The 54,913-nt window shown below is 45.9% G+C and overlaps 1 protein-coding gene and 1 long non-coding RNA gene across 2 annotated transcripts; both read right to left on the reverse strand.

Annotated features, from left to right (window-relative positions):
- Positions 1–24,520: 24,520 nt before the first annotated feature.
- Positions 24,521–35,409, reverse strand: LOC125942467 (uncharacterized). The gene is made up of 4 exons (XR_007465133.1): positions 35,311–35,409; positions 33,827–33,939; positions 29,896–29,952; positions 24,521–25,264 (listed from the first exon to the last, which is right to left on the reverse strand). It is a non-coding gene; the product is annotated as an uncharacterized LOC125942467 (long non-coding RNA).
- Positions 35,410–38,238: 2,829 nt separating this feature from the next.
- On the reverse strand, positions 38,239–38,766 carry LOC119446227 (isocitrate dehydrogenase [NADP] cytoplasmic-like). Its single transcript, XM_037710598.1, has 2 exons — positions 38,575–38,766; positions 38,239–38,526 (listed from the first exon to the last, which is right to left on the reverse strand). The coding sequence occupies exons 1-2, from the start codon at positions 38,764–38,766 to the stop codon at positions 38,239–38,241; spliced, it is 480 nt and encodes a 159-aa protein (XP_037566526.1).
- Between the last annotated feature and the right edge of the window lie 16,147 nt (positions 38,767–54,913).

Here is a 54,913-nt window from a genome sequence, read left to right on the forward strand (position 1 = left end):
TTGGTGCATTCCGATGCCGCCGTGGGATGAGCCTCGCCGCACAGGGCACACTGGTTCACATGTGTGGTCCTCAGGAGGGTCCCTTAGTCGACAGTTGCTGTACGCCTTGGCCGTTGGCGTTGGGCAAACGTTCGTTCTATGTCCCTGGCTTTTGCACAGTTTGCAGTATTGTCGGGTGGTGCGATAAGGCACACATGGCATTTCGCCACCGTAATAGTAAATGAAGCGTGGCACTATCGGTCCATCGAACGTGATCACTGCTGTTTCAGACTTGCCGAGCATCCGGGCTTGGATGATTGTAACTCCTTGCCTGCGCACTCGCAGATTATTCAGGATTTAATCTTCTGGGGTTTCGCGTTCCAGTCCATGTATCACTCCTTTAAGGTATCATTCAATGGTGGTTATGTATGCGTTGATCAGATGTTTAGTGCCATTGAGATCCAGCGTTTTGATCTTCAGGATCTTCTCCGCCACTTGTTGGTGGGGGGTACTTGCAATGATTATGTTTGACCCGTTGCGGAGGCGAAGCAGAAATTTATCACCCTTGCAGGTCTCCGGGTCGCCGCTTGCACGTTCTGTGGCTCGTGCAACTTCGTAGGCTTTAAGTTATTTCACAACTAGCCCTGGCTTGGGCCCCATGGTAATTTTTATGTCGTTTCTGGGTAGCGGCGCGGCGCGCGTTCACCGTCGGTTTCTTGCAGACGCTCCCCCGCGTTTATCTCGCTCTCCTGCAGGCGTTCTGACGTCGCAACTGTTGCCCTTGCCGCCGTCTCGAGCTCCGCTGTCATCAGGGGCTGCTCGCACTTGTTTTCGTAAACGTTATCTCTCTCGCAACGATATTGCAAGTTGCCACTGACCGTTCTTGGCTTCGTCGTCTTCCCTTGGTGAGATTTCCTCCGCGTCGTCGTCGCTGGTCGATTCCCCCTGTACCACCTCGTCAGGTGAGAGGAACTCTTCTTAAGCATCCGCCCCAGATCCCACTTGGGTTTCGATGGTTTGGTCATCCATGTCCATGGCGTCCTGGGCTAGTTCGGAGTCGTTGTTCGTTGGGATTTGGGCCGTCGCGGCGCTACGCTTGGGCCGGGAGCTGGCTGCCGGCGTTCCGCACTCCACTCCGCCGTTAGGCTTAGCGTGGCGGCCCGCATGATGCGGTGGTGGTCTTAAAGTTGTTAGAGGAAACCGGGTCCACTTGTCCAAAAATGTGGTATCAGCGTGATCCTGGTGTCTTCCTACACAGCTCCTGCAAATTTGCTGGTGGTCACATGTTGTTCACAGCTGCTAGGCGCGATAATTCTCGGAGCCGATACGAACACGTCTACACACCTCGACGCTACCTGGTGGTCTTCTCTGACCTGGAACTTTTTTTGACCTGTGGCCATTTATCAGTAACACGGGACGCCGACTAGTGCGGACGTCACCGCATGGAGCTCCACAGTTTTGATGCGCTTTTCTGGGTTACCTCCTCAGCACCCGGGAAAGATTGGTATCATTGCATTGACGAAGTCAAGCGGCACCAGAGGACATCACAGTTTTGGACCTGGGGCCGTTTTTCACGCCGCTACGACTCTAAGAAGACTTCCACCCCATAGCAGCACCGCTAAGCCTGCCAACGAGTAGGGAAGCGGCAGCTCCAACGCGGGAACGCTGATGGCGTGCTTGCAACAGACGGTGACAACGGCGACCGCCTCGACAGCTGCGGCGGCGGCTGCGGCGGCGCAGGGGAACCCGACAAATAGCAAGACATCGATGCGGCTAGCTGACGCCTCCGATCCTGAGCGCGACAGCATGGAATACCAAGACGCCGATGCACCGGAGCAAGGTAGCCAACGCGGCCCCTGAGCGTCCATGCAAAAACGAGCCAGAAACCCAGCCGGTGACGAGGACGGCTGGCAAACAGTGCTAACGCTACGCCAGAAGAAAGCCTTGGCACAGGGCAAGAAACTGAAGAAAAACGTCGAAGAAAGCAAAGGCACGACCAGCCAGCCGCATCAATCAAAGCCGACACCCACCGCGAGACGGAAACCCTTTTTCCGGAAGCTACCACCGCTGCCGAGAGAGGACTTTAAAGTGGTGTTTCGTCCGCATCAAGGACTGCCAATGAAAAACCTAACAAGCCCACAACTCGCTGAAGCCGTGATTACAGCCTGCCGAGGTCAAGTAAGTGGTGACAAGTTCCTCCTGAGACTAAAACCAGGGTCCAACATATTCATTGTGTCGACGCCGGACGAAACTACGGCAGACCACATCCGTCGCATAACGAGCCTAAACGTTAATGAAAGAATGCATGCCGTTAATGCATACGTGGCCACTGGGGAAGGCACCCGCAAAGGTGTAATACACGGCCTAGCGTCTCACACCCCTGCCGAAACGCTGATGGCGAATCTACGAATCCGCACGCAAGGAGTCGAGATACTCAGAGCACGAATGCTCGGCGATACCAAAACCGCAGTCATTACCTTTTACGGATCAATCATACCACGATACGTATATTACATGGGTGGTGAGTTGGCGTGCTACCCATATAAGAACACTATTCAATTTTGTAACGCGTGCCGACAGACCGGGCACCGCACAGACGTATGCCCAGAGCCTGATCTGCCAGTCTGTCGCACGTGTGGCACGAAAGAACCCCAGGCGGACCACGAATGCCTCCCCATCTGTGACTCTTGTGGTGGCGAACATTTAACAGGAGACAAGGAATCTAAGAGAAGACTAAAGCCCCAAGCACGCCCCCGTGCCTCCATCAAAACACGTAGTAAGAACCCTTGGAAAGACACACCCAAGCAGCCACCACCAGGACCAAGATGGCTCAGCTCGGATGACTCGGAGGACGAAGAGGAGGAATGGCCTTCGCTACACAGAGAACACAAGACAAAAGCCAGAGGTGAATCACGATCGAGATCCCGCACCAGAACATCAAATCCAGCCAACCCGAAGAGGTCCAAGAAGGCATCACGCTCCCCAGTCCCGGTCAAGATCGAGCACAGGAGACGAGGACGTAGATATCCCCCGCCCAAAACCCCACTACCCGCAGCTCAACCCTAAGCCCAGGGCTCCAGGGAACAAGTCGGAGAACACAGATCACACAAAGGTGAGCTGGACGGGGATGGTCAAAACCGGGGCTCCCATTACATCAAATCCCGACTACCAGAGAGTCTTAGCAGAAAATCGCATGCTCAAACAAACCCTAGAAGAAGTCAAACAGGAAATGGCCGCCCTCAGAGGACAGATTAAACAAATGGATAAAGTAGAACAACCGAAAACCACAGTAGCGGAAGAAAATATCCCGTCGTCCCAAAATCCGATAGAAGCGATGCTACAGCAAATAATGCAGCAAATGCAGGGAATAGAAAATTTCCAGAAGCAATTATACGACGATTTTAAAACATTAAAAGAGCAAGTCGACGAGCTAGCCACCAATCAAAAACACTTGAATCGTAAGCGTGCAGCAGGTAGCCCAAATGCACCTACCCTTCGAAAAGCCAAAAACGGAGTAGTCTCTGACTCCACGGATGCGGAGGGTGTCACAGGCCATGGCCACTAATCAGGCAAAAACACGAAATCGTTGAAATTTGGCACTGGAATTGCCGCAGCTTCCAAAAAAAGGCGGCGGCCCTACAGTGCTACATCGACAATGCGATTGTTAAGCCGGACATTATATGCCTGCAAGAAATTGGCAAATGCACGGTTAAATTACGCGACTACTATACACATCACAACCCGGATTATCCCAGGATCGTGACGCTGGTTAGCAAAGGGATCGCGTCGACCGTTAGGTACCTTCCTAATGCTCAAACACAACACCATATAGTGGAACTCTTTCCAACTAAGAGAGGACGCGCCAAAACCCAAATAATCAATATCTATAGCCCACCTAAAGAGAGAGGCACGGATTTTGCGTCTATAATTACCCACGCCATGGGAAACATGGAGAGGAAAGACAGACTAGTTCTCGTGGGAGACTTTAATGCTCCACACACAAACTGGGGATACAGATGAGATACACCGAAGGGCAAATTACTCCTTCACGCCGTAGAAAATACAGGCCTACAGCTGGAAACGCTGCCCTCGGCACCTACTAGGACAGGGAACAGCGTAAGCGCCGACACGTACCCAGACCTCACTTTTTCGCTGAACGTTAGAGATGGTCACTGGCAAAACTTACAGGAAAACCTGGGGAGCGACCATTTCATAATAAGCTTTTCCACCACCACTCCCAAACTCAAACGCGACCTCGGTTCCGCATCTATGACGGATTGGCCGGCATATCGCCAGTACCCAGTTCCCTTAAACCCGCCGGCAAATGCGGAGCAATGGGCGCAGGGTCTTAAAGAGGCCTACGAAGCCTCTACCAAAAAAATTACATTAACGACGGAAAACCCAGTGGTCGACCCGCACCTGCTACATTTGTGGGACTGCAGACGAGGACTTACCAAAAGATGGAATCGACAAAGACTAAACAGAAAATTAAGAATAAGGATCGCAGAAATCTCGGCCCAGGCGAGCGAATACGCACGTAAACTACAAGCAGAAAACTGGGCCCAGTTTACTGATTCCCTTAGGGGGACCCTATCGACAGCGAAAACCTGGGCCATCCTAAGAAGTATGATAGATCCAGAAAACACAAAGACCGCAACTACGCGAACCCTCAGAACACTAACCGACACATACCAAGGCGACAACGACAGATTACTTCAGGAACTTAGGCAGCGATACTTTGGAACAAAAGACCCCGATTATGTCACGCGCGGTTACTCAGGTATAGAAAACGATGCGCTAGATGCCCCTCTAACGAAAGCAGAGCTTTTTGCTGCCGCACAAGCCCTTAGGAAAAATTCAGCACCAGGGGAAGATAGGGTCACCAATCCCATGCTCCGCAATTTAAGTGACGAGCAGCTTGAGCGCTTAGTACACTATTTTAACGAGCAGATCTGGGAGACGGGGCACCTTCCACAACAGTGGAAAGACGCCACCGTCATACTCATCCCAAAAGCAGGCAAGGCTCGCAGTCTGCAGAACCTACGTCCGATATCCCTCACATCATGCCTAGGGAAACTCTTTGAAAAAGTAATTCACACGAGACTCACGAATCACTTAGAAGATCGTAGCCTCCTATCAGACTACATGTACGGCTTTAGGCAACACCTATCAACTCAGGACGTATTTCTCAGGCTTAAAGAGGAGGTCCTAAGCAGTATACCTACGGGAGGGGAGCACGTCGTAGTCGCGCTTGATCTCAAAAGTGCATTCGACACCATGTCGCACGCGCTCATACTTGAGGAACTAGAAAGAGTAGAATGAGGGGAGAAAATGTACAATTATATACGCTCCTTCCTCACAGACAGGAAAGCCACGATAGGAATAGAAGACATCAGGTCAGATAAATTCGACATGCCAGGTAAGCGTACCCCTCAAGGGGCCATCCTCTCGCCCCTTTTATTTAATTTAGGCATGAACAGACTAGCAAGACGGCTAGAGCCAATTCCAGACTTAAAATTCTCGCTGTATGCGGATGACATTACCCTGTGGGCGACAACAGGCCCTCTAGGGTATAAAGAACAAGTCTTACAAGAAGCGATAGAAACTGTAAATGATTTTGCAGAACAAAGCGGCATGTCCTGCGCGCCAGACAAATCAGAATGGGTAAGGCTACACGGCCGAAACTATCGGAAAGATCAAAGCGTTAGCCTATGGTTAGGTAACAGGGAAATCCAGGAAAAACAAAGAATACGGATCCTAGGCCTATGGCTACAAGAAAACCGCAGAGCGGACTTCACTATCAAAACGTTAAAAACGACCACCAAACAAATAGCTCGCATGATAAGCAGAGTAACGAGGAAAGGCAGAGGTCTAACCGAGGCGGAGGCCATCCGATTAGTGCACGCGTTTGTACTAAATAGTGTCACGCATAGCCTGCCGTATCAAGAGCTCAGCCCTAGCGAAACCAAAGAAGTGGACGTAATAATACGTATGGCGTATAAAGCGGCACTAGGACTCCCACCCAGCACGTCCAACGAGAAATTACAAGCGCTTGGACTCCATAATACTTACGAGGAACTGAGGGCAGCGACTATGCTGGGGCAAAGGGAACGCCTCGACCGCTCTAAGGCAGGGAGACGGGTCCTTGCGGATTTAAATTTTCCTATTCGACCCCATTACTGCGAGGAAGATCTCGTTTCTGTTCCCGAGACTTTACGAGAACAGCTGATAGTTTCTCCAATTCCGAGGAACATGAGTCCACTCTACCATGGTGCAAGGCGCGCGGCTAGAGCGAGACAACTCACTAAAAAGTTCAGTGGACACCGTGATGTCATTTACACGGACGTCGCAAAGTCCCATCATGGTCACGTTCTAACGGCAGTAAACTATTCCACACACTCAAACATCAAAATCTCGGCCTCAGTGCGCACCCATTGCACGAGCACAGCTGAAGCAACTGCAATAGCTCTAGCAATCAGACAAGCAGACGCAAGCGGGAACTCGATAGCGGTCCTGACAGACTCGCAAGCAGCATGCCGGATGTTCATAAACGGACGTCTACCGCGCATAACCCTCAAGCTACTAGGCGAAACACTAGGTGCATCACACGGAATTACATGGTGCCCGGGACACTCGGGAGTCCCAGGAAACGAACGGGCGAACGCACTAGCTCGCGAACTAGCGAACCGAGCAGACGACGCCCCAAGTAAAATACCAAAGGACCACACCCCGCACGACATCCTGGAGCACCAGCGTCGCGAACGACAAATCTACGCGTTTCCGCATCCGCAGCTCGGAGTAGGAGACGCTCGGAAGTACCGAAAAATCCAAACTCACACCTTTCCGCACTTGGGACTGTGGCACGCAATGTGGCCAGCAGTATATGCCGGTCAATGTCCCTGGTGCGGGGGGCGGCCTTCTCTTCCCCACATTATGTGGGAATGTATATGTAGGCCACCGAACATTAACTCGCCCCTGATACTGACCTCACTAAGGGAGCCCTGGGAGGTCGTCCTCGCTCGAGCTGACTTGGAGATCCAGAAGGGTCTCTTAGACCAGGCTGAGCGTACGGCAACGGCCACTAGAGTCCTGGACTAGGGACACACCTTACCCGCGCCCTTGCCTCTCCCTCTTTTTTTTTATTCAATAAAGTTTTTCATCATCTTCATCATCATCAGTAACACGCTTCAACGGAGCCAACTTTTTCACTGTCCCGCCGCTGTCCCACGCTGATGAAAGGGTGAAGCATGCGACAGCGTTTACGAAGGACGAATACCAATGTGGCAGTACACAGGCTGATGGAAACCTATATATATATATATATATATATATATATATATATATATATATATATATAGAGAGAGAGAGAGAGAGAGTCCAAGCTTACTAATAATGTTTTCGCAGGTAACACAGACGCGCATGCTCTTCTTTAACTAGAAATCTTCAGTCGTAATACAGTTCGCAACAACTTCCCACCGCCTTTTCTTTCTCTCGCGAGGAACACTATAGGCGTGAGGCTCGCGAGCGGCAGTTCGGCAGCCCGCAACAGTGGAGCAGTTCGCAACATTTTCCTTCGGGCTTAGCGCGAGTGCCTTGCGAAAGGGGGGTGCTATCAAACACTGCTGAAAGACTAATGTGAAACGACGATTTAATGTGTTATCATTAAATTGAGTGTGGCGAAAATCAGTGTGTGAGAAAGGCTCGCGTAGAAAACGACAGTAAAGCTAAAGACAGCACTGAAGATTGAAATAAGAGCCCAGTATAATACACATCCTAATTTTTGCTCTACTTTGCGGCTTCGAGGCCCACACAAAAGCTGGATTCACGTGGCGGACCAAATTCTGCGGTCGAGCGTTACGTGGCTCAGTGCTGCCCAATCAATGCGGACACAAGGACACAGCAGATAAGCTGCTGGCAAAGCAACTCGTTGCGGCTAAGTCACGGATTGTTCGCCTGCGAAATTTTCTCCGTTGTGTGAATCCAGCTTGACGCACTGGCGTAGAGAAGTAGTCTATTAAAGATATCCCCGTGTCTGTGACGAGAAACACATTCATGTTAGGCTACAAGACCGTTTCAAAACTGCACATGCATTCACTCAAAGGTTGATTACTATAATATGGAAAATTTCAAACTACATTCTTTAATAGTGACCCCGAAAAGAGTACCACTACCAATGCTCTATATAGATGAATTTAATGTGTTCAGTCCCTCATGCTGCAGGAAATGTCCACAGAAGTAATTAGGCTGGTTCAGCATACTTTTCAATGCAGTGCAGTTGTTCTTTTACTGATGAGCAGTTGCGCCATACAGATGCTCCAAAAATTAAGGCGGCGAAGACAACTGGGGCAGAAAGCTTGACGCGACGCCAATACATGAGCATTGCTATTGTCTCTGCCGGCTTGCCCAAGTGCCACTAACAGCTACATTGCATACTTAAATTTACAGAAGGGTAACCTGGGAGTTACAGAATAATAAGCTTTAACATTTACGAAAGGGACGAGCAGAGATGCCATAGCCACGAAATACTACTAAGTCTGACGAACTGGGGTTCTTGATTATGCAATGAAAGGCTCTGCACAAGAACCGCTTTCACATTCCCTCCTCATCAGAATGCCAGCTGCCCGGAATCGAATCTGCGACCTTACGCTCAAGTAGCTAAGCACCACTGCCAGTGAGCCATTGCGATTGTGGTAGGTACCACGTTTTTCTCTTAAGCGTCGTTCTGAATGAAGTAGTTCAAGCAAATACATATTTTTATTACAAATTAAAATACCAAGAAAAGATGTCTCCTTGTGAGGGGGGACTTAAGTAAGCGACAAAGAATATAAAAGCAAATGACAGGTGGTGACACCACCGATATGACTGTGTCTGCCTAAGTTTAGGTGAGGTTCGTTAAGAGAAGGCATTCAAAAATTAGCTGAGACTCAACCTGCCAACTTCGAGAACTTTCTCTGTAGAAGTGTTGGCCGGAGTGGTGAAAATACTGTGCAATCTGATGCTGAACTCATGTTCAAGTGTCCTTACATTGTTCCATAATAAAGGCCCGATAGAGCTCTGAATTAGATTTATAGCAGAATGCCGATATATTGGTTGCCTTTAAAATCGCTCTACCTTTTCAGTCCAGCTCAAAAGTCACTTCTATGGATGCATGCGCACAAAGTACCGAATTGACCAATGGGTGTGTGCATGTAGGTAGGCTAGAATGACTGTGCTTCGCCTCTTTCCATAAATAAAATTAATTATAATCTGTGATTTCACGGGCTGAAACCACACACAAACTGGAATCGACACGTGCATTGGAAAGTTCACAATGACAATATTTAGCTGCGGTTCTTAATTCAAACTACATTCATAGGGGGAGAAGAAAATCGGCTTTTGTCGCAGAACCCCTGGTCTGTATACTTTTGCTCAGGGGAGTACATGAGCATTTTTGTATTTTGCCCCATCAAAAGGCCATGGCTTAAGCCGAGATCGAATCCACAACCTCACACTTAGCAGTGTAACACCATAGCCATTAAGCTAAGGCGAGGGCTCTTCTTTCAATCAAATAAAACTGGACTACAGCCAAGACCCTATCTACCGATGGCTGGAACTTCTATACAGACTTCTATACAAGTTCTGAGAGGCTCATCTTTCTTTGTGGAGATAGTTTCGCAAAACGTACACCCCGAGTGCTTAAAAGAGTATTGACATATTTTCTGCTCTGTAATACTCTACAAGACGCTCCTCGCGCATTGAGAAACACAGGACATTGACATGTGATGTTAAACTTCGTCTCAAAATGTTGGAGATTTCGTTATTTTTATTTTATTAATATTGCGGACCTCATAGGTCCATGCAGGGTGGACCATACAAAACAAGCGTTCTCAGCAAAGAACAATGTGTGGTGCACCGATAGTGTCATCGCAATTATTGTGACATCGTGACAAAGAAACATTTTACAATGTCGTCTAGCAGTAGGACCAGGTATGATGCAGCCGATCAAAGGAAGATAAACAACAATGCTGCAAGTGTTTCCTATGGCGTGCTCGTTTGTGAGAGCCATAGCTAAAAAACAATTGAAAAAAAAGACAAGTAAAAAAAATCTCACGTCCAAAGTAAACAAAAAAAAACTGATAACCTTGCTGCTGGCATCGTAACGTAGAGAAATGAAATAAATGATGTCGACAAAGAGCGCACATAGTGTATTTGATAGTCAAGTACATACCGTAAAGATTGGAGAAAGCTTAAGCTTCGCATTTAAGAGTTGAACGCGATAGCATTCAATAATGCCTGACTGCTTCTCACGCTTCCTGCTACTGCAGCTTATGTAACCGTAATATTTACCGGGAAACGCTGGCGGCGAACGCTATCCACTAAGGCAGCTTTGTGGTAGAAACGCGGCCTGTTGCGCTGGCCGATCCCGGAGGACGTGCACAGCCGCGCCCAAAAATACATCGCTTTTAGGTTTCTTTTATTGTTTCGCACTTTTCATATTTCAATTAGAGGCGATTTATTATAGAACGCATGCGCTGTTAGTGTTTTCTTTCGTGTCATGAATTTGTGGCCTGTCATTCTCTAAATTCCGAGGAATGACTTTGCCAAGAATGTAAGACAAGGTATGAGCAATTCTAGCGATAGAAGGGCCTGGAAATATAACCTGCATATAGGCATGTCATGTGTACAAGGCGTGGCATATACATATACCTAAATATGCATGGCGTGATTTTCTCTAACCGATATATCAGAAGCCAGCAAAAATTGAATATCTACGGGAATTACCGCTCACGAGACGCCGGACGCTGACACCGGTTTTCAGCTACACGGGGCCCTTAACGCTGTCGCGCTCAAAACGAAATGTCAGGCAATGTCATTCGGGAATGTAGTCACTGGACAAGCTGACTGTTCGAAAACAGTCAAATTGCGTAAGCATATCTCGTGGTCATGTACAGCATTCGGTAATTGAAGCCCGATCTGTTCGCTATGGAAATTTTGTTGCTTTCACAATTGCTGACCGAAAGGTATTACTCTCAAATGTACGACATAGCAGGCCTCGTACACTGCTTTCATCTTCTCCGTGCACTTTTCTGAAAACTTAAAACAAAGCACATCACAGAAGCCAGTGACATTGTCCCCGTATGCGGGCTTGATCCAGAGCATTCGGTGCTGCTGGACACTACCTGAAGGAAGTTTGGATCCAAAAGCCTCACCTGGTTGATTCTCGGCATGGATTGCAGCTCGAGGCACTCCCGCTTGGCGAGCTGCGCGCCAACTCCGCCCGCAAAGTTCCGCACCCGGTACCGAGCCTACATGTGTCGAAGAAAACGTGCACCAGTCAGTATCTCCGGCAAAATAAGCTGTGGGATCGGCCCAGCGGCACTTAGGCGCCCGATCTTGAGTTTTAGTACACACATTCCCTAACGTGTTAAGGCCGTTTCACATGGTGCAATTTTGCACTGCGATTATCGCACCGGAAGTGCGATTTCCGTCGCATGCGACGAAAATCGCAGTCGCAGGGCCGATTCTGCGATTTTCGGCTGCGACCAACCGGTTGGTCGCAGCGTCGCAACGTCGCAGCAATCGCTGCGATTTTTCCGTCGAAATTGCGCCGAGAGGTATTTCGCGGTCTGTTTTGGAAAATGGCGGCGGTCGCTCAACGCAACGTTTATAGATACTTTTTTCGCCATAAATATTGCATCAACAAGCCTCGAACAGTGCAACTAATTGAGTGAAGCCTTGGATTGCGCAATCGGTACGTAACATCAGCACCGACACGCGAACAGTGCAGATAAAAACTCGTAGGTCAGATTCGGTTCTCTGATTTCTTCGAGTTTGTGACACGCTACGTTGCTAATCTGGCGACGCTGTTTTTAGGTTGGCTTCGGGTGCTGATAGTACGTACTTTTGCGTGATTTTCCGTTATTCACACGCGCTGCGAGTTAGGAAACACTACAGGTATCCCTCACGGGAAGGCATGGCCTTCGGATGTCGTCCCAATTTTCTGGTTCTAGAGACAACTCGCGATATTCGAAAACGCCACAGTTTTATCGCGGTATGCTTTTACGGACGGAACAATTTAAAGAATATGCAACTACGGACAAATACTGTGGTCAATAGGTCACGCATACGCACGACCATTTAGTTGCAGTCGGTTGGTTAGGGCTTTCATGCGCATTTTCCCCAATGAATTATCTCATTTCAAGGTTCTGTTACTTCCGCTGCGAGACACAAAGCGAACGTGCAAACTGGATATCGTAATGAACGTTCTACAATAGCATATTTCACGCTTTGACTGGGAATAAGCAGTATTGCCAATTTATTTTCGAAGAAATATTTAAACAGCTTTTTTTCTCATTTTTCTGATGCATCATTTTTCTCCTGAATAAAAAAACCAATAAACCTTCAGTGTGTTGCAGATTTTGTATCCTTACTGCATCTGTATTAACCCTCACATTAAAAGGTAATTGCACATTTCGCTTACCTCAGTGCATCGAATTACTTTTGCTTATGCTGGTTGTAACATATCGTAGTACTCTAAGAAACTACTTAGCCATAAACATACTTGCCTTTTCTTGCTTCTCTGTCTCTGCTTCCTGTAAAACACATGCAATAATGCGAAAAGCAGACAGACATCTGGTTTATATAAGTAGTAGATAAAAGATTAAACAAAAGCAGATCAAAATTGTGCAGTGAAGTTAGCCGGTTGCATTCCTTCGTGTGAATGATAGTATCTTTTCAAGTGTGGGTGGGTCTTGCATGTCCACAGCTCATAAAGTGTGCAGACTCATCACGAGGCGTAGGTATTGCCCATCAAGATGGAGGCAATGTTGCTAATGAGTCTGCACTTACATGTATTACTGCATAAACTCGTATAACCATGATATCCCATCATTACTCAATCGAGCTTGCTCAGTCATATTCACCAAAATTCTACTTATCCAAGCTTGCTCTGACTCATATTCACCAAAATTGTACTTGGCCAAGCTTGATCTGACTAATATTCACAAAGATTCTACTCAGGCAAGCTTGCACCGAGTCATATTCACCAAATATCTACTTAGCCAAGCTTGCTCTGACTTATATTAATCAAAATTCTACTCAGGTGAGCTTGCACTGAGTCATATTCACCAAAAATCTACTTGCCGAGCTTACTTTGACTCATATTCACTAAAATTATACTTGGATCAGCTTTCCCTGACTACCACATGACAATATTCACTAAAAGTTTACTCAACTAAGCTTGCTGTTACTCGTATTCACCAAAATTCTACTCAGTCAGGCTCAAATGAACTCAGACTCACGGTTAGTTCGAAGTCTTAGTGAGCCGACGTTTGAGTGAGTTCACCGTGCTATGTATACATTACATTATGTGACCTGTGCGGTGAATAAGCAAACATTGTCTATGAGTATGTGTTGCATCGGGTGAAATAAGGACAGCTGTAAACACTGCAGTTAGTTTTCTAGAGTTCAACTGACCGTTGCGTGAAAGCTTCGCCTCATGTCGATTCAAGAAAGTGCATTGGATCTGCATCATATTTTTTGCCAATCCTGCTGGCTGTCCTAGCCATTACTGGGTGGCCACATTTTGTACATTTCAACACAAAGTTGAATAAATGACTGTAGTGCAATATATTAAAAAAAAGATGCTTGCATCACTGCACGTATAACAATCAGAACATGACACAAACACATGCACATAAGATGCACACAAATGATAAATACATAAACAGATGGAATCAGCTAGCCACCACCTATTGAAAAAAAAGAAAAAAGCACAGGACTACGTATAACCATTCCCCTTGCCAGGTACATGGGCTATAGGAGAAACACACGCGCAACCTAGCAGTTACCTCGAGGTAGCAGCTATGACGCTTTTGCATTCACAGCTGGCCACTCAACCACTCAAGTGTGTTCAGTGTGCACTTGTACTTAGGCACACTTCTTATTGTCTGTATCTCAAAAATTGAATGTGGCTCTTCAAAATTTTGAGAATATTTGGATTCTGAGGCTTGCAAAGGAAAATATTTTTATTCCATTTTCGTTCAAGGTGAAGGCTCATACAAAAGATTAGAGATATTGTCAGTGCCCCTCACTTTCTCTCAGAACATAAGTAGTCTGTTATTGAGATTCTAGCAGCTTTTCAACAGCAAGAAAGGGAATCAGCTTTCCCTGTTTTCAGCATTGGGTTAATGCAGGCAATTCAGGGAGGCATAAAGTTTTGCTAATACAATCGGTTCGGGAATACCAGATTAGACTGTACCTTGACACTTTCCTTGCACTTTCTTATTTTGGTCAAATAACCCAGTTTGAAATGGCTCCAGTTAGCATGCTCTAACATTGGTCTAATATAGGTTAAGTACATGACTAGCTTAACAGACTGGGATGCTGGCTTTCATTTCCAGGAAAGGAATCACAGCACCTGCTCCAGTTGCATATGTTTTTGGTTATCAGGGGTATTCAGCCTCACTTTAAGGATAACGTGCTGAAGCAGGTAGAAACACACGCATGCCATTAGCGGATAGTTTCGAAAGCTTCTTACCTTACACTTGCCACCATGAATACAAAATTTTAGCGTTCGATTTTGTTATTAAACAAACAAACGTACTCCTAACAAAGTATTTTAATGCTAGCCGTGTGGCTACGCGGCTGCGCTACGTACTGCAGCATATTAACTTAAGCTTCTTGATAGATTCACAGCACACTAACAGCGCAAGAAACAGGACGAGAAAATAAACGACGCCCATGTCTGCCAGAATGATACCAGACTACGTACACAAGTGACTGCAGCTCCTAAAAAAATGTGGTGTCGGCTTTTGCGCCTTTCGAAATATTCAGAGAGCACTTGTATGAATAATTACAGCACAGGCGCCGACGCGGACGAGCCAGGCTGGCGCTAAGATAAACGTTCACAACACAAATTCTATTGCACGTTCAGTAATTACACACAGATCATTTGCGGCTTTGTTCAGGGGCAGACGTGAGCTTTTGGGTTGGTGCTTGCTTCTAAGTTTGGTGCAAGAATATTGCTAGGAGCAGGAACCGCTAATGCGCAATCACGAGCAATGCACACACATCCGTTTTTCAGAAGCTGACGTTAATCACGGGTAGCTCGAGGGTCTCTGCGTTGACATGACGACTCCGCTGCAGCTAATTCCGAATACTGCATATGCGTTGACAACAGCTATAGGGGCTTGTTGATAGGTCCTCTTGTAATTTGTTTAACCGCAGGTAGAACGACACAGGCATAAAACACACACGAGACAGCACACAACGCTGAATGACCACCTGCGAACATCTGTTTACGTCCGCCATTTCTCCTCGTATTGAACTTCACAAACAGCTGTTGCGCACTCCAAAACAAACTAAACTTTGAAGCGTTTATAAATTACAAAACGCACGTATTATTGCGATAGCAATTATATGGACACTCAAAAGCAGATTTCTGCCGTCGGCGTCGCCGTCGCCGTGAGGTTCCGTATGACGTCAATGAAGATGAAATCGTCGCCGCGCGCCGAACGCTGTATGTGCGAGTGAAAGGGCGCGAGGGGTGCGCGCTTTCACGGGGAGTGAACGCACGGCGGAGAACAAACGCGCGTTCTGCGCCGTGCTCGCTTAAGGGCTGCAGAAGTAGGCGTCTCTTTCCTCCTTTACAATCACCATATATGTAGAGCAAACGCGCCTTCTTCCGACGCGCGAGAGGCCGTGGGGGAGGGGGGAGGGGGAGGGAAGGGAGGCGACGTTTAGCTGCGGCACCAAGTGCCTATTTATATCAGAGGCTCCGGCAACACTCACCAACGCCGCACGCATTTTGAGCGAACGTGGGCAAAACGCCGACGGCGTCGACAACAGTTCTGCGTGTTGCCGGTGCTGCTGCATGTCCAAGTTTATACAGCTGATAAAGCTAATATCATTACTCCGATAGCTCTGTACAAATTTGCTATCGCAATTGATGCTTCGCCTTTCAGGTGAAACTGCGACAACTTTTGTTTGGTCCTAATAAAGACAGGTCAATTATATTATAACGCGCACGTCTTTTTCATTACATTAAACGAATTTATGCGGCGTGTGCGACAAAATCTGGCAGCAAGCAACCCTGGGCGTCGCATAATCGCATTGTTGACATCGCACCATGTGAAATGGCCGTTGCGAATTTTGCATCTGCGAAAATCGCAGCTGCGAAAATCGCAATGCAAAATCGCACCATGTGAAACAGCCTTTAGGCGAGCGAGCACTCCGGTTGGACTTGTCGCGTCCATAGCCAGTGAGCTTTCCTTCGAGGGATTCAACGTTTATCTTGGCCTGGTAATAGCTGTAATGACACTCAGCAACAACGAAGGGGGTAAAAGTTGGGACTATTTAAATTAAGAAAAAAAAATTTTCTAGCAAGGCCCGCGACTACTGACTGCCCGAAGAGTGCGTGTCAGAGGACTCGGTGTACGCTCCCATAATTTTATGGCGGTTCTTGCAATAAGGAAAGTCTGGCGTACGCAGTGCACGCATCTGCAGCAAGAAGCTTATTACTGCTTAAAGCGTAAAATAGAAGGAGTGAAAGTAAGAGCACGAGGGTGTGTTGGTGAAAAATCTGACAAACATCGGGCAGGCGAATGATGCGTCGCCTCTGCTGTGTGTCGTTTACTCTTGACGCTTCCACTTCATCGACGTGGAGAGCAAAGTAAACAGGTACTGCAACGTATACAGAATAGAAAACAGGTCAGCTTAGTTTGGGGTCGCTGAATCACTCGGGAGGCACCGCTGCCCAAACATTGTGATGCTGCTATGTCGCTCTGCCGGACTGCACCATGCTGTACTGCGGGGATTCGCAGGTGATTGATTCAAATTTCGTTCGCAAAGGCAAGTGGCGCTGTCAGCGCTGCGGCTGCCTTCTGCTTGTTGATGGGGGTTGTGGTTGTCGTTTTTCAATGCAATGTTCTGGTAGAAAACTAATCGCAAAAATAAAGGGACGTTCATGTGTTTATAAACAATGAAAAACAAATGTTCGCTTACTCGTGCTCTGTTTTACGTGACGTCTAAAACAACGTGTTTAGACATACTATACACCATAGAGTTTCAATCAGTAATTATTGTATGAAATTTTATGCTACATACTCGGGGACAACTTTTCTTGGCTATGAATCGAAGTATATGGAACCACAGCGCGCCTATTTCACAGCTGGTGGAAGTACGTTGTGGTGGAAATGTTTTGTTAAGTGAGAAATAGAAAACAATACTATTTTGTTTTTTTTTTGCAGCAGCTAATTCGAAACGATATGTACCATTCACCTGTCAACTACTAGTATTCATTGTATCTTTATTTTCCCCGTTCTAGTTTTCGCACATGCCAGACCATCGCACGCTTCACGGATTCCTCAAAGGCAAGATGGCGCCCGCCTCTTCGGGTAAATGTTCGTCGCTTGCTGTCCCGCCAACGAACGCATGGGCTGAGTAGCTGTTGACGAACGCCGGCAGCAAAAAGGCCGTCGAATGTCAAAAAACAAGTGTTTCCAGGGTCTAGGCGGAAACAAAGCGAAACCGCCTGGAAATTGCAAACGTCGGCATGCGGTACTTACAGGCGAGTGAGCGAGCCGACTGCGGCGCCGGCTATGCCAGCGCCAGTGCAGTTTTTTTTTTTTTGCCGTCGGCTTCGACGTCGCCGTGATGTTCCGTATAAACTCCAAGTGCGATAACACTGTCGCCGCGCGCCGTAGGCTGTATGTGCGAATGAAAGGGTGCGAGGGCTACCGACGATCGCGGCTTAATGCCTCGCGCGCAAGGTAGGAAAGCGGGAAGGACGTGCGCCGTCTTACGTGGCGTGCTAGGTTCCAGTTGGAGGGGATGGAGGGGCGGCGTTGCATTCCCGCCGTAACTTCGTTGTTTTGCGGCTGCGCGCACCACATCTTGAAAGCGATCTGTGTTGAGGGCAGTCTCGGCGCTTCGGTGGCTCATACCTTTGCGCATGCTGCATTCTCGCCGCTCAGTTTGCTTTGAAGCAACATACAGCCCGATAGACAGCATGCTTCGCTTGCTGCTGCTGCCGCACTTCCTCAAGACAGCGTTTTGACCACGAGTGTCTGCACTCATTTAGTGTGATGTGTTCATGTGTGCCTGTGTGTGCTGACACCATGCTTGTTAATTTAATTAGTATGCGAACGTTTCCAAGTTTATACGACCGATAAAACTACTATCCTTACTTTGTATACCAGCCTATTAATTTGCTATCGGAATCGATGCTCCACTTTTCGGGCAAAACTGCGACTTGTTTTCTAAACCATACAGGCCCCTCTCCTCAACTATAAAGGAATAGTAGATGTCCTAATGCCTTGAGGCAAATATTTTTTTAATTCCTTGCTCCTAATACTCTGATTTAATTTAGGAGTGACGGATTTAGCAATGACCACGGAGTCTTCTAGAACGTTCCAAACAAAAATAATCTCATTTGTTTGGCTAATATAAACACAGAATATCACCACTGCCCCCTGCTTAAAAGCAACGCGATGATGCAGTTCATTTATATCGTGCCCTTACGATCTTATCATAACCAAATGACTCCTCTAGTAGGCGCATTAAATGCACTTCAGAGTTCCTTCATCGACCTTCGACGTCTGCAATTTGGTTACCATCTCACGCAAGAAAAATCATGGACTCATCAGCTTACACTCACGACTGCGGTAAGCAGCTCCTCTGCAAAATACTTCACACGATGTAGCAAGCTCATGCATACAATCTATGTAATGCTTACATAAGCAACGTTCGTGATTTGTTTTCACGTGAACGCCACTGAACAATGATAATAAACTGCTGTTATACCTTGCGCACCTGCAAGTGCGCGAATTTATTCTAAGTTGCAGTTAGGATTATTGGTGAGACGATAGTTATCCGACATTTTTTGTGCGACTCTGGAAAGACTCCTACAAAGATGTACTGCACCCCGATATCAGACCACGCAGTTTCTTTGACGACCGCAAATTTTTTGTGAGGGCTCTGGTGTTTGAAGAGAGGAAAGACTGTTCATGGCCGCTTCAACTAAGTGGACAGTATGGAGGCAACTTACAACGTGTTGTCGAACTTGGAAGCCGCGGAGTTGTTTATTAGTCTTCAGGGCTCTCCACACTATAGTTCAGTACATTTGATTATGAGGAACCTCGAAAATATATACAAGTTCATGTGTGGAGATCCTTAATCTGGCGCTCTGACTTGGCACTGACGCGATCTTGAGCCAGGGATTTCTGGATGGCCAAAGTGGATAATATCCATGGTTCAGTGATTAACGAAGCATTTTGCACTTTCGAAGCATAATGTAAATAAATGAAGAATGAATATTGTAGTTTATGCCAGTTATACTGTGCCGTGGGAAGGTTTTTTAGGTGCTCTAAGATTTCAGGCAATTCGTTTTCTCCGCAAACTGGCAGAAGACGACCAGGAGCAGCGTTGCTTGCTCCGGTGGCCCTTACGCGCTTTTAAGCCCCAACTTCAACCAGAAAAGAAGAGGTCTAATAGTTCTCAGATGCTATTTTTATTGAGTCCTGTTAAAACCGCTTTGTGAGTACACAAAATGAGCCATCAAAGCAGCTCTTTTTCTTAACGGCCAATAGAATCCCCGTCGTGGAGTATAGTGTTAGAGATACTGCAAGTGAAGCGCGAAAAACAAGGCCAGACGGAGCGTGCAACACAAGTTAGCAGCAGACGGTATGCGTGTATTTCGCGACGGACTTACCACATGTCGCACAAACGAGGCTGATTTTCTGCACTTCTCAAACTGTTTTAAAGCATCCTATTCAAAGCCGATGGGGTTCTTCGTTTGAACCAGCGTTAATTGAGAAAGTTTTTCTTATTTTGATTCAGCGGCGAAGCTCCTTATGGCGGCACCCGTTCCGTCCCCGTCGTAGTAGTAGTAGTAGTGTGTAACCAGTCTGAGAAAAATGAGAAAAAAATTCCGAAGTTGTGTCCGTAGCGCGGAATCGAACCAGGGACCCCTCGCTTCCGAGCGCGCGGCGTTAGCCCACTACGCCACGAAGCGGACATGGACAAACGCACCACGATGGCTAAAAAAAACCCAACATTAACGAAAGGCCGCGTTTCTAGCGCGTTTCTAACGCGTTTGTGCTAGCGCGTTACGGCCCGTGTAAGAAGCTGGTGTAAGACGCTGTGGCCTCTCCACCTTACCTTCAACGCGTTTCGAACGCGCTGCCCAAAGCGGGGGCAAGTCAAGTTCAAGTCGAGGAGCGTTTATGAATACGGGGGGTATACTCTCTTTGCAATCATGTGATGGCGTCGGCAAACGCGGTGCACGTTCCGGCATGTGTAAATGGCTGCGTAAGACGCTGTGGCCGCTCCCCCTTACTAGAGAGTACTGCACGTTTCTAACGCGTTTGTGCTAGCGTCCCCTTAAGCGGGAGATCCGATGATTCCCTCCGGAGCTTCGCCCACTCATCATCATTCACCTCGTGGATCTGCTGTCATATTTTTGTTTCAGGCGATTCGAGCGGGGTGATACAAATAGCCACGGTGCTTCAAAGATAGGGCGGTTCAAAGACAGTGCTATTCCGGTAGGTAACTTATAAAGGTTTACCATAGTAAAGGACAGGCCGACGCGCGACCGCGCCGCCATGCGTGACCAACGCGTTCGTAACGAACAGATCTAGAACACGGGAGCTACGTGTAGGCGAGGCTGGCGCATTTAAGCAGCTGGCAACTCGACAACTGCAGACAAGCGTGCTTGGTCTCCTGTAATATATGTACAGGCAGTATTGCGGGCAACAGTGGAGGTGTCTCGTGTTCTACCTGCAGCAGACACACACCAGCGAGAGCAGCGGGCGCGCTTAACGACGAACGCTCTTTTTTTTAGCAAAATCTTGCACATGTTATTGAAACAATTACTGCGGCTGCGTTATAAAAGATGCGCGTGTTTCTCAATGCATGGTTATTATTGAATAATTGCATGAAGCGGGAGTGTTGACGCCGTGCTTCAACTTTCAGCCGCATGCAGCCTGCTCGGTGATATCCCGATGCTTACGACTCGCTTTCTTTATGAACAGTTTGGGATGAGTCAGGAAGTAGTTTTCCTTTCTCAAAAAACATGTTCAGTGTTGATGCTGAGCTAACATACAAATTAGAGTAGAGAAGAATTATGCATTTCGATGCATGGTTGTGCATCAACGCGCCAGAAGAACGAACGTATAATGCGGTGGCATCAAACTTGCTGACAGAAAAGTCCATCGCTTGGAAAATAATCAGGAACCTCGTCGCAGAAAAATAAGTTCAATATTTAAAGCCCGCTCCCAATTCACTTTGTCGGCGGCATTTGTCACAGAGGGTGACTAGACTACCGAATGTCACAGTGTCCAATTTTACATCAAATGGATATTCTCCGCTAGAATCGGTTGTTATAACGTATCTCACAGTGCGGGGTTGTTGCACAATAGGTTGTCTCGTTAGTTAGAACTAAGGGGGGACCATTATTAGGTTTTACGGTATTTTTAAACATCGCCTCTGGCAGATAGCATAATCCTTGTCCTTGAGCGAGATTATATGAAGAAGGCGAATATACAAGCAGGAGAAATTGAAACACATATTGAACTCAATAACGGAAGTTGACTAATTAACTCTTATTTAATTTTTTACGACTTCGGCGTTCCAGATGCTTCTGTGCTGCAAAGCATGAAATTGCTTTTTGTTAAAAAGTAAGGGGAACAACATCGCCTTTTTTCCGGCGAGTTTGATGGAGCACATCTCCAAAGTGGAGTGATTCTGTAAATTCACTCCAAGTGGATACGCCTTGCAAATTCACCAGCTACAATGTTTACATGGCAGTAGGTGCCGTAAAGTAAATAATTGAGAAGTTAATTGGTAAGTTTTTTGTTAAATAGGTAAATATGTGTTTACAATCCTCATGCAAGTAATGCCTGCTTCTCTGGATAATTCGGCTCAAAGACTACAATTATGTATTCTGCAACATATAATGTTTTGAAAATTAAGTGAAACAGAAACATGATCACCCCGTATATCATACCTAGGATATTTTCACACACTGTTTATCCAGAAGTCATATACCGGTAAATTGGGTATGCATGTGGACAAAATGCGAAATATAGGGCTAATAAGATTTAAAAGAGCGCAGCCTCAAATCTCTGCTCAGTAGAGCCCTACTGATTACTTTGATGTATAGACGAGACTATCCCAGCAGGCAGTAGCTGACGTGCAATAAAGGAGGAGTGCGGAACACAACTGCGCCAGCTCCATTAACACACGTTACCGTAACCTTGTTGAGTAGTAATTAACATGTCAACTACGACGGGATGCATTGTGCGTTCCATAAACATTGGGATGCACACTTGAATTGCTACACCGTCTGCTGCTCCAATTTGTACAACAGAATGGTTTCGCGTCCGTCTTACTTTAATTTTGAGTGCACGTTTAGAGTTGTGCGAGCTCAGATGGACTTAAAACCAACGATGAATCTGAAAATGGCCACCTCATTTTACTTAAAAGCACATTAGGGTGATATTAAAGCGGCGGGTGCTGCCTGCTGACGTCAGTATTTCAGCGCGTAGTAACAATGTACGTCCTTCCTCGAGAGGTACGTTACGTGGTTCATATTAGACACTAGGTAGTTTTAGATTCACGTACGCAGAAGCTTTGCGCACGCAAACACGTAGAATTCTAACTCTACATATTTGCGTGCGCAAAGCTTCTGCGTACGTGCGACTAAAGCGGTATACTATTATATGAGCGTATTATACATGCACACATAGTACACATTAGGTTACGTGCCGTGCAAGGGCCTTTTGTACCACCTTCTGTAGGCACTGCACACTCGCTATAATGCGGCAAATGCTTCAGTATTTATTTGAAAGTCTATATATATATATATATGAGGATGATGATGATGATGATGATATATATATATATATATATATATATAGTAGCATTCTGGTTTTGTCTTTGACTGACTAACTCTAGGTTAAGGCACGACAGACAGCATTTGTTACCCGTGCAGTGCACAGCGTCGAAAATGATTATTTTAGGAAACAGTGCGCACACGGAATTCAGGGCTGCTTAGTTTTTTTTTTTTTTTTTACCTTTAGAGTGCAGTTCTATTGGCTCCCGTTCCCTCTGCGAGCGTCGACGTAACCGAGCGAACGAGCACAACAGCGAACGACTAAAAAGCAACGTGGAGTGCAGCGGGGAACGAGCGAAAGGCGCCGATAGCAAGATAGCGCGAGGAGGAGGGTATGGCGAGAGCATGAGAAGAAAAGCGTAGCGTTGCGCAGGACTTGTTCTGCGACGATGGCTACGAGATGGCGCCAGAGTACCACGTGTCTTCTGTTCACTTTGTCTTGCTTCGGCCACTGCTTTTAACGGCTAACAAATAATAAACTTCATCCCTCGATGCACGACGTGCCTGCATTTATCAGAAGCTTCTCGAATGTTATCGATGGTTTTATGCGTTCGCTGTTGTCATCAACACTTTTCGTAATCTGATTGTATGCGCGACCCGAATTGCGTAGTACTTTCTGGAAGCCAGGCGGGCACCAGCGATTACCCAAGGAACATTCGACGAGTCATGCATAAAAGCCGACGCGCATAAACGGCAGATTTCCGACGATCCCCGACTCTACTTGCCGCTATCGTTGCACTTGAGTGTTACTTGTTTTGCTGGAGACAAGTTGGCTTAATAAAGAGTTACATTTGTACCTCACAGTTTCGACACTGTCGTTCTGCACTGTTACTGCCACGTTACCGTATAATCCCAATACTAAATAGTGTCAGCCAGGTCTTTCTCAACAATGAGCGAGGGAGCCGGTAGATGCGCATTTGCCACAGCTTCCCGAGCAGAGGCTTAGCGCCGCCGCCAAGAGGACCCTGTTGGTCAGTATCAAATTCGTTCCCACAATATATCGCCAATTCAAAACCCCTAAACAGCTGCGCTCAAAATTCGCCTTAGGAAATATCGTAATCATCGCTGAATGTTTTTTTTTCTTTTTCTTTGCTGCGCTGCGCTCCTCCAGGGGTGGTTTTTATCGCTCTGCATTGGATGATTTACCGAAGTCACGTGCCATAATCGGTCGCGTTTCACGCATTGAAATTGAAGCACAGATGATTATGCATGTTAACTCCATTCTCCAAAAGGAAGGGGGAGCTCCTTCGAGTGAAAGTGCTCGCGCATAGGCTTTCCTTTGAAATTTCAATTACACGCCGTGGGTGCTCAGTGGCTACGGTGTTGGGCTGCTGAGCCGGAGGTCTCGGGATCGAATCCCGGCCACGGCGGCCGCATTTCGATGGGGTGCGAAATGCGAAAATACCCGTGTACTTAGATTTAGGTGCACGTTAAACCCCACACTGTAAAAAAATTTCTTCAGTTTACGGTGAAAGTTGAAGGTAAAACGTTGCCGGACACTTTTCCGTAAATGAAAAACAGCGTTTCCATCAAACGGATAGTCTGTAAAAATTTTTTCCGTTGAATGGAAAACGGAGAGTTCCGTCAAATGGAAAACGGAGAGTTCCGTCGAATGGAAAACGGAGACTTCCGTCGAATGGAAAACGGTGATTTCCGTCGAATGGAAAATGGTTATTTCCATAGTTGTGATCACGGAATTGTCTGTATTTTCCAAATACAAAACGGTGAGCTCCGTAGAACGGAAATTCTGTAAATTGAGCACCGTACTTTCCTAATTAAAAACGGACAGACCGTAGTGAGGAAAGGTATGCACATAAAACACAAAAAGAACAGAAAGGAAGACAGAAACACATTTTTTTTTGTTCTTCTTGTGTCCATGTCTTCTATGCTTGCGTGCCTGTACCATGAATCCGTACGAACTTGTTCAGCTTTATCTTGCTTCGTATCAACAGGTGCAAAATTTGTTTTGTAAATGATGATGCGGGTGTATATCTCCAGCAAATGAGAAAATTGTTTGTTTCATTGAAATAAGTTATACCAAGTTGTACATTACAACATGGCTAACTCACATCAGATATAGCTTGAAATGGGGCAGAAATCAATGCACATAAGTGGACATACACCACACTGAAAATGCTGTGTGTGCACGTTTCCTCCTTGTGTAACTGTCTTCTACACCGCTTCATCTTCGTGTCAGTGTTGGCATGTTGCATTTGAATTCTGTACATGACGTGTACAAAGCATACATACAAATTCGTGCCCAAAAAGCAACAAGCCACCTGAATCTGAACGAAACTGCGTGTTTATTGTGCTTTACTGAAAAAAACTTGCAAGACACTAGAAATGGGCTGACTAGAAGGATTGGTTGGGAATCGGAATGACTGGTTGCTTGCAGATGCCTCCTGCCTTTGCCTGAAAAGGAAAAAAAACAATCAATTAAGACACTCTATTAGTAGTAAAATCTCGTTACAAGAGACACTCGGTTATGAGAGACATTTCAAAATGGTTTGGTTGGTTTTCCTATGTTCGCCATGTTAACAACATTGTATACAAGAGACATGGTTACAAGAGACACTCAGTTACTAAGGACAACTTTTTTTTTATGTCCCTAGAGCAAATTCTTCACTATTTATAAGAGACACAACCCAGACACGCTCACATAATGCGGCTAACGTCGTACTAACCGGTATGCGCTGCAATTTTCACTCCCTTGGCTCTATTTTGTTTCGTTCCGCAGCCGGCTGTCATTCCTCACATTGTTGAGACTACCAATTTCACTGAATTTTCTGCCATTATGCTTCTATAATCGTCGTGCTCTCACACCGACTCTGTGACAGAGTACCATTGAGTTGGATTTCTGTCACAGCATATACGGTGCTGGTCGCTTTGTATGCCGGTAATCAAACTCTGGAGCCATAGCCATGTTTCCATGAGACAGCACTGTTCGCATCAAAGATGAGTTTAAACACACTTTGGTGCTCATGTATAATAAAGTGGTCTAGTCCGACTCCTCAGTGTTTTTAGAATTTTGGTTACAAGAGACCTTGGTTACAAGAGACATGTTTCCCGAGTCCCTTGGGTGCCTCTTGTAACAAGGTTTACTGTAGCACCATCATCACCGTTTTTAGTCAGATACATCAACAATAAATTATTTCCAAGTCACAAATGTAACTACCAGTCCTCTAAAAAATGTCATACTCTGCCTTGTTGGTATATGTTCCTAGCCTTATAACATGAAAAACTTCAGATGAAATCTACCCAAGTTATTTGATGGCTCACTTGGAACAGGCAAAACTCTCACGTGCACATTGACAGTCAGAGATTACATTTTCTGCATGTAGGTAGAGCTACCACGACCCCCACCATACTGCGGACCATGGCTTTCAACTTTCACTGCTCTAATAGAAAACCTTGCAGATTCCACTGTTTTCTCAAAACAATGAAGCACTCTTAAAACGAGCTCAAACCACTCATGTTGTACAATTCCGATGCAAAAGCCAGAGGTACTGTCCAGATGACCAGCTTATAAATTAGCAACAATATGAAGAAAGCATGCCTTGCAATACAATATGTGTGCCTTTCAGCCTCTTTCAGATTTGGTTGGTTTTTGTCATGAAAGTATCAATGTGAAATATACTTTTTACTTAAGCAATGATAATTGAAAGTTATGGTCGTCAGTGCGTCAACATACTATCTCCACCCCCTTAAAAAGTTATAATTGTAGACACACCACCCAAGGTCAATCCACATAAGTCGCTGTGTTCCCCCCAAAATTTCCATTTTGTCAGTCTGTGCTTTTCGAAGTAACCTGTAGCACTTTCGCGACGTAAATGAACCTGCAACAAGTACACATGGACCCCATATGTGGCAGCTACAGGCAGTACCGTTTATTCTGTCCATTCCTTGACTGGCAACCCCAGAACCAAACAAATAATGCAACATGTCGTTCCAGACAGCATTACTTGGGTGACGTGCTTAATTTGGGAATTCCGCCTCTCCTAAAGAAATTTTAAAGTAAAGCTCAAACTAAAGCAATGTCCAAATATGAGCGCTTCTTGTGGATTTTGAGAGTCAACGAGGGCAGAGCTATTTGCCCAAATGTCTGCGACTTCAATGGCAACAGGATGGCCAAATTCCGTGCTGTTAATAGATGCAGAGAAAAACACACTGAACATGTGCAATGATGTGTTTTCAAAGTTTTACTTTATATCGTAGCAGGGATACTCCTTGGTAATTAGTTGGAATTCATGCTATTTGCCTGCAGTCTGTGCCAAAATATTCTTAGAGCCATAGCCACAACACTTTTTCTTTGGGATTAATCAAAATACGGATTTGGCAGAATCCAGAAAAAAATGCTTCCAACTGAACAGGTGCTTCTATATTTTATTTTCAAAGACAATTCTTTTTCTTGCGAAACTAACAATGAGGGTAGCTATAGGGGATTGTTTGTATGGCATCTTTTATTTTATTGCAGCGCAAGGCTGAACAACAGGTACAACAGAAAGGCACATTTGACATGCACACAGTGTTAACTTCCAACATCAGATTTATTTCCTGTTCTCGTCACTATATATACCCTCAAAACGTCATACAACACGTGTGAAGGCACGGTAAACATGAACTAAAGAAAACCAGGAACCACACGCATGCAGTTTTTTAGCCACACAGATTGACACATGTACACGTTTAACGCGAACAAAGATAATCAAGCTCTTTCGAGGATAATGAAATTGAAGGCTTACTGATTGATGCATGCGTCACCAAATGTTGATATGTTTCAAGTGTCTATAGTTCAGCGCATTATCTTGCACCTGCTTCTATTCATGATGACTGCTTTTTTGAATCTAGGTTTGCACTTATCTTTGGCAATGAAGGGCAAGAAAACCGTCAGCAGCCAGGGTATTTAATTTGTTATTGTGTTCTCATAGCCTGTCATTTATACATCTAACAGTTTGGCCAATGTAGGACCCTCCACACCCAAGAGGAATGCGGTATACAACACACGCGATATAATCAATGAATTTGCTTTTATGTTCCTTCTCGCATGCAGTATCCAAAATTCTTTCTGGCCTTGACTTCCCACACAGGCTCATTAATTTAGTAGGTGTCGAAGAAACAACATTGATGTCACTCCTTCCAGCAATCTTTAATCTGTGGGAGAAACTATGTATGTAGGGCATGGCAGCAATCTTTTTCTTTATATCGGTACTTGTACCATATACCTGCTCAGAACCTTTTTGCTATGCCTTTTTAAGTAGTCCTGCTGCGACTGACATGAGCACGTGGCTCGGGTAAACAAAGCCACTTAAACGTGAGACTTGCCATTCGACGCAATCGTGCATTAGGTGCAGGATAGCCATGTGACGGGAAGTTTGGATTCCTTAACATCAATTTTGTGCTCACCGATAACAAAACCTGCTGGGGTTAAGAACCTAGGGCAAGTAAGCCACTTTTACCATTTCATTCCGTGCATACAAAACTTGAAGAGGGGGAATCATGAAGGTGTGTTTCAGTGAAGCGCTCAAGAAGCCATGCCGGCACCTAATGCACAATAGCTTCAGATGGCAAGTCTCACGTGTAAGCGGCGCTGGTTACCCGAGCCAAGTGAAAAAAGGTTCCGAGCAAGTGAATGGTACAAACACCGACATAAAGAAAAGAAAGGTTGCTGTCATCCCCTACATACATAGTTTCTTCCACAGAATAAAGATTGCTGGAAGGTCTGATATCAACATAGTTTTTTCAGCTCCTAATAAATTGGGGAGCCTGTGTAGGAAGACAAAGCCAGAAAGAATTGCGGATACTGCATGCGAAAATGAACACAAAAACAAATTCATTGATTGCATCACGTGTGTTTTATACGACATTCCTTTGAGTGTGGACGGTCCTACAATGGTCAAACTGGTAGATGTATAAATGACAGGCTACGAGAACACAATAACAATGTAAATACCTGGCTGATGATGGTTTTCTTGCCCTTCATTGCCAAAGATGCAAGCGCAAACCTAGATTAAAAAAAAGTTATCATGAGTAGAAGCAGGTGGAAGATGATGCGGTCTTTGTTCGCGTTAAACGTCTACATGTCTGTCAATCTATGTGGCTAAAAAACTGCATGCGTGTGGTTCCCGTTTTTTTTAGTTCATGTTTACCGAGCTTTTACACATGTTGTATGGCGTTTTCAGGGTATATATAGTGATGAGAACTGGAAACGAATCTGTTGTTGAACGTTAACGCTGGCTGTGCGTCAAATTTGCCTTTCTGTTGTCCTTGTCGTTCAGCTTGCGCTACAACAAAATAGAAGATATCACTGATTTCATTGTCGTCAGGCTCGGGCACAAAATAAAATTTGTTCACCAAAATTAAGTGGTCACCAGGCATGTCTAGTTGAATTTATCTGAACATGCTCTACTGTCGGTGGTGAAGATGTTGCCAGTTTAAAGGGCTGCAAGAAGGCACTAGTTATGTTTTATAGGGCAAGAAGGCAACAGAGTATGTTACCTAAGGCAAGTAGTCACAGGAATCCTGGATCAGTAGAAGAAAATTTAGAAAATAATAATTGGTTGGAACATATATGTCACACACTTCTGAGTCACCAAGCGCTTGTCTTTGTCTCCCTTTCTTGTGCCTGTGTATTTTTATTGCGCTAAGTTACTTGTTCATTTATGCACTATGATGATGAACTTGTTTTGGAAAACTTCAAATGTGTACCTGACGTTTGACTCCCTTTTGCATGTAAGTAAACATTATGAACTTGTCGCTGTGAACAGTCATCTCCATTTGCTGTACACTTGTGATATAGGGTTAACAGTATTTGAAGGTTTGTGCATTAAGGCAGGAGAGCAGCACTTGCTGGATGGCTCATCAATTAATTTGCAGAAAAATGCAGCAGTGTGCAACGATTGCATCACTAATGACCTTGAAAATCCTGTTAGTTATTCATTTGTAAACACCTGTTGTCAAACAGCCTGCTGACTAAAGGTCTGAACACGTTATACAGAATTATAGCAGGTACTACTACACGAAAGAAAACCTGTAATAGAACCTACCAAATACCGTATCAGTGTAGTGGCAGGTCAAATGGCTCCTCAATGCTTGTGTCCTTCCTGGGAGAAGGAAAGAAATTTTAAGCTTACACTGACAGCACCAAACCACACAAACGTAACTGCCACAGGACATGAGGAGTTGTAACTAGATACAGTCAACCTGCTTAACCATCTCATAGACATTCAACGACAGAATGTACCTTCATGGAGCCTCTAATCTATGAAATTCATGCTGTAATACAAATATGCTAGCAGACAGAATCAAAATTGCATGCATGGAAATTCTCAGGAAAACTATATTTCCTAGCTACCACAGTCCACTCCTTGTGAAGTACAAGTGACGGTCTAAGCTACAATCAGAAGGTGGAAAATTCGGGATCCTTTCTAGTAAACAACTAACCATATCTCTACCTGTACTCAGCCATACAAAGGTGAATCACCAGTACTATACTGATAAAGAAAAGTTCAGAACTGCTGCTAAGTGAGTGCTATAAATAAATGATTTCGAATTTATCTTCATGTAAGACTAGGCGTGTTAACTTTCTTTACATTACATGAAAGACTGGTCAGAAAAATATTGCATTCAGTCAATATTGTGATTTGCAAAACAGTAGTAAGAGGTTAAGGTTGGAGACCCTCAGGTGGTATGTTGCGATGTTTCGAGAAATTGTTTCAAGGAGCCTCTTTCCTTAACCCTTTCACATGCCAATTAGTTGTGTTGATTGAAAACTTAGCTTCACCGCATTTCTTACATCTTCATATTCATAAAATGCTTACAGAAGTACAATAGATTAGGAGTTTTCAGTTCTTTAGTGAGTTTGTCAAGTTTATGGAATGTGCACTCCATGCAAAAACTCAGTGCAAGTACATCAGATTTGCAAACATCAACTATTTCATGTCTACCAGGCTTGAAAGCACCTATCCAGCCATTCGAAAATTATGACTGCTGCAACACACTGAAAAACGATGAAAGAAGTGACATACATACAATTACATACACAAAGCAAAGTACCCAACCATCTACCTTCATACTTCCTTTACTAAAACAATTTGCCTGTGTAATTCAAACATGCAGCACTATTTCAATTAGAAGAGTTTGAAGATGTACGGGACACATTTTAAATATCCTTACTTTAATCAATGCCATTGCTATCAATGCACTATCTTGGTGTATTGAATTGTGTGCATAGCGTCGGAAAGGATTAATCATATTCACGTAATCTTTACTGAAACTCAAAGCATAATACTCATATTTGTTTACAGTTTTGTGATGAGACAACACGACAGATGCGGGAGTTAAAAAAGCATCTTTATAAAATGCTGTAGAAAGCAAGTTGAAGCAAGTTTCTACAACCTCTCGCAATACCGAGCTATTTCCCATGGGTGTTCTAACAGTTCCTTGTAACATGATGCACTGTTTTCACAGACATAGCTTGAATCTTTGTATCTCAAGTTTTGGAAGCAACTTATGAATTGCTATAACAAGCAGATTTGAAGCCCCTACCCAGACTGCACAGCCACTTTAACACCACGTGTAATGAATTATGTCATCCATATGGCACAGTTTCCGATTATATTCCCAAGCATGAATCTTATAATTGCAAGTTATGTAAGAGTGTACCTATGCGATTACTTGGGGACAGCACGAAAAGACGGGAGAAGGCTAGACAACATGAATGCAGGCAAAGAATTTTGTTTACAGACAAACATATATATACTAGGCTTGTTGTCCTGCGTAGTTGCAGCTGCTGGATAGCGGGATAATGTAAACAACAACCGCACAGTTGATGAACTGCTGTTCTGCCTTTTGCTACACTTTGCGTCAAGGCTCGGTCCGAGTCACCCTTTTCGCACAATGTACCCCGATTGCTCGACGTGAAAAATAAAAGGAAAGTTCCAGCTTTCCCAACAGTCTCTTTGACACTATGACTGACCTTGTGAATATGATATAACAGTGGACACCCCACTTTAAGGAAATGTTAGACATGAGTTCAGAAGCTCTCCTCCACTTGGTGATGCCTCGATTTCTTGAGGACGCCTTTTGGTGTTCCTGTGATGAGCTTCACAGCGAAAGAGTGTGCCGATGCGGAAGGCAGAATACCCTCCTCCAAACATTGGGCATAGCTCCAGCATACATAACACTAACCAAAGAAAACCCTGCGGTCCAGGAATGGAAGATCACTGTCTAGTGGTAGTTTTTCCCCGTACGTGAACTCATCTAGCACTGCAGAGAAGACAGGAAGAAAATCACTCTACCCATTTAGTAGCCTTACTTCACCTAATATAGAGGAGAAAGTTGCCAATGAAGCAAAATAACTTTACTACACTGGTGCCCACAATAGCTAGTGTTTTACAGTTACCTGACAGCGTTTTTGTCTGTGAGAAGTTGCCAAGCAAGGCTACTCAAGGAGTTCAGCCATTTTTTAATGTCTCCTCCACAGTGTCAGGTGTGCTCATGGAAGTAAAACTGCTGGAAGGCAAGCTCCAATATCTGGCTTGAAGGTATTCTGTGGTGAGCATCGTGCTGGATCTATGCCCCACACTCATAAGTGTCTTGGCCTTTCCTATTAGCGCACTTGAACACTGAAGCGTGTTGTTGCTACAGGAACACAAGGGCACTACCACGAAGTGGAGGGGAGCTTCAAGACCCAAGTATGGTTGCTTTTAACAGTGTGTTCGCACTGCCTTTCGCCATGCGTTGCCAAGAAGCATTTAACGGAGCTGAACATAGGTGAAGTCTTCAGTCGGAGTACTTCAAGGAAGCCAAGGCCTATCACTGCTATGCAATAGGTACACAAAGGAAGCTGTCAATTCAAGCAAATTGCTAGGGAGAGTTGGAACTACCTTTTTATTTTCAGGGCCAACAAACTGGTCAGGTACGAAAATGTCAACCGGACCAGGTCAAGACGAGAAGTTTGCATCAAGAAGTATGTGCTGGAGATCATAGGAAGTGCAGTTGGTGCTGTTTACAACATCCTACTGCCCTGCAGCAGCAATTATGTAGGATTAACAGGACGACGACACAAGGACTATCTTAGGAAACACGCACAGACCCTCGACCCAAGATGGGGAAGCAACGTAACTATTGATGCTGCTTTGTGCAGTTGTATATCAAGTTTTGAGCAATGAAGAATCATCATGACACATGTTCAAAACATACAAAACTCGCAGAATAGCCCCCGCATATGCTAGTGTGTATACACTTAATCTTCTAGACAAATTAAGGTATTTCAGATGAACTGCTAGAGCGTTCTGAACTGGGCTGGTTGGTGCATGTATAGGAAGGAACTGAATGGTGCCATAGACAGGATAAAGGGAATGTGTTGCTGTGCCCTTCACCTTCACTTCATTCTGGCAGTAGTGCTGTTCATTCCCTTCAAAATATTCATATATTTTGGTCATCTGACCACGTGACACAGCTGTGCGCTGAAGCTATATTTTACCTTGTTATGATACCTTCCAATGTCACACGCAAATCCGTCGAGGCATCTTCACCTATTATAGTAAGCTGAGCAGTGGCTAACAGTGAGCTTAACTGTGGCTACACTTAGTTACCATGGAGCCCATGCATGACAGTGTTAGAGGTCAGTATGCAGGTGTTTTTGCATACTCATAGAGGCAAACTAAACGAAGAATTTTTATTGGTGCATGTTTTATCTGTTGCCTCATATCCCGAAATCTGGTGCTATTAGTGTTTTTTGAACACAACTCATGTGCAACCGAGACAAGTATGAAACAATCCCACTTTCAAGTCGACGTCCTCATGCTGAACCAATTGGTTGCCCCAGGAAGAACAAAACATCATTTATCTTTTGGATGCATCTGCAACAATTATTATACTTGTATAGGCATTGTCATTCAACCAACATTTGCAGTCAATGTCCATTAGGACTGTATATGCATGACTGATATACAATAGAATGGCACAGCTTACCAGAAGAAATAGCACAATGCAAGACTGCTTTGCCACTGGTGTTGCAAGCAGGCCCCCATGACTGAGAAACTGAATGCAAGGCGGCACACAGACATCCTTCACTGGTGCAACAGCTGCAAATGAAATACTGATATCAGTTACTTTCTGACCGGTCATCCAAAGCAAAGCACAAACATTTTTATATACAATTACACTATTGCATATAAGCTCGTCACTGAGTTACTGTTATTGCTGTGAGATAGCTCACAGTATTTTATAAAGTGCTAATGGCCTCGTTTAACTTTTTGCAAAAAAAAACTTTATGAAGCACTTTCTATTAGAAAAATGAGCTGACAAAAATTCTGCCCTGCATAACTTACAACACATGCACGCATTTTAGAGTTATTGCAGTGATGCGTGTAAGCTGAAAATTAGTCTATGCAACTCGAGACAGTAAGTGTGAACCTCCCTTCAACATCAGTGTTGACATATAGTTTGGTTTGTTTTTACACTTGTTAGGAATATATATAACTTTGGAATGTCCGTAATGCACGTTTGGCCACCACTATCCTATGTCAAGGTTAAGTTCAAAATTACTTTTCGCATGCATTTGTTTTACAATTACGGCCGCATATGGGCAGAACTTAAGCGGCAATCCTCCCTCCCAGAATACGTGATATGCTGACGTACTGCGTCAGAACGTTAATCGTCAGCCTGGTAGCTGTCAAAAAAAAAACGAATACAGATTGCCAGGTAGAAAATAATCCGTTTTCTTTGCAATGACTCTTAACGGGTATCACGCGGACAACTTTCAGTTGCGATCGTGCACGATTGCTCGGGCTCTGCTACAAACGAAAGGGCACCGTGTGACACCCATGTTCCCTACCACTGCAGGTGGCACAAGGTTATGGCAGTAAGCACGCTCCACCGTCATTTGATTGTAATGAAGGGGCATTCACATCGAACATGCTCAGAGGTCTTCATACATGAGCAATCTTCCAATCCCGGGCGTGAACACTGCGATTATGCACGCCCAGCCAAGGCACTGCGTCCGAAGCTTATAATAATGGCTAAAAATTTCACTGTGATGCAATGCGTCACCGAATATTGGTAACATAACGTTGCACCGCGTCGAGAGAGATACTAACGGGTACAACGCCTTCACTTAATTTTGGAACGCCGAGCACACAGCACAACACAGTACTAACTGGAATGCTAACGTCCGTAAACCAGCGGCCACATTAGACGACAAAGGAGCTACTAGAGGCGTCAACGCCGCTAATATTGCCTACACGTCTCAGTTGTAGTGAGTATGCATTCAACACAACAAATGAAACACCCCTTTATCACAGACTCGCAATGTCGCTTTGTCAATCCTCATGGCCAAGGAATCTCGTTAAAGAGCGTGCTCACACAACACAATTGAGCCCATCACCGGCCATCGCGGAGTATTTCGCACGCGCGACGTGCACCAACAACGAAAAAAGGACACTTAAATCACTTACTTGTGTAACAATCCAGCGCCGATTCCTTCCTATTTAGTGTGAAATCACAAATGCGACAGGAACACCACCTCCACCGTCCGCCATTAGCGAGTACTCGTACAGTTGTTTGTGCTGGAGGAATCCAACCCAGCGTGTAGGCGCGATGAAGGGGTGGTAAGCAGCGCCACTGCTCAAACCCTACCTGCTTCTTTTTGTGTGTTTACTATGCTCGCACGCGAATAATGTTCAAACAGCGTTATCTATGGTGATATATGTAACTGGCAGTGACAGTAGACAGTGTCTTTTGGTTATATTCTTTGCGTGTTCATTTTTCACTAGTAACATGTTCAGTTGCCCTCCTCATGAAATTACGGACGGCTCTCCGTATTTCAAAAACGGAGCTCACGTCCGTCTTTTTTACGTAGAATACCGCCGTTTTTCATAAACGGAGCTCACATCCGTCTTTTTTACGTAGAATCCCGCCGTTTTTCATAAAACAGAATGGTCTACGTAAATTTTACGTAGGTTTTTGCTGTAAAATTACGGAAATTTTTTACAGTGCAGGTGGTCGTAATTTCCGGTGTCCCCCACTACGGCGTGCCTCATAATCAGATCGTGGTTTTGGCACGTAAAACCCCATATTTTTTTTTTAATTTCAGCTGTTTTTGCACAGTTGTGGCGCAGTGCTAGGGTGGCTAGAAGGGGAGGTGTGAATACCGGCGGCGCTTTCCTGCAGGCGCGCGTGACCCCCTTGCGCACCGATGCCACCAGGGGAAATATGGCGCTACCGCTCGCGGCACGTGAAGCATAGCCGCGCCGGCTGGCCGGCCTCGCCTCGCCTCCGTGCCTTCGCCGTCAGTTTTGGTCTCGTCGCCTGTTTTGTGGTGTTTCTCGCGATAGATAGCGTGTTGCACAGCGTCGTCGTGGCATTGCCAATTGCCATCCTAGTATTATTCACGAGGCCTTTCACGTTAGCTCAATCTGATCACCACCGCGTTTTTTTCCCTTAGGTTTATCGTTCGCGACTTTATTAATGGAACTGCAGTCTTGATACCACGTCGCATCAGTAGCGCACCCAGGATCTCTGTCAGGGGGGGGGGGTTGAAAGTTTGCCAATACCATCTAAACAGCACTAATTTCGATTATTTCACGGGAAATTGTCAAAGAATGTGCTCTTTGCGAGTGTGCAGACGATTGCGCGTCCTGCATCTTAGTTGCAGCACTCAAATGCGTAAGGAAAGAAAGGGGGTTAAACAAAAGGGGGGGTTAAGTCGGTCTCAGGGGGGGGGGGGGTTACAACCCCCGAATCCCCCCCCGTCGGTGCGCCACTGCGTCGCATTCATGCCCTCTCAGAAGATGCCGTGCCCACAGTATTTCCGAACTTGCCAAAATACATTAGCATGACTCTGACGAAAGAAAGAAAAAGATGTCTCACACGCTCCACGGGTCCCAGGTTCGGCACGCAAACCACTCCGGTATAGGCAGTTCCGCCTACTATATCTCCTGTATGCCTGGACTACATATTCGACTCTCTGAGTACGAATAAAGTATTATTATTATTATCTTACAAGAGAAGCGGCGCTTGTCTATTGACAAGACGGGGGAATGCATGCCCACCGGCAGACGTGGAGGCTGTAAATATACAGCGGGATGGAATGCCCAGTCCAGTCGCAGAAGAATTGTTCATTATCGAGCTTAAGCGACCTTTGGAACTGTGGTCACTGCAAAAGTTTAAACAAAACATTGCTCGTTACTGAACTGCAGAGTTTGCATTGAACGAAATGCTGCGCCTGTTGTGTTAACCAAAATGGTAGTGTTCTTCATTGGAGAAGGACTTGCCAGCTGTAGCATCTACTTGGCTGGGCAGCTTCACAACGAAACCGTTGTGGAATCTAAAGAACAAACAGAAGGGACCTTGGGGGCCTTTTATATCTATCAGAACCATTCTACAAGCTGGTAAATTAATGCCCTTATTGAAAACAAACTCACTCGTTTGCATGCCAAAGCTGTGGCAAAGTTTATGCAGCTGATCAATTGGTGATGTGCCAAAAATTGGTTGCCTAGAGCATTCTGCTGCCCTGACAGCATCAGTTGTACGTTTTTATTGCGTAATAAGGATTAATTTTTTGCTTAAAGGTCTCATTCAGCAGGGCACTGAGAATAAACTAAAAGCACTGAAATATTGCGTGTTGTAGGTCAAATTTTCCCATAGTTGTTTTCCTCACTTAAATAAACGATTTTATGACCAGATCTGTTGCTGTCTGCAATCATAGTAAATTGCTTATTTGAGCGTCGAAAGTGCATGCTACACGTCTTCAAGCGCTGGCACAAAGTGGTTTGTCCGTCGAGAAGTAATCGGGTAATGACTGCAGTTTACAGGTCGTACGTACGGCACGCGTAGGGTGATTACTGCTGACCTCGACGACGACGGTCGCATTTTGAGGGAGTCGAAATGCAAGGCACCTGTGTGCCGTAAGGTGTGAGTGCGCGTTAAAGAACCCGAAGTGGTCGAAATTATTCCAGAGCCCCCAGCCCCTATGATCCTGATCCGGAGGGAAAAAAAACGCGTTTGAATCTATCGACGCAATGCGAACTGGGCCCGTAAAATCTCACAGGAGTAGTGATGTGGGCTGATAAAACGTTGTTTCATGATAAAGGCGTATATTCCATGACGCTCGCAGACGGCGCGCGATACCCGAGGCTGGCGATGCGCTCATTTCGGTTGCGTGCCTTCCCGCGCCTCGGTCAACAGCGCCGCCCTGCGGCATCGGTGCGCTGAGGGGTCACGCTTGCGCCGCCGGTATTCACACCTCCCCTTCTAGCCACCCTAGCAGTGCAGCGGTTGATACTTTTCAGACAACAGCCGGTGCGTGATTAACGCCCTGGCCACGCTTCTTTGTTTGCAATGCCCAAACCCTGTGAGCTGCCCTTTAAGTGCCCGTACATCTGCTACGTATTAAATTTGCCGGCACTTACGTCACGGTTGTAGGGAGCTCCGATGGAGGGTGAGTACTTGATCTGGAGCGTGCCGGGTCCGGGGACCACGAAGTCCTGGCTGTTGTACTGGACGCCGAACGCGTGGCGCGCGATGATGATGGACCTGCGCCACTGCTTCACGAGCGGAGGGATGTTGCGGCAGGCGATGGACTTCTGGAACACGTCACCACCGAGGGCGTTGCGAATGACGCCGTTGGGTGACATCCACGTGCGCTTCAAGTGGTACTTCTCGAGAACGTCCTTCTCGGCCGTGAGGGCGGCGCACTAGACTCCGCCCACGTTGTGTACCTTGAGCGCCTGGGCGGCATTCAGGGTGACCGTGTCGTTGGTCTGGTTGCGATGTTCGATTGACAGATCGAAAGACCTCAGGTCGGCGTCCACGTACTTCTCGACGAGCCTCTCCCAGACCTGGTCCCAGACGACGCGTGCCATGTCTCCACCCCGCATCTCGACCACGGGCCCGCACTTGAGTTTCTCCATGGGGGACAAGGGACAGCAGGTCAGAACAGCGGGCTAGAGGCCTTGAAAAACGAGCGCGTTCGTCTCGCGGTAGTCGTGCTCGTGATCACGAGCTGTTGTTGTTGGTGTAGCCTATCACGCATGTGGCTCCTACCCACGGAGGGGGATTGGCCAAGAAATGGTTAGATTATTCCAAATTAATATGGAGGATGCATTTCCGAATATCTATGGAATTAGTATTGAACAGCGTAGAGTTATATGTTAAAGTAAATCAAGAAAGTCATATCGAATGAGTAATAATTAATTTGAAAGTACAAAAAAGGATAGAATTTAGCAGCGTATTCGTTTGGATTCTGTAAGGAACGTTTGGACGGCGAAGCAAGCATCCCTGTGGCTGAATCCCAAAGTGGACGCCCCGAACGAAGGAATATTAGGTTCTGTTAAGTCCAGGCCAAGCCTTCGAAAAGGTATTTCCAACAATCGTTTTCTTGCCGCAGTAAAGCGGCGACAAGATAGAAGAAAGTGGTGTATCGTCTCTTCCTCATTACAAAACGGGCAGAGGGGGGAGGGAACCAAACCCGACCTGTGTAAGTAGAAATTTAGGGAGGGTATACGGCAACGTAATTTGGTGAGAGAGACCTCAAGCATCTTTGTGTTACGGGATTCGCTACGCCAGGGAAATATCAGGTGCTTATAATCTGGAGAAGCAGTCTGAACTGGGTTTGATAAGGCTTTTCTAATTGATCGCATCCGAAATCTAGCCGCCGTGATGTGTGGTGTCACTGGTAGAATAGGAAAAATAGGGCCGGAAAGTGAGGTCTTTGCCAGTTTCATTAAAAAACAACCCTTTATGACCAGGTACCCAAATCAAATGAACACATTGCACATGGGCAGGAACTAGCAAGTAAAATAGTTTTAGCATAGGTGAATCATTAGTGGCGGTAAGGGAAGAGCATACAGAAAGAGAGTCAGTAAGGATAGCAGCTGTTGTAGTCGTTTGGTCTAATTTACGTAAAGCTAGGATTACTGCGAAAAACTCGGCCAGAAAAATAGGCACAAAATCGGGCAATCTTAAAGAAAAATACCAGTCGAGTGCAGGACCAAATATCCCAATGCCAGTCTTTTCCTCGCTCTGTGATGCATCTGTTGCAATGATAATATTTGTTCCTAGGGAGCTTAGGTGGTCTTGTAACATGGAGTTTAAGATGCTGTAAGGTAGTAGTTTTGCGTGGTTTGGGAAAATATCGTCGAACCTGATATCCAGGTAATTTGAATGCGTATTGTTGGGAAGCACATCGCGAATTTGCACATTTAGTGGTTCATGTAATTTTTGCACAAATATAATCTGTGGTGTATGAAGCCTGGGCCAATGAACGGGAAAAAAAAATTTTGCACCGGAGATGAAAATTATTTGAGGACGGTTTAATGGTGATTCATATAGTCGTAAGAAATTCTGAACGGTGAGAAGGTGAAATCGGCATAGAAAAGGTGGGATTCTCGCTTCCAGATATAATACGGCATTTGCAACGTATTTTGGAAGGCCTAAGCACAGACGTAGCGCCTCTCGCTCTAATAAAACTAGCGGTCGAAGCTTGTATGATGGAACACCTGAGAATAAAACACAGCCAAATTCTAATACTGGACGAACGTACATTTAATATACCATCAAAAGGGATTTTCTTCGCATACCTGTTCTTCGATTGCTTAACTCGCGCAAAATGCCCATTGTACGAGCTCCTTTTGTTGCAAAATATTCAATATGCGGCCGCCAGTTAAGATTTCCGTTATAGATAACTCCAAGGTACTTCAGTGACTCTACTTGTGGGATATCTTCGAGATGATAGTTAAGCGATTCGTATACTGGGTCTTTAACCGGAAAAACAAGGATAGCACACTTGTTAGCGTTCAGGTTTAAGTGTAAGCTATCCAGCCAGCCTTCCAGTTTCTTTAGATAGGACTGCAAAATTTCGTAAAGGGAGTATAGGTCACTAGCCATACTAAAAAAGGCAATGTCGTCAGCATAAACGTAGGTACTGACACCTGGGTGAACGGGGATTCCGCTCAGTAAAATATTAAATATTATTGGTGAAAGTACCGATCCCTCAGGCACACCTCTTGTTTGCTTGTGTTTACCAGATGAATAGCCGCTTCGAAAACAAAGGAATTCCCTGTCTTTCAAAAATCCATGCACCCATGCTACAATATATCCTGGAAAGCCATGGCCGTGTAACCGATTTGTTAAAATTGCATGTTCAATGCTGTCATAGGCTTTACATATATCTAAAGTAACTAACGCCGCATATTGTTTTTTCTGTCTGGTGATGTTAATGCGACTTTCAAGGTCTACATGCGCGTGCCATATTGAATAGCCAGATCTAAATCCAATTTGACAAGGACTCAACAATTGATTTTCATCAATAAACTTTATTATTTGCCCGTGAAGCACTCTTTCAATAAGTTTTGCTATGTTTGATGTCAACGCAATTGGTTTGATGTTGTCAATAGTATACCCTGCCCCTTGCTTTTTAAGTAACGGAATAATTTTGGCGATCTTCCATTCATGTGGAATCCATGCATTGCTAATAGAGTAATTTAGCAACTTCAGAAGCTCACGCGGGGCTTCTTGGAAGAAAATGTTTAACATTGCATTTGTTATTCCATCCGGGCCAGGCGCTGTAGTTGGTAACCGTAACATGACCTGTGGTAGTTCCTAATAGGATATCTCTTTGTAGTCCCAGAATGTAGGAGTAAAAACAGAATTTTGAAGACGCTTTGTGAACCGGTTCTCCAATACTTTAGCCAATAGGTCTAAGGACTCCTGCATTTCCTGTGCTGTATAGACAATTGAGTCTACATTAACGCTCAGTGGGAGTCTGTTTCTAGATCGAAGGAAATAAAATAAAGCACGTTTGTTTTTGGATTCAGATAGATAATCAAAATGTTTTTATCGTACTCACCTTTTGCGTGTTTGACAGTACGTTTGAAGGTTGCCGAAATAAATTGATAATCTTTCCAATTTTGTGGGCTCTGATTATGTAGAAGTTTTTTCCAAGCAGCTTTTCTTCTGCGATAAACTCGTGAGCACTCATTGTTCCACCAGGGACTAGATGTGCGTTTAGCTGTCTGAATTACGAATTCAGACTTTTGTCGGGACATCCGTAACGCTGAACAAATTTTCAAGCCAATTTCTTCGTCATTAGTATTAGTTAATGACGCAATGAAAGAGTGTAAGCAGTCTTTAAATTTTTTGCAATTAACAAATATTCTGTCTTGTCGTTCAACTGATGTTAATGGGCATGCAATTTCGAAGTATACCGGGAGATGATCACTGTTTGTAGAGAAATCAATCGTAGTCCAAGATGTCACGGCAGTACTTGTGCTAGAAAACGTCAAATCTAACACTGAGCGAGATTGGCCACGGAAAAATGTGGGTCGTCTCATATTTAGGCATGAAAGATTTTTATCTATGGTCCATTCCCATAGACGCGTCCCACATGCACCTGTTCTGTAACCCCATGATACGTGATGCGAGTTGAAGTCACCTGTAAGGATGACTTGATTTTTGCAGCTAGCAAGCGCACTATCCAATTGGTATCTACTGTGTACGCCCGTAGGGAAATCAGCATTTATAATGGAAAAAGTACGGTAGCCTGGTATGCTAAGGTGTACTGCCAAAATTTCACATTCCGGAGACATTAACTTGAAAGCTATTTTAGCCTTATGACAGAATTTAGATGACAACAAAATCATTAAACCACCTCCTAGTGAAAGGCGATCTAATCGAAAAGGTCGAAAATCTTTAAAATTAAAATTTTTCTCAGGAGTAAGCCAGGTTTCTTGTAAAATTATTACGTCAGGGTTAAGATGTGTTGTTAAGCAATTTAAGTCTATTGAAGCAGAAATCAAGGAACGACAGTTCCACTGTTGCACTTTTAAAGAAGCTATGGTGATGATCTAATTGATATAATTACTTCAGCGACTACCGTCGCAATGTACTTTCTTGGATGCCAGAATGAGAAATAGGATTACCCTTCTTGTTTTTGGAATAGGGACAAGACGCTGTTACTGGAGAACCCGTTCGCTTATGCGGCCGGGTATCATGACCTGTTTCCATGTCATCCTGTGAGTCTGTCTGACGCGAAGAACAAGGATCGGATCCAACAAACATTGGGTCCGATCTGGTATTCGGCGCTAAGACTGAACTGGCTACCTGTTCTGCAGCACAAGCAAGCGATTGGGTGATTGGTGTTGCGGCTGTTTGCAACAGCTGTGTCATCTGAGCGGTAAACACTTGGGAAATGCATTCTGTAACAGTTTGAACAATATGTTGCATAGCCTTTGTCATCGCTTTTTCCACTGCTGACTCAATGAGTTTAGACAAGTTGTCTTCACTTAAAGTCGACTGCCTCACAGTGACGCCAGCGTATCTAAAAGCTCTGTCCTTGATGACTGCAATAGCCTCTTGCCGCGAACATCTTCGCCTGTCAATTACCTCGAGTACCAGCATTTCATTAGCTTTTGCCGAGCAGTTTGCATAGTCAGCCGCATGGTTTCCTCCACATAGGCAGCATGTTTCGGTTTCAGCTGTGCACTCATTAGGGGAATGATCATCACCACAGACGCGACAGCGTGCATTTGATTTGCAGCCTCCTGCACTATGGCCAAAACGCCAACAGTTCCGACACTGAAGTGGACGGGAAGGGAGAGGATCCACTCTAAAAATAAGTGGCCACACTTTTAGTTCAGATGGGCAGGACATGCCAGCAAACGTAGCAATAACCGATTCAGTGGCAACTTTTTGCCCGTTTACGAGTCGGTTGCATCGGTATACGGCTATGACACCAGCATCAGACAGCTTCTCGAGAGTCTCAGTTGGGCTCAATCGAAAGTCTACGCCCCGGACAATGCCTTTAGGGCAGGCGCGGATCCAGGGGGGATGTCCGGATGTCCTGACCCCCCCCTCAGATTTCTGCATCGCCCCCTCGCTGACCGGGGGATGACCCTGTCGCAATAAATATGGCCACCAGCATTCTTCAAAAGTATTTTTCGCGAGTACCAGTGGTAGCAGCCATGTAGAAGTAAAGCTAGCTCGCTCACAAGCTTAGTTGTATTCCGTAGGGGTGTGGTGTCCCGAAGTTGCCGTAGTTACTTTTTCTCATGAACACCTTGGACCTCCTGGGACTGGCCGTGCCCTACTCGTCCCGTCGGTGGCGTCGAATGAACGAGGGGACGTCCCTTTTGCCAAGCACGCCGATGTGCGCGCGAGCGCCTTCGCGCCTGATTAACCAAGTTCCCCCTCGGGGTGTCATCGGTTGCCTCATTGGCTGTCATCGGTTCCCCGACCAACCTGCTTAATGAAAGAGATCTCTCGCTGAAGTGTTCACATATAAATAATAACACTAAACTAAGAACTACGCATAGGCAACTTTCTTTAACTGTAGTTAAACTTTTTTTAACTGATCACAGTTACACTTTGACAATATCCAGCACGAGCACAGTCCCGTTCGTACGCTACAAGTTTTTCATTGAAACTTCGCAGTTTTATTGTCGTACATTAAGCATAGGAGGCTCAAACCCGCCTGATCCGTTTGGCTGAGTGGGCGTTCTCGCGGAGCGGGGCAAAGCCTCGAGCCGCGTCTGCGAAGGGGGGGGAGCGTGACGTCAGCGGCCAACGCCAGCGCGCGGGCCTAGGATGGCGTCGCGTGGTTAGAGAAACGGGAGCAGATGCGCTCCTTGTGTAAAAGGATGACGTCGAGTGGGAAACAAAACATGAAGACACTGGCTCGCGCTCTCGGCTAACACGCCACATCGTTGTTCTTGTAGGTGGCGTCGTGAGTCTTCATACGCGGTGATTCGCATATTGTAAACACCCAGCGTAGTGGTTGCCGCGTTGGAGCGGGGCGAACGCTCCTCTAGTCAACACAACACCTCGACTCAAGAGGAAAGATAGCACCTCCATCCCTCCAAAGAAGTGGTCACTGAGCTTCATGATCATGCACGGGAATTCTTTAGAATTGTCGCGTCTTTATCAGTCGAGAGGCGGCGCTGTGCTTAACAAGGAGGAGCGGAGGAACAGCTTCGAGTCGAGGGCTGATTGAGTATAGGGGAGTTAGTGCTCCAAATCAAACGAAGGTGTATCAGCCGAAGACGAAGAATCTTCTTAAGGAAATCAAGGTGTCCCAACAGAACTCCAAAAACAGACGCCTGCTTACGCATTTATAACGAACCTGCAACAGATCGTCCCAAATTTTATTTTAAGAAACAATGCAGGGTAGATGTACCAGGTGTTCAAAATTAAACTTTATGGTTTTCTTACAATTAGGCACTGGGAGGCACGTGTAGACCATCTGCGCAAATAAGTTATGTGGCCAGGGGGACACAAAGGGAGATGATAATTATCGCTGTTACCAGCCGAATTTACTAAAATTTAATAATTAACTTTTTATTGACTGCAGTAAGTGTGTGTGTTTGTATTCAAAAGTTAGAGGCCGTCGTGTTTCTACACAGTTTTACTTGGAAGAATTTTTCTAGCATGTCTGTGCTCCGAGATATCCAACTCCAAATTTTAATTGTCGTTCGCATGATTACGCATGCAACTTGCAAGAGAGTGAGGATCGGTGCAAAGCTCCTCCCTGATGTGACGCGGCTGTTGCGTGCGGCGTTTAGCCTGACAACAGGGCGGAGGCATTGGCAAAGATAACTGTCCTCCTTCCCCTCAAGGCTGGTGAAATGAAAAAAAAAATCGAGGAGCCCGTAAGCGCTGTCGTAACACGCAACCGCGCAGCCTGTAAAGATGGCGGCAGCTGCCATGCCGAGATAATTGGCGCGAGCGGAGAAGCCGGAGGGCACTGCGTGTGCGTAATGGTGACTAGATGACCGGGAATGGTCCTTGCCTGGGCTACGCAAATAAAGTGACTGCTGATTTTTAATGGCGTTTTTCACTGGTCGATCTGGAGCAGGATTTTTTGCCCCACGGCTGCGAATCCGAATTTCACTGGTCGATCTGGAGCGGGTTCGCGCTTTTCACTGGTCGTTTCGGATCAAATCGCTCCGCGCCGGATCGCTCTCACTTGCTCCGCTGCCGAGGCGCGGATTCGGGCGGAAATAGGACGAAAGGATACGTCACTTCCGCTCGGTGGGGGACGGTGATCTTGGTGGCCATTAAAACATGCAGAGCGGAAGTTGATTTTTGTGATGTGTGTGCGCAGACTTCCGGTACGATCCAGCGCGGAGCATTTTCGCTCTTCGCTGGCAGATTAGGGTTGGTGAATTGCGAGCGCTCGCTCCAGGATTTCGGCGGCCATCAACAGCAGCAACCTTTTAGCTACGCTAACGAATATTTCATACTGCCGCTTTTCATTTCATTCATTTTACCCTCAGGGCCAATTGGCATTACAGAGGGGAGTGGGTTGTTATACAGAAAAATAGTTGAAAAAAAAAACTGTCAGTACAGTTAATTCATACAAATGAAACTCGTAATTATACAATGCACACAGAAATAAGTGAACAAAAAAAGTAATCAGTACAGTTCGTACAAATAAAGGTCGCAGTTATACAATGTTAGCTAATGCATCATGGAACATGTGATTATCGTTAATACTAACAATGTCAGCGGGAAGTTCGTTCCATTATTTTGACGTACGAGGCAAAAATGAGTTCAAGAAGGTCTTTGTGTTGCATGATGGAATACCTACTTTGTGATGATGATCGATGCGGCGAGATATGTACTGTGGGCGAAGGAGTAGTTGGTCATGTAGGAAAGAATGGTGATACAACTTGTGAAACAGTGTTAAACGAGAAACTTTTCTGCGAGATGCTAAAGAAGGAAGTGCTAGGGAAGTTTTCATGGCGGAGATGCTCGCAGTTCTGTCATAATTACATAATATAAAACGAACGGAGTTATTCTGGACGAGTTCAATGGAGGTTACAAGATTGTCATAGCTTGGGTCCCACACGGCTGTAGCATATTCCAGTTTAGGGCGTATTAGTGTCTAAAAATCTGCAACTTTAAGCCACATGGGGCAGTAGAAAAGTTACGACGTAAATAGCCAAGCATGCGGTTAGCATTGTTAATAATCTACTCAATATGTAGCGACCAAGTTAGATTAGTCGTGATGTGAACTCCTAGGTACTTATAATAGATAACAGGATCCAAAGGAATGTTATTAAGATAATAAAGAGGAGAGCTAGTGGAAGTTCTAGATACACGCATGACTTTGCACTTTTTAATATTTAGGTCCATTAACCATTTTGCGCACCAGTTAGATATAGCTCGAAGGTCAGATTGCAATAGCTTAGTGTCGTCATCGTTAGTAATTTCGCGAAAAATGACACAGTCATCAGCAAAGAGGTGAATGTTAGATGATATAACTGATGAGAGGTCATTAATATAAATGAGAAATAACAGGGGCCCTAAGACAGAACCTTGCGGAACGCCGGAATGAACTTCGCAAAAAGAAGAAGTATGGCCGTTTGCAGCAACACATTGTAATCTCTTAGTGAGGAAACACGCAATCCATTTAAAGACGTTACTGTCAAGATTTAGTTGGTGCAGTTTGTAAAGTAACACTCTATGGCAAACCTTATCAAACGCTTTTGAAAAGTAGACGAAAATGCAGTCGGCAAGCGATGATTGATCAAGAATCTGATGTAAATGCTGCGTAAAGGATATTAACTGTGTTTCACATGAATAAGTTTTCCGGAAGCCATGCTGTGCTGACGTGAAAAATGAATTAGATTCTAAAAAATTGACTAGGTTTGTAAATATTATGTGCTCGAGCAGTTTGTAACAAATACTAGTTAAAGAAATAGGGCGGTAATTAGTTGAGCAGTTATTATTACCAGATTTATGCAGTGGAACGACTTTCCCAATTTTCCATTGTCTAGGAAGTGTAGACATATCCAGTGACTGTTGGAAAATTTTTGTTAGTATAATGGAACTGTGAGCACTAGTATTTTTCAAAAATTTTGTGTTAATACCATCATAGCCAGGAGAAGAATCATTCTTAAGTGCTTCAATCAGTCGTACGACGCCAAGTGGTTCAACAATCATTGGTGATATAGGTAAATAATTGTGTGAGCTCACAGTAGGTAATTCATTATGGCTATCCACAGAAAAATGTTTAATGAAAGATTCATTAAGAACAGTGGCGCAATGGTTTTCACTAATCTGGTTACCGGATGAGTCTATCAAGGAAATATGGTTGTCAGATGGTGGGTTAATGACTCGCCAAAAATGTTTTGCGTTAGTTTCTAACATAGACAGCAAAACGTTAGTAAGAAAGTTATCTTTAGCGGATTTGAGCGCACCTATGTAGATGGCCGATGCAGGTTTGTAAGCAGCCCGGCGGGGGTGTTTAGTAGGCAAACATCTGGCGGCTCGATAGAAACGTTTCTTTCGGTTAGATAGACGTTTGATATAAGTATTGTTCCATGGCGCATGTGCGTTTGACGCGATAAAGCGATTAGGGATATATTTATTTGTTAGACGTTCGACTTCATTTACAAACATATCCCAGTTCGACTGCACTGAACGGGTATCAAAATTGCTTAAAAAGATGTCTAAAAAATGTGCTAGTTCACTGTTAATCATGTCAAAATTGGCTTTCTTGTAGTCCCGTATCCTTTTCATTTTTTTTGTTTGCCTTAGGAAAGGGTGCATTCAATGAAAACGAAAGTAATGAATGATCACTGATGCCTGGCGCATAGGTGATAGCGGTAACGAAATCTGGTCGAGTCGTTAGTAGTAGATCAAGAATGCTAGTACTGTTATTTGATGTCCTGGCCGGCAACGTTACTAGTTGCGTTAGAGAAAAAACTGAACATCTAGTTTGGTGTTGTCATGCACAAATCTCATGACAACACTTCAACCATCAAGATTGAATGCCCTAAAAATGTTCAAAATGCCTCCCTTCCACAGCAACACAAAGCATAAACCGCTCTCGCGTCGACTCGATAACTCTGCGCAGTACGACAATTGAAATTTGGAGTCGGATATCTCGGAGCATGGACACGCTAGAATAATTCTTCCGGCTGATACTGTGTAGAAACACAACTGCCTCTAAGTTTTCAATACAAACATACCCACTTACTGCAGTCGACAAAAAATAATTGTTCAATTTTAGTTAATTGGGCTGCTCACAGTGATAATTATCACCTCACTTTGTGCCCACCTGGCCACTTATTTGCACATGTGGTCATCGCATGCCTCCCAGTGCCTAATTTTAAGAAAACCATAAAGCTTTGAACACCCTGTATTATCAGGCACAGCCGCCAAGCACATGGCTGTATTGAGTAACGTCCCTTTCCTATAAGCTCGGAGAAACCGATACCTGGCTTCGCTACAGGTCTTCCTCTTTCTGGGGTTTCACGTGCAAAAACCAGTTCTGATTATGAGGCACGCCATAGTGGAAGGCTCCGCATTAATTTTGACCACCTGGGTTTCTTTAACGTGCACTACAACGCAAGCACACGGGCGTTTTTGCATTTCGCCTCCATCGAAATGCGGCCGCCGCGGCCGGGATTCGATCCCGTGATCTCGTGCTCAGCAGCGCAACGCCTTAACTGACTGAGCCACCACGGCGGGCTACAGGTGTTGCGCTAACCGTATAAAACGCGGGTTCATCGTGAGCAGAAACGGCGCATTTCCGTAAATAAGAACGGCTACTATCATCATCATCATCATTGACAGAAGCTGACCCCCCCCTCAGAAAAAACCTGGATCCGCCCCTGCTTTAGGGCATGCTAGATGGGGAGGAATGAACGCACTCACTGGCACAGATGCAAAAATCTTGCTCTTTAGGAGGTCTGCAACACAGGTCGGATCTGATGACCTACAAACTATCCCACCTCTTCCAAATTGTCGGACATCGCTTATCATTTGGAAGTGACGCGTCATGGCTTGGAGCTCGGCCTGGACAGCCTGTGGGTTGTTCAGCCGGATGAATCCACAACTCGAGGGCACCAGCGCGACAGGGATGCTGCTAACACCGCTGCGGAAGAAAGATTCCAAAGGCAAATCATCAGGAGAAAGGGAGGCTGACCAAGGGCTGGGCCCTTGCCCAGGAGAGTTTTTAGACATCAGCGCTGCTTCAAGCACTAGGTAAGGCCTGTAAATATGAGATGATTAAGATGAGTAGGTCAAATCCACCCAAAACTCAGCCAAACAACCGCGCAGTTAGCTTGCCAGTAGACTTCTGGGTCTTCGAGCGCCGTTCGAAACCGATGTGTGGAGAAATTACTGCCACGCGTCTGCTTGCTTGCATGCTTGCCTCCGTACGCCAGCGTCGTTTAACCGTTCGAGAAGATCGTGCCTCACGCGGCCAACAAAAAAGAGAAGTTTTTACTTTTAAGATTACATTTAATATGGCAGCATGCATTCAGGTTAAGCACTTCAAATATACATCAGTGCATTGCAAGTTTGTTGCCTGAATTACTGAAAATTAAAGGAAATTATTCATTAACACCTTCAAAAATTCATGGCACAGCATTACACTGCTTGGATTACCCGCAGATTGCATGCTCCCAGAAGGATGCTGATGATGATTTCCTCAATATGGCACATGCCCATCACTAGGGGTGGGTCAAGAAGCGGGCGGTATAATTAACGTAATACAATATCATATGAAGAAATAAAGGGCAATATAGGTGTTATAAATAGAAATCATAGAGTAATCGTGCGGGATTGAATTAAGGTGTTGAAATAAAACTAAATTTTGCATCAGGAATATGCAATAAATGAGGAGGACGATAACAATCTGAAGGTGTTTATTTGGCAGAGCTCGGAGTAGCGCAACGTCAACGGTCAGGGCAGTGACAGCTTCCAAGCACGAGAGCCGTTGCCAAGCAAGAGTGCTCGACCCACTAGCGTTTTGATCCGGTAGTGCTCAACCCACTACCGTCTCTCTACTTCGCTACAATCACCCCCGGGAGCGATAAGGGAGCCGTCCGGCGACCTAGCAGCTCGTCACGATGGCCGGGTCGTAGTAAGGCTTTAAACGTTCGGACATGGACAATGTCTCGTCCACGGCGGCGCATGTCTGAAGATGGCTCAACTGGTTCTATTACATATTTCCAGGAGATGCGCGTTCGAGGACACGACAAGGGCCATCATCTTCAGAAACAGTTTTGATGAGAGGCCAGGGGCAGTGAAAGGGACTGAGAACCACACGAGCACTCCCGGATCGAAGGTGACGTTGAAAGTGGCGTCACCGCGAGTGCTCCTCTGGCGGTCTTGATCATCGGAAGTAAAGGCCCGTGCTAGGTCGCGGCACTCTTCTGCATGTCTGACCGTGGCAGAAAATAGGCACGCACTTGGATGCATCCGGCCGGTACGGCAGAATTGTGTCGATGGTGTGCGAAGCGTGCCGCCCATACAGTAAAAAATAGGTTGAAAATCCGGTGGTGGTATGCGTAGTGGTGTTATACGCGTAGGCAACGAAGGGTAGGATGACGTCCCAGTTAGTGTGGTAAGAGGCGACGTACATTGAAAGCACGTCGCTGAGCGTACGACTGAAGCGTTCTGTGAGACCATTCATTTGAGGGTGCTGCGCCGTAGTTGTGCGATGAATAACGTAGCACTCTTTGAGAATGGTTTCAACTACTTCCGAAAGGAAGGCGCGTCCGCGATCGCTGAGCAGTTCTTGAGCTGGACCATGCCGCAGAATGAATCAGCGAAGCAGGTATATGGCAACGTCGCACACTGTAGCTGCCGGGAGGGCGGCCGTTTCGGCGTATCGTGTGAGATGGTCGACTGCAACAATGGCCCAGCGGTTACGAGCTGATGTCAAAGGAAGTGGTCCATACAAATCGATTCTAACGCGGCCGAATGGCCGGTTAGGGCAGGGTAGAGGCTGCAGACCAGCTGGTGAGAGCTGGGGTGAAGATTTCCGGCGATGGCAGTCGGGGCATGAGCGAACGAACTTTTGAACATAGTTGCACATTCCTCGCCAGTAGTAGCGTTGTCGGAGGCGCTCGTAGGTTTTGAAAAGTCCCGAGTGTGCACACCGTGAATGAGAGTGGAACGATGCGCAGATTTCAGAACGCAGGCTTCGAGGTACTATTAATAATCACTGGCGGCCGGCAGAGGTGTAATTGCGTAGGGGAAGTAGGACGTCGCGAATGGCGAAATGGCGATGACAGCAAAATGACGGCGCCACGCAAGAGTGGCTGGCTGCGATGAAGGATCAGTAAGGAAGTCTGTGATTGAGGCAATCCAGGGGTCCTTGCGCTGCTCGGAAGCGATGATCCCAATGTCGATGGAAGAAACGTCAAGCAGGGATAGTGAGCAGCATGCATTGTCGTCTGGCAACGAAGAACGTGAGAGTTCGTCAGCGTCAGCATGCTGGCGCCCGTTGAGGTACAGTGCGCGGATATCGTAGTCCTGCAAGCGAAGTGCCCGGCGGGCGAGACGGCCTGAGGGATCCTTCAATGACGACAGGCAGCATAGTGCATGGTGGTCCGTGACGACATGAAATTGACGACCATACAAATAACGCTGGAACATAGTAAGCGCCCAGATGATTGCCAAGCATTCTTTTTCCTTGACGCTGTAATTGGTCTCGGCTTCAGTAAGCGTACGGCTTGCATATGCCACAACATATTCAGGAAATACTTGTTTGCGCTGCGCTAGGACAGCGCCGAGGCCAGCACTGCTGGCATCTGTGTGTGTCTCAATAGGTGCCGTTGGGTCGTAGTGGTGCAAAATGGATGGAGACGTCAGGAAACGACGGAGCTTTGCGAACGCTTCGTCGCACTCGGACGATCACGAATCGAGGGGTCCGTTGCTTCCAAGGAGCTTAGTCAGGGGCGATATGACGGCGGCAAAATTACGAATCAAGCACCTCAAGTAGGAACACAAGCCTACAAAACTGCGCCGTTCTTTGACAGACGTCGGTTTAGTTAATTCGGTGATGGCACGATGTTTGGCTGGATCGGGGAGGATTCCATCCTTCGAGACGACGTAAGCTAGTATCGTGAGCTGCCGCGCTGTAAATCGGCACTTCTTTAGGTTCAGTTGTAGGCCAGCGTTTGTTAGGCACGTAAAAACACACCGGAGGCGTTGAAGGTGCGTGGTGAAGTCAGGGAAAAAACAACACCGTCGTCTAGGCAACATAAGCAGGTGTGCCACTTCAAACCGCACAGAACTGTGTCCATCATGCGTTCAAAGGTTGCTGGCGCAATACAAAGTCCAAACGGCATGACGTTAAATTCGTATAAGCCGTCCGGTGTGACAAAGGCTCTCTTCAGCCTATCGACGTCAGCCATGGGCAATTGCCAATAGCCGGAGCGTAAATCTACATGGATGGATGTAAAACTTTTATGAAAGTCCTGAGGTACGCGTCTCAGCGTGCAACGGGCCGCTCCCACGTTGGGACAGCCAGGCCATGCCCGACCGCCGCATCGTGGGCCCTCTGGAGAGCCCATAGTTGCGCCCGGCATCGGGGCTTTTGATAGCGGAGAGCCACTTGTCCTCATTGATTTGTTCCGTGCCTCGCAACGAGGGGCAACGCCAAAGCATATGGTTCTAGCCTAGCGAAGTCACTGCAGTGCCAGCAAGAGCTTCTGGCATAAGTGTCGGGATAAAGCTTGTGTAATAAAGACGGGCTGGGATACGAGCCTGTTTGCAATAATCTGAGGGTCGATTCCTGCGCTCTATTTAATTTCTTGTGAGGAAGGGGCAAGTTTCTCCTCCCGAGATAAAAGTGCTGCGTAATTTCGTTATATGTTGTCGGTTGATCTCTGTTCTCCACTACTGCGGGCCGGCCGGGCGGTTCTCCATGATCGCGGAAAGCAAGACCTCGCGCCTTGGAGTGGGCCAGCTCGTTGAGGTTTGTGGGGCCTCCCATGATGGATCCCATATGAGCGGGAAACCACGTGAGAGTGTAGGTGGCGATGCTTTTGCCGTCGAGGATGCGACAGGCTTCCTTACACACGGCGCCAACGCTGAAGGCGCGGATGGTTGCCCTGGAGTCGCTAAAGATATTGGCATGTTTGTCGTCCAGGAGGGCCAAGGCAATGGCCACTTGCTCGGCCGCACATGACAACGTGCTTCGTACCGAAGCTGCGTTAACGGTCGAACCCCTGTGGTTGATCGACACTACTGTGAAATTTTTGCTGTGGCCATATTGGGCCACGTCAACGAAGCAGCCGATGCCAGGGAGTTCTGTCACCCGGCATAGGAGTGCCACGGCCCTGGTCTTACTTCTTTCCACGTTGCACTCGGGATGCACATAGCGCGGGGCGGGGGATAGGATGACATGGTATTTCTGCTCTTTCGGAAGGCCGTGGTAGGAGTCTTCGACCTTAGCCGGGGGGACGCCCATCTCTGTTAGAAGTGGTCTGCCCGCCGTGGTGCCGGAGAGTCTGAGAATCTGTGCCCTTTCTTGTGTTTCTGCAATTTCTTCCCGTGTATTATGAATACCCAATTGCAGAAGTCGATCGGTGCGTGTGCAGTTCGGTAGTCTGCTCTTGACCCCCTTCTTATCATGGCATTTAGCTTGTCTAGCTCGGCCCTCTTCCAGACGTGTATGGTACGTGAATGGCATAACAAGAAAGCGTGGACTAGCCTTATCAGATTATCTTCGCTCAGGCCTCTCCTTCTGTTAGCTACCCGCTTGATTATACCGATGACGCTATCCGTCTTCTTTGCTAGTTTGTGAATGGTGATGCTATTGGTGCCCGCCCCTTACAGTGTCATTCCCAAGACTCGAATGGACGCGACTTTGGGAATCGGATCTCCGCACTAGATGTAGAGATTAATGTCGATTTCGGTGGGGGGGTTTCCAGTTCTGTGATTTGCGGCCCTTTAGAGTTGGGCTGTAGAGAAGGAGTTTCGATTTCTTTGGGGAGTACCGGAGTCCCGTGTTCGTTAGAAAGCGCTCTGTAGTGTTGATCGCTTCCTGGAGAGCGGCTTCGACTTGTCTGTCACTGCCTCCCGCGCACCAGACAGTACTATAGTTGAAAAGAATTCAGCTCGTCATAGGCTATCGATAGTGTCATCAATTTGCAGTAGCGGGTATAGATCTTTGCGAGTGATCTTGCTCAGGCGCCGATATGATGGTAGCCGTCTGCCTCGTGTGTTGTCAAGTATCGGGCGGCGGTTATCTTTTATTCGTTTAACGCCTCGGTTGTTCTTTTGATTTATTTATTGTTCTTTTTTTCTTCACCT

The sequence above is a fragment of the Dermacentor silvarum genome, chromosome 1 (assembly GCF_013339745.2).
Source record: "Dermacentor silvarum isolate Dsil-2018 chromosome 1, BIME_Dsil_1.4, whole genome shotgun sequence".
Classification (NCBI taxonomy): domain Eukaryota; kingdom Metazoa; phylum Arthropoda; class Arachnida; order Ixodida; family Ixodidae; genus Dermacentor; species Dermacentor silvarum.

Bases quoted from the DNA above. Each gene is read 5' to 3' on its own strand.
- LOC119446227 (XM_037710598.1), bottom strand. From the start codon at position 38,766: ATGGAGAAACTCAAGTGCGGGCCCGTGGTCGAGATGCGGGGTGGAGAC. The intron at 38,527-38,574 runs GTACACAACGTG...ACGGCCGAGAAG, and splicing joins ATGCCGCCCAGGCGCTCAAG to GACGTTCTCGAGAAGTACCA.